At 43.5% G+C, this 72,089-nt stretch overlaps 1 protein-coding gene across 1 annotated transcript; it reads left to right on the forward strand.

The window, feature by feature from the left end:
• The first annotated feature begins 2,872 nt into the window (after positions 1-2,872).
• LOC137315187 (probable G-protein coupled receptor 139) lies at positions 2,873-26,216 on the forward strand. The gene is made up of 3 exons (XM_067980066.1): positions 2,873-2,970; positions 9,358-9,512; positions 25,306-26,216. The coding sequence occupies exons 1-3, from the start codon at positions 2,873-2,875 to the stop codon at positions 26,214-26,216; spliced, it is 1,164 nt and encodes a 387-aa protein (XP_067836167.1).
• Positions 26,217-72,089: the final 45,873 nt, after the last annotated feature.

A 72,089-nucleotide genomic window follows, 5' to 3' on the forward strand; every position in this document is an offset into this window, starting at 1 on the left:
TACGAACATTCTCTAATTCCACTGGGCGTGATTACTATTTTCTGATTTTCATTTGGTATTAAATATGAACGCAGTGTATGTGTGAGAGTGTGTGAGTGTGGTGGGGGTCCCGGAACCTCGGGGTAATGGGTTCGATTCAGATCTGGCGCTCAGTGTTAATATGTGTATTCTCACTGTTTAATAGTTAAATCGCGGGTTTCTTGCTGTGCACTCAACACATGCCCTGTAATGAGTGTTTAATTTCTGCAGGGAATGTTTTGCGAGGTTGGTAATATTCAACTCGCGGGAAATTTAAAAAATGGGAAAGAATTATTTTTGCCAAAATGAGAGGGCACGGAATTGGAGCGAGCCATTTGACTTGGGTTGAACATTAGTTGGGATGTAGGAGGCAGAGAGTGGGGATAAAGTTTAGGTATTCTGATTGGCGGGATGTGACAGTGATGTTCCCCAGAGTTCTGTTCTGGGGCTTCAACTCTCCACCATATTTATAATGACTGCGATGAAGGAATACAGGGTTGGATATCCAAGTTTGCAGATGTGACTAAGTGAGGACGGACAGTAAGTGAAAAAGGGAGCAGGAAGTTGCAAAGGCGCATAGACAGATTAAGAGAATGGACAAAACTATGGTAAATAAAGTTCAAAGTGGGCAAGTGTGAGGTCATCAACTTTGGACACATAAATCGGCGAATTTTCTGAATGGTTAGAAGCTAGGGATTGTAGAGGAGCACAGAGATGAGGGAGTCCAAGCACATATATCATTGAAAGGCAGGTGCAGAAAGCAATTAAAAAGTCTTGTGATACGGGGCTGGAATACAAATGTGATGCAGTGATGGATCAATTATTTTGAGCCTTGTTCACAGCCCATTCAGCGGACTGTGTTCAGCACAACGCCTCAGAAAGGATATTTTGGCCTTGGAACGGGTGCAGTGCAGATTCACCAGAATGATACCGGGGCTGAGACGGTTAGTTTTGAGAGCTTTTTGCATAAATATAGCTGTAATCACTTGAGTATAGGAGATCGAGTGATGGTCTGATCGAGGTGTTTAAAATGAAAAACGATTCAATCGGGTAGATGCGGAGAAATTATTTCCTTTGGTGGGGAAATCAAGAACAAGGGGACATAAACTTAAAATTAATTCGAGGCCATTCAGGAGCGAAATCAGGAAGCATTTTTTTGCACGAAGGTCAGTGAAAATTTGGAACTCTTTCTCCCAAAAGCTGTGGAGACTCCGGGTCAATTGCAGTTATCAACACTGAGATAGATAGATTTCTGTTAGTTTAGGGTATCAAGGGATACGGAGCAAAGGTGGGAAAATGGATTTAAGGCGCAGATCAGCCATGATCTAACTGAATGTTACAACAGGCCCGACGGGTTGAATGGCCTACTCCTGTTCCTAATGTTGCTATTGTCCAAGGCGTGAGCTATTTTAATACCATAGGAAACATCAAAGTGAAACTCTCTGGAATGTATAATAATTGAATGTAATGAACGGAGCAGAAACTGGAAACCCCACCGCAGCCCACAGAATCCTGGGGATGTGGATTTCAGTCGAGCTTCTGCTTCATACTTGTCACAACCTATTCCAATATTGTCCAGGTCCCGATACCTCGGGTAGCGCTCTTCAAACAGAAAGGTGTCAGTTTTGTCCTCATCTGAAACCTTTAAGGATTCTTAATGTCAGTGAAACGGACGTTATTTCAAGCCCTTGTCTATGGTTACATTACTCCACCTGAGGTGTTCGGGCAAAGCCCGATGTCTTCCCGTCCCAAATACATAAATCCCTAATTCAATTACGAGCCTGAGAGCCCACATTCAAACAGATGGAGAAATGGTGCAAGAGGGAGGACTTCAGATTCTTGGGGCATTGGGATCAGTTCTGGGGCAGGAGGGATCTGTTCAAAATGGACGGGTTGCACCTCAATAGAGCTGGGACCAATGTCCTCGCGGGAAGGCTTACTCGTGCAGCGGGGGAGCGTTTAAATTAAATTGGCAGCGGGATAAGCACCAGAAGGAAACAATAGAGAGGAGAAACAAAGTACACAGAGGACTGGGAGGGTCAAAAAACACGACAGTAAAAGAGAGTTCAGAAATAGGAGGGATCAGACAGGGGCAAATCCAAAGCCGTCCAAGATGAGTTTGGAGTGCATATGCCTAAATGCACGTAACGTGGCAAACCAGGTTGGTGAGCTGCAGGCTCAAGTCGCCAAATGGTTCTATGATCTAGTGGTAATAACAGAAAACTTGCTCAAAGAAGGGGAGGATTGCGTGCTTAATATTCCTGGCCACATGGCATTCAGGAAAGATAGGGAAGGGAAGATAAGAGGGGCAGTATTGATCGAATATTCTCTTATAGCACTGGAAAGGGATGATGTAGTAGAGAGGTCAAACACAGAATCTATTTGGTTAGAATTAAGATACAACAGAGAAGCTATTACGCAACTGGATGTATACTGTAGGCCACCAAATAGTGGGAAGGAGACAGAGGAGCAAATTTGCGGGCAAATTACAGAAAGATGCAAGAAATATAGAGTAGTGATAATGGGGGATTCAATTATCCCAATATAGAATGGGACAGTAAAAGAGAAAATTGCAATGTGGGGAAGGCGTTCCTGAAATATGTACAAGAGAACTTAATGGGACAATGTGTTTCTTGCCCAACGAGTAAGGAAACAATGCTGGGTCTAGTTCTGGGGAATGAAATTGGCCAGGCGGAGCATGTTTCAGTGGGGCAGAATTTGGCGAACAGTGATCATAATATCATTAGGTTTACAATAGTTTTGGAAAAGGTCAAGGAGGAGTTGGATTCCGGTACGGAGTGGACAAATCACTGAGAGGTAGAAAGGAAGGGCATGGAAAGCCGGAGATCCCTGCATGACTAATGATACGGAGACGAAAATGAAACAGAAAAAGGAGGCTTATGACAAATGGAAGGTTCATAAAACAGTTGAGAACTTGGCTGAATACAGAAAGTACAAAAAAGGGAAAAGAGGGGTAAAGAGAATGTGCGAATAGATTAGTGGCTCACATAAAAGGAAGACAAAAGTCTCTTATAATCTTATAAATAGGAAAAGAGAAGTCAAAGGAAGGGTGGGAGTGGTCAGGGACAATAAAAGGAGATGTTCTTGTGGAGACAGACGGCATGGCTGAGGCACTAAATGAATACTTTACATCTGTCACACGTCTGTTTATAAAAGGGGAAAAGAAGGCAATTACAGGCCAGGCAGCCTAACGTCGGCGGTGGGGCAACTTTTAGGGACAATAATCTGGGACAAACTTAATTATCACTTGGAAAAGGTTAATAAGATAAAGTCAGCACGGATTTGTTGAAGGAAAATCGTGTTTGACGAACTTGATTAATTTCTTTCATGAAATAGTGGAGAGGGTTGATGAGGGTGGTGCAGTTGATGTTGTGTAAATGGACTTTCAAAGGGCATTTGATAAAGTAACACATAATATACTGATTACCAAAATTAAATCCCGTGGGATTAATGGGACAGTTGCAGCGTGAACACAAAATTGGCTGAGAGACAGAAAGCATCAAGTGGTGGTGAATGGTTGCTTTTCAGAAAGGTGGGAAGCATACAGTGGTGTTCCCCAGGGGTCAGTATTAGGACCACGGCTCTTTTTGATACATATTAATGACCTGGTCATCGGTATAGATGTTATAATTTCAAAGTTTGCATCTGACAGGGAAATCTAGCAAACAATGTGAAGGATCGCAGCAGACTTCAGGAGGACATAGACAGACTGGTGAAATGGGTAGGCACGTGGAAGATTAAATTTAGCACAGAAAAGTGTGAGGATACATTTTGGTAGGAATCATAGAATCATAGAATCAGAGAAGTTACAACATGGAAACAGGCCCTTCGGCCCAACATGTCCATGTCGCCCAGTTTATACCACTAAGCTAGTCCCAATTGCCTGCACTTGGCCCATATCCCTCGATACCCATCTTACCCATGTAACTGTCCAAATGCTTTTTAAAAGACAAAATTGTACCCGCCTCCACTACTGCCTCTGGCAGCTCGTTCCAGACACTCGCCACCCTTTGAGTGAAAAAATTGCCCCTCTGGACCCTTTTGTATCTCTCCCCTCTCACCTTAAATCTACGCCCCCTCGTTATAGACTCCCCTACCTTTGGGAAAAGATTTTGACTATCGACCTTATCTATGCCCCTCATTATTTTATAGACTTCTATAAGATCACCCCTTAACCTCCTACTCTCCAGGGAAAAATGTCCCAGTCTGTCTAACCTCTCCCTGGAAGTCAAACCATCAAGTCCCGGTAACATCCTAGTAAATCTTTTCTGCACTCTTTCTAGTTTAATAATATCCTTTCTATAACAGGGTGACCAGAACTGTACACAGTACTCCAAGTGTGGCCTCACCATTGCCCTGTACAACTTCAACAAGACATCCCAACTCCTGAATTCAATGTTCTGACCAATGAAACCAAGCATGCCGAATGCATTCTTCACCACCCTATCCACCTGTGACTCCACTTTCAAGGAGCTATGAATCTGTACTCCCAGATCTCTTTGTTCTATAACTCTCCCCAACGCCCTACCATTAACGGAGTAGGTCCTGGCCCGATTCGATCTACCAAAATGCATCACCTCACATTGATCTAAATAAAACTCCATCTGCCATTCATCGGCCCACTGGCCCAATTTATCAAGATCCCGTTGCAATCCTAGATAACCTTCTTCACTGTCCACAATGCCACCAATCTTGGTGTCATCTGCAAACTTACTAACCATGCCTCCTAAATTCTCATCCAAATCATTAATATAAATAACAAATAACAGCGGACCCAGCACCGATCCCTGAGGCACACCGCTGGACACAGGCATCCAGTTTGAAAAACAACCCTCGACAACCACCCTCTGTCTTCTGTCGTCAAGCCAATTTTGTATCCAATTGGCTACCTCACCTTGGATCCCATGAGATTTAACTTTATGTAACAACCTACCATGCGGTACCTTGTTAAAATGCTTTGCTGAAGTCCATGTAGACCACGTCTACTGCACAGCCCTCATCTATCTTCTTGGTGACCCCTTCAAAAAACTCAATCAAATTCGTGAGTCATGATTATCCTCTCACAAAACCATGCTGACTGTTCCTAATTAGTAACTGCCTCTCCAAATGCCTGTAGATCCTGTCGCTCAGAATACCCTCTAACAACTTACCCACTACAGATGTCAGGCTCACCGGTCTGTAGTTCCCAGGCTTTTCCCTGCCGCCCTTCTTAAACAAAGGCACAACATTTGCTGCCCTCCAATCATCAGGCACCTCACCTGTAGCGGTGGATGATTCAAATATCTCTGCTAGGGGACACGCAATTTCCTCCCTAACCTCCCATAACGTCCTGGGATACATTTCGTCAGGTCCCGGAGATTTATCTACCTTGATGCGCGTTAAGACTTCCAGCACCTCCCTCTCTGTAATATGTACACTCCTCAAGACGTCACTATTTATTTCCCCAAGTTCCCTAACATCCATGCCTTTCTCAACCGTAAATACCGATGTGAAATATTCATTCAGGATCTCACCCATCTCTTGTGGTTCCGCACATAGATGACCTTGTTGATCCTTAAGAGGCCCTACTCTCTCCCTAGTTACCCTTTTGCCCTTTATGTATTTGTAGAAGCTCTTTGGATTCACCTTTGCCTGATCTGCCAAAGCAATCTCATATCCCCTTTTTGCCCTCCTGATTTCTCTCTTAACTCTACTCCGGCAATCTCGATACTCTTCAAGGGATCCACTTGATCCCAGCTGCCTATGCATGTCATATGCCTCCTTCTTCTTTTTGACTCGTGCCTCAATCTCCCGAGTCATCCAAGGTTCCCTACTTCTACCAGCATTGCCCTTCACTTTATAAGGAATGTGCTTACCCTGAACCCTGGTTAACACACTTTTGAAAGCCTCCCACTTACCAGACGTCCCTTTGCCTGCCAACAGACTCTCCCAATCAACTTCTGAAAGTTCCTGTCTGATACCATCAAAATTGGCCTTTCCCCAATTTAGAATTTTAACTTTTGGGCCAGACCTATCCTTCTCCATAGCTATCTTAAAACTAATGGAATTATGATCACTGGTCCCAAAGTGATCCCTCACTAACACTTCTGTCACCTGCCCTTCCTTATTTCCCAAGATGAGGTCAAGTTTTGCCCCTCTCTAGTCGGGCCATCCACATACTGAATGAGAAATTCCTCCTGAATACACTCAACAAATTTTTCTCCATCCAAGCCCCTAATGCTATGGCTGTCGCAGTCAATGTTGGGAAAGTTAAAGTCCCCTACTATTACCACCCTATTTTTCTTGCAGCTGTCTGTAATCTCCTTACATATTTGCTCCTCAATTTCCCGTTGACTATTTGGGGGTCTGTAGTACAATCCTATCAAAGTGATCTCTCCCTTCCTATTTTTCAGTTCTACCCATGTAGACTCAGTGGGCGAACCCTCGGATATATCCCCTCTCACTACTGCCGTGATGTTCTCCCTAATCAAGAACGCAACTCCCCCTCCTCTCTTACCTCCTGCTCTATCTTTCCTATAGCATCTGTACCCTGGAACATTGAGCTGCCAGTCCTGCCCCTCCCTTAGCCATGTTTCAGTAATAGCTATAACATCCCAGTCCCATGTACCCATCCATGCCCTGAGTTCATCTGCCTTGCCCATCAGACTTCTTGCATTGCAATAAATGCAGTTTAATCTAGACTTCCCTTGGTCTTTGCCCTGCTTTCTCAGACCATCTGTCCGGTCATGTTCTGTACACTCTCCCTTAAGGCCTTTTGTTTCTGTCACCACTTTATTTCCCACTGACTTCCTGCATCGGTTCCCATTCCCCTGCCACATTAGTTTAAACCCTCCCCAACAGCACTGGCAAACACTCCCCCTCGGACATTGGTTCCAGTCCTGCCCAGATGCAGACCGTCCAATTTGTACTGGTCCCACCTCCCCCAGAACCGGTTCCAATGGCCCAGGAATTTGAATCCCTCCCTCTTGCACCATCTCTCAAGCCACGTATTCATCTTAGCTATCCTGTCATTCCTACTCTGACTAACCCGTGGCACTGGTAGCAATCCTGAGATTACTAACTTTGAGGTCCTACTCTTTCGTTTAACTCCTAACTCCCTAAATTGAGCTTGTAGGACCTCATCCTGTTTTTTACCTATATCGTTGGTGCCTATATGCACCACGACAACTGGCAGTTCACCCTCCCCCTCCAGAATGTCCTGCAGCCGCTCCGAGACATCCTTGACCCTTGCACCAGGGAGGCAACATACCATCCTGGAGTCTCGGTTGCGTCCGCAGAAACGCCTGTCTATTCCCCTTACAATCGAGTCCCCTATCACTGTAGCTCTGCCACTCTTTTTCCTGCCCTCCTGTGCAGCAGAGCCAGCCACGGTGCCATGAACCTGGCCACTGCCACCTTCCCCTTGTGAGCCATCTCCCCCAACAGTATCCAAAACGGTATACCTGTTTTGGAGGGAGATCACCGCAGGGGACCCCTGCACTGCCTTCCTACTCTTCCTCTGTCTGTTGGTCACACATTCGCTATCTCCCTCAGTAATTTTTATCTGCTGTGTGACCAACTCACTGAACGTGCTATCCACGACTTTCTCAGCATCGCGGATGCTCCAAAGTGAGTCCATCCGCAGCTCCAGAGCCGTCAAGCGGTCAAACAATAGCTGCAGCTGGACACACTTCCCGCAGGTGAAGGAATCAGGGATACAGGAAGGAGCCCTGAATTCCCACGTCCCACAAGAGGAACATGACACGGCCCTGGGATCTCCTGCCATGACTTAACCCTTAAATTAGCTTAAGAACAACTCCAATGTCAAGAGAAAAAAAAAGGAAACAAAAACTACTTACCACTCCCTTTAAGGAGTTTACTCCTTTAAATTGTTCTCAATTTAGAGAATGTTAACTACACTAGGGACCTTCATTCACTAAAAAATAAACGCTACTATAAGACCTGCAGACCTTCCCTTTCCTTTTACTTTCGTTACTGTTGATCAGTGGAAATACTCACCTGAACCTACTCACCAATCAGGTGCCTCCCCTGTGTCGCGTCCCGATCTGATTCCTGACGTCACTTCTAACTCGGTCGCAGCTCCGCTCCGCTCGGCTCCTGAGCGGAGCGGAGGAAAGGTAATAATAACTCAATGGTACAATTTCAATGAGGTGTAGGGACAGACAGAGCTGGAGGTGCACATATACAAATATTTGGAAGTGGCAGGACAAGTTGAGAAGGCTATTAAAAAACATCGGTGACCCTGGGCTTTATTATTAGAGGCATAGAGTACAAAAGTAAGGAAGTTATACCAAACTTTTAGAAAACTCCCGTTGTGCCTCAACTGGAATATTGTTTTCAATTCTGGGCACCTTCAATTTAGGAAGGATGTCAATTTCTTAGAGAGGGATAACAAGAGATTTAATATATACTAGGGATGATGCATTTCAGTTCTGTGTCGAGATTTTTTTTGAATTCGTTCACGGGATGTGGGCTTCGCTGGCGAGGCCAGCATTTATTGCCCATCCCTAATTGCCCTCGAGAAGGTGGTGGTGAGCCGCCTTCTTGAACCGCTGCAATCCGTGTGGTGACGGTTCTCCCACAGTGCTGGTAGGAAGTGTTGGTAACCGAAGGACACAGAGAGACAGAATTAAGGTGATCAGCAAAAGAGCCAGAGGCGACATGAGGAAACATTTTTTTGCACAGCGAGTTTTAATGGTCTTAAATGCAGTGTTTGAAAGGGTGGTGGAAGCAGGTTCAATAGTAACTTTCAAAAGGGGAATTGGATGAATACTTGAAATGAAAACATAAAGAGAGGTACGGGGAAAGAGCAGGGGAATTGGAATAATTTGATTGCTCTTTCAAGAAGCCGACACAGGAACAATGGGCCGAATGGCTTCGCCCAGTGCTGAAACATACGATGATAGTATGATACCACGTGTTTTCATCTCGGGAAGCAGTGCAAACCCTTGAAGCATGTTTGAGAATTCTTGGTATTGAGTTGGTGCAGCGACAGGAGTGAACCGTGTCACAAAACAGAAGGGAAACTGAACCTACTTCTGTTTAACGTGTTTCAGTGATGCAGTCAGAGTCCGGCTTACAGTATATTGTTAAATAGAAATGTGAACAAAATGTTACTTCAAACTTGGGGCTATTTCATTTCAAAACACTTGCAATATCTTTTGGAATTAATTAGTGCAGCACACACGTTACAGTGAAGGGAATTGCGGGCTGCCCAAATGACTGGAAGTAATGTCAATGCTGCTGCTGTTCCCTGATCCCACGGGAGGTTTCCATGGATTATAAATAATGATTTTCTCTTAATCTCTCATATCACAGAGTCAGTTGGAGCCGTGTGTCCAGCGTGAAGAGTCCCCATCACTTCTCAGACAGAATGAGAGTTCCACTCACCGCGTATCCATTTACCCTGTTACCGCCAGTAATACAGACAGTAATGATTTACTATCCGATTATAGCAGCCATTGGAGTCCCCGGTAAGTTATTATATTCATTTCCTAAATGTATGATTCAGGATTTAACCGTATTACGGCTCTTCTCACGGTAAATGTCCTTATTTTTACTGTGTTATTTCCAAGCTATATCAAGGCAGAAATTCAGTGACTGTATTTCCTGCTCTATCTTGTTCCTTGACTGATCATTCTATTGACATTATAATGTTATTGTTCATATCCATCAAAAGCTGCAGCTTATTTTCTTCATCAAATGTCTTTCAAACTGTTGTATTTTGAACTGCGAATCCGTGCGGTGCGTGATACAATGGATGTATTTGGATTTCAAGTTGTTTCCCGTGTTCCCAACAGACTCCCTCTCCTTTCCTCCTTCCCTTGATCTAACACTCGGTAATATCCGTTCAAAACCTGGACATATAACAGACTCCCTCACCTCTCCTCCTTCCCCTAATCTAACACTCGGGTAATATCCGTTCAATACCTGGACATATAACAGAATCCCTCTCCTCTCCTCCGTCCCCTGATCTAACATTCGGTAATATCCGTACAATACCTGGACATATAACAGACTCCCTCTCCTCCCCTCCTTCCCCTGATCTAACACTTATTAATATCCGATTAAAACCTGCACATATAACAGTGAAACCGGAAAATCAGGACTGGGAATTGTTCAGTCCCATTAATCAGAATTTTCCGACTGTTTTCGGTCTTTTCCCACCAAAGTGTTGTTATTATTCCTGGTGATCACAATCCATTCCGAGGGTGGGTTTGTGCTCCACGCGGAACACAGAGTCTCCCCCTGATCTTCTCCCATGACCGTATACCAGCATGTTCTCAGCCACCTCTTGCCTGATCCGGCCGTCATTTTGCTGCCTTTAGCCGGTGGGAGGCAGCTGGTTTCTGACACAACCCTTGATGTCACGATACAGGTGAGACTGGGAATCCAGTGCAGCTGGAGAGCGATTGAAACCGCGGAGCGGCGCTCCGTGAAACTGTCCTGGGTTTGACCTGATTTGAGAAACCGTTTCAGCTTCCAACACCCGTAATTTACCCATCGCATCCATTAGATGCCGGGTTATGGCCCCTTTATACTAACCGGATACTTTTATTGGGTAGATCACTCATTTGCAGGTTGGTACACCTGCCGCACTCTTAGCAAGTCTGTCCGCCCGGTCAAAACGCTGCTCGATAGAAATTCACCTTTAATATCACTCAGATCCTTAGAGTTAGAAGAGAGTTCTGATCACATTTACCCAACCTGTCGCCATATCCCTTCATCACTCTTCCTCCATCCACCTCTCCAATCTACTTTAAATCTTAATATAGTTTCTGCATCAACCACTAACCCAGGAACTGAATTTCACCGCCTCCCAACTCTCTTTGAAGAAGTTTCTCTAGCTCTCTGTTCTAATTTTGTTATATTTAATCTTGTATCTTTGGCGCCTTATTCTTGACACCCTCATCATTTGAAAACAATCTGCTTCGATCGACCTTCTCCCATCCTTGCATAATTTGAAACACTTCCATATTATCGCCCCGTAATCTATGTGTATGTTAGATTGTCGAATCGTATTTGCAGTTTAGTATGACAAAGTCCAGATTATGAAACCGCTGTTTTTTTTTTAACTCATTCTGCACCACGGACTCAAATTTCCCGCTTCAGTTGATAAACGGAAATTTCATATTGAGTCGAATGGATTCCCATCACCGGGTGCTATTAAACCTTTCCACCTTCCACCTTTCTTTTGGAAAGAAATATAATCGGAATTATCCACCAATATTTCCGCTGTTTGATTTTAAAACTCTAGAAAGTCTATTCAATGATGTCACTCAGTAAGAACAGAGTGAAGTGAGTTGCCTGACTGTCCCACTGACTGTCACCAATCTCAGTGTCAATGCAGCCTATTGATCCCACTGGGAGATTCGCTCCTGTATTAATAAGGGTTTCTCTGAATATATCAACTCACAGGGTCAGTTGTAGCTCGGTGTCCCGCACCCAGAGTCACCATCAATTCTCAAACACAAATAAAGTTTAATTGATTGTATATCCGTTCGCCGTGTTCCAGTTCTCCAGGTGGTGTTTGGTGTGCCCGGTAACTGATTCTGAAGAATTACTTACTTTCTGAATCAGGTTTAACTGCATCACTGCTCTTGTTATTTGTCCGATAAATTGTTGTTTTGTTCTGAAGCGTTTGTGTTAGTGTTTTTCTCTCAATGTCAGAATTTCATTGAATATCAAATCTGCCTTTTCCTCCAGCTTCCTTGTGTGATATATTCATTGAGATCATAATGTAGTTGTAATGTCCAGCAAAGACTCCAATCTGTTGCCTTCATTGAACGTGCTGTCAGTTGGTGTAATTTTATCTGAGAATATCTTCAGTCCAGCGTGAAAGGTTACATACACCTAACTCCAGATTCTCAAGTTGTCCGACAATGTCAATTATTTCCGTGCTTTTGATAGTTTTCGCTCAAGAGATTATGAGCAAAAATGCGAACGTCCAGAATTGGAGATAAACTTGTGACATGGGTCGGTAATTGGTTGTGAGGAAGGAGACAGAGATTCGGGGTCGATGATCGATGTTAATCGAATGTTGGCTTTTATCGCAAGGGGGTTTAATTGAAAAGTGTGGAAGTGATACTTCAGTTGTAAGGAGCCTTGGTCAGACCACTTCTGGAGTACTTTTTTTTCAGATTTAGGCACAGAATCTCAGGGATGATATATTGGCCTTGGAGGGGAAGCAGCACAGATTTACCAGAATGATACCGGGTCTTAACACTTTCAATTATGAAGCCGGGTTGCATAACATAGGAACATAGGAACAGGAGTAGGCCATTAGCCTTATTGATTATTTTCTGCACCTGTTCATGACACTTCAATGATATATGTACCTGAACCCCTAAATCCCTTTGGACAGCCACTGTTTTTAACTTTTTACCATTTATAAAGTACCCTGTTCTATCCTTTTTTGTTTCAAAGTGGATAACCTCACATTTGCCTACACTGAATTCAATTCGCCACTATTTTGCCCATTCACCTAATCCATCAATATCCCTTTGTAATTTTATGTTTTCATCTACACTGCTTACAATGCCACCAAACTTTGTGTCATCGGCAAACTTCGATATGAGATTTTCTATGCCTTCATCTAAGTCGTTAAGAAATATTATGAATAATTGAAGCCCCATGACAGATCCCCGCGGGACTCCACTCGTCACATCCTGCCAATGTGAGTACCTACCCATTATCCACTACTTTAGTCGCCTCTTCAAAAAATTCAATCAGGTTTGTCAGGCACGACCGACCTTTCACAAATGCATGCTGGTTCTTTCTGAATAACTGAAAATTCACGAGGTGTTCACTCAACCTATCCTTAATTATAGACAGCAACATTTTCCCCGCAACAGATGTTAGGCTTACTGGTCTATTATTCCCTGGTTTCCCTTACTCTCCTTACTTAAAAAGCGGGGTGACATGTGCAGTTTTCCAATCCAGAGGGACAGTTCCTGAAACTAGAGAACTTTGAAAGATTATAGTTGGGGCATCTGCAATGTGCTCACCTACTTCCTTTAAAACCATCTGGTCCTGTGGATTTGTCTCTCTTTAGTGCTACTATTTTCTTCATTACTGTTGGTTTAATTATGTTAATTTTATTGAGTCCCTGTCCCGATTCAATATTAAGCGTGGTTTTGTTCCCGTGAGTTTAAATGGTTGAAGGATGATCTAATGAAGGTGTTTAAAATGATAAAGGGATTCGATCAGTTAGATGCAGAGAAACAATTTACTATGGTGGGGTTCAGAAGAAGTGATTACATTTAACATTGCAGCTCGTCAATTTTTGACTGAAACAAGTTAACACTTTTTCACAGAAAGGATTCTGGATATCTGGGAATGAACACTGAGATCGATAGATTATTGATGGGTTAGAGTATCAGGGGATATGGAGCAAAGGAGGGTAAATGGAGTTCGTACAAATTCGCCCTGATCTAATTCAATGGCGGAACAGACCCGAAGGGCTGAATGACCTATTCCTCTTCTTAATGCGTTATATCCCGTATCGAGGACCAGGTGTCATAATTTCTGAAATGAGAGTTACATTCATCGCATGTCAATTTCCAGAGTAACTGAAACCTTTACACGTACAAATTATTTGCTGTGTTAATCATGCTGCCCTTTGAGTTCCCGGTAATTCATTGTAACCTGTTCCTGTTTGTATAAATCCGCGTCTCACTGTATCACTGCTGCTCTTGCGGGTCTGGTATCTTGCTCTGTTTGTCTGGAAGTGATTATTCTGCTCATTTCTGGTGAGTGTCAGAAATTCAGCCACTATCACCACCTCCCTTTCCTCCATCTTTCTTGTGCGCTATGATTGCTGATTTAATAATGTTCTTTTAATCTACAACTAAATATCTTGTTATTTTATACATGGAATGTTTCAGGGTAATGCGGCTCCAAGTGAGAATGTGAGCAGTATTCGCTCCGTGGGATGTTGTTTGATTATGAAGTGGTTCCAGTTAATCTGTAGCAGCGACAGGGATCTCTGGCTAATATTCCCGAGCTGACTTTCTCTGGTTACCTTCTTTTCCTAGCCTTTAACTCCAACAGATTGTAACTGTCGTTCAATAAAAGTGAACGGTTTTGAATTCACATTCAGTTATAGTGGAAGATATGTTGGGAAACGGAATTCAGAATCTGCAGATAGATAGTCAATGCTCATATTAACACTGATAGAGGGTAACTTACAAGTGTTGTATTACACTGTATTTCTGTGGAATGAAAGGAAGAGCAGCATGTGGAGTTTGTGGAGACCAGAGGGATCTCAGATAAGATGTGATAAATTAATGAAAGAATAAAAGGCAAAAGAGCAACGTAAAAAGAAGGGAAATGATAATCAGACAGTGGCAGGAACGGACAGAGCATGCAAACTTTAGAGTGCGCCAGCAGTTAAGACTAGAGGTTGTAAAAGTGGCAAAAAGGCAGCAAGAATGGCTTTGTATCTGAATGCACGTAGCATTCGTAACAAAATGGATGAATTGATGGCTCAAGTAGAAATAAATATGTACGATCGGAAAGTCATCAGAGAGACATAGCTGCAAGATGACAAAGCCAGGATCGTGAATATTCAAGGTTACATCACACTTCGGAAGGACAGGAAGCTAGGTAATGGTGGAGGGGTAGCTCAGTTAATTAAGGATGACAAGAGTACAATAGAGAGAAATGAACTCATGTCTAAAGATCAAGACGTAGATCCAGTTTGGGTAGAGATAAGAAAGAGTAAAGTCAAGAAGTCACTTGTGGGTGTAGTTTATAGACCCTTAACAGTAACTACACTGTAGGACAGGGTATACAGGAAGAAATGAACCAGATTTAGTTAACGGCTTAACTGTGCGTGAACATCTATCCAATAGCGCTCGTAACGTGATGGAGTTCAATGTAGTGCTTGAAAGGGAAAAAAGTGAATCAGCTGCTCAGATTCTCGACTTGGGTAAGGCCGACTTCAATGGGATGAGACAGAGAATGTCCACAGTAAACTGGGCAAATCTGTTAATGGGTAAAACGACTGATGATCAGTGGGAAATGTTTAAAGAAACATTTAACGTGAATCGGTTTATACCACTGAACGGCAAGAACTCTACTTGCCAAAAAAAAACACCCATGGACAACTAAAGAGGTAAGGGAGAGTATAAGACATAAGGAAAGGGCATACAAAAAGGCAAAACCTGGCCCAGATCTTGGAGAATGGGAAACATACAAAGATCAACAAATGGTCACAAAACAGATAGTATGAGCTACAAAAAAGGAGTATGAAAATAAACTTGCAAGGGACATCAAAACCAATACGAAGAACTTTTATAGTTACATTAGGAAAAAGAGGGTGGTCAGGAGCAGTTTTGGCCCCTTAAAAACTGAAAGTGAGGATATTGTCATTGATAATGGGGAAATGGCGGACATGTTGTACAATTATTTTGTGTCAGTATTTACAGAAGAAAAAGAGGATAGCATGCCGGAAATCCCAAGGAAACTAATATTGAATCGGGGACAGGGACTTGATAAAATTAACAAAAGTAAAGCCACAGTAATGAAGAAAAAAACAGCATGAAAGAGTGACAAATCCCCAGGAGCAGATGGTTTCCAGACCAGGGTTTTAAAGGAAGTCGGTGAGCACATTGCAGATGCCCGAACTATATTCTTTCAAAGTTCTCTAGATTCAGTATCTGGTACTCTAGATTGGAAAATTGAACATATCGCTTTGCTTTTCAGATAGGAGAGAGAGGGAAACCGGGGAATTTTTTGACCAGTTAGCTTAACATCTGTTGTGGGGAAAATGCTGGAGTCTATAATTAAGGATAGGGTGACTGAACACCTCGAGAATTTTCAATTAATCAAAGAGAGCCAGCATGGATTTGTGAAAGGTAGGCCGTGCCTGACAAATCTGATTGAATTTTTTGAAGAGGTGACGAAAGTAGTGGACAGGGGAATGTCAATGGACGTTATTTATATGAACTTCCAGAAGGCATTTGATAAGGTCCCACATAAGAGACTGTTAGCTAAGATAGAAGCCCACAGAATCGAGGGGAAAGTACGGACTTGGTTCGGAAGTTGGCTGAGCGAAATGCGACAGAGAGTAGGGATAATGGGTAGGTACTCACATTGGCAGTATGTGACTAGTGGAGTCCCGCTGGGATCTGTCCTGGGGCCTCAATTATTCACAATATTTATTAACGACTTAGATGAATGCATAGAAAGTCTCATATCTAAGTTTGCGATGACACAAAGATTGGTGGCATTGTAAGCAGTGCAGATGAAAACATAAAATTACAAAGCGATATTGATAGAATAGATGAATGGGCACAACTGTGGCAAATGGAATTCAATGTAGACAAATGTGAGATCATCCACTTTGGATCAAAAAAGGATCGAACAGGGTACATTCTAAATGGTGAAAAGTTAAAAACAGTGGATGTCTAAAGGGACTTCGGGGTTCAGGTACATAGATCATCGAAGTGTTATGAACAGGTGCAGAAAATATTCAAGAAGGCTAATGGAATGCTGGCCTTTATATCTAGAGGACTAGAGTACAAGGGCGCAGAAGTTATGCTGCAGCTATAAAAAAAACCCTGGTTAGACCGCACCTGGAGTATTGTGAGCAGTTCTGGGAACCACACCTTCTGAACGACATATTGGCCTTGGAGGGAGTGCAGCGTAGGTTTACTAGAATGATACCCGGCCTTCAAGGGTTAAGTTACGAGGAGAGATTACACAAATTGGGGTTGTATTCTCTAGAGTTTCGAAGGTTAAGGGGTGATCTGATCGAAGTTCATAAGATATTAAGGGGAACAGATAGGGTGGACAGAGTGAAACTATTTCCGCTGGTTGGGCATTCCAGGAGTAGGGGGCACAGTCTAAAAATTAGAGCCAGACCTTTCAGGAGTGAGATTGGAAAACACTAGTCTTAGACCAACTCTTCTCTCCCTCAAACTGAATGTGAAATTCAACCATATTGTGATCACTGCGAACGAGAGGCTCCATTACAATTATGTCATTATACGAGTGAACGCTAGATAGAAATATAAAAACAGATAGCAAGAGTTTCTACAGGTAGTTAAAAAGTAAACGAGTAAGTAAAGTTAGCGTTGGTCCACCAGAGACTGAGTCTGGGAAATTAACAATGGAGAACAAGGAAATGGCGGATGAATTGAACAGACATTTTGCGTCCATCTTCACTGTGGAGGACACAAGTCTGGGTGGTAGAAGGTTGGAACTCTCTTCCACAAACGGCAGTTGATACGAGCTCAATTGCTAAATTTAAATCTGAGAACGATAGCTTTTTGGCAACCAAAGGTGTTAAGGGATATGGGCCAAAGGCAGGTATATGTATTTAGATCACAGATCAGCCATGATCTTATCAAATGGCGCAGCAGGCACGAGGGGCTAAATGGCCTACTCCTGTTCCCATGTTCCTATTTTCGTAAATAATGGGGGCTTGTGAAAATGGAACAGCGATAATCAAGGGTGATTTGAATCGAAATATGGATTGGAAGAATCTGATTTGCAAAGGTAGCCTGGAAGATATGTTCATAGCGCGCTTTCCGTACAGTTTCTTAGAGCAGCACGTTGCAGACCCAACCGGAGAGCAGGCTATTCTAGACCTGGTAATGAGTAATGATACATGATTAATTAATGACATCTTTGTAATGGAGCCTCTCGGTAGCAGTGATCACAATACGGTTGAATTTCACATTCAGTGAGAGGGAGAGAAGAGTTGGTCTAAGACTCGTGTTTTAAACTTAAATAAGGCCAATTCTGTGGGCATGAAGACAGAGCTTGCTAAAGTGAACTGGGAAATTAGGTTAAGGGATAGGTCAGTAGAGATGTCGTCCCAGACATTTAATGAGATATTTCATAACACTCAGCAAAATTACATTCCAGTGAGAAAGAAATATTCGAGGGGAAGGACGTAACATCAGTGGCCAACTACGAATGTTAAAAATAGTATCAAATTGAAGGAAAAAGCATACAATTCCGTGAAGATTACTGGCAGCTCAGAAGATTGGACAGAATATAAAAAAACACAAAGACAGACTCAAGGAACAATAAGGAGGGAGAAATTAGAGTACGAGTGAAAGCTAGCTTGAAATATAAAAACAGAGAGCATGAGTTTCTACAGGTATTTAGAAAGGAACCGAGTAAGTGAAGTTCGCTTCGGTCCTCCAGAGAGTGAGTCTGTGGAATTAACAATGGAGAACAAGGAAATGGAGGATGAATTGAACAGACATTTGCGTCCATCTCCACTGTGGAGGACACAAGTAAGATGCCAGAATTAATTGTGAATCTAGAGGTGAAAGGGAGGCAGGAACTTTATACATTTGTAATCACGAGGGAAAGGGTTCTGAAAAAAATATTAGAAGTGAAAGCTGATAAGTCCCCAGGTTCTGATGGACTTCATCCTAGGGTCTCAAATGAAATGGCTTCAGAGATGGTGGATGCATTTGTATTAATTTTCCAATATTCCCTGGATCCTGGAAGGGTCCCATCAGATTGGAAAATAGCGAATGTAACTCTTCAATTCAAGAAAGGAGGGAGACAGAAAGTAGGAAACCACAGGCCAGTTAGCTTAACCTCTGTCACAGGGGAAATGCTCGAATCTATTTTTTAAATTCGTTCATGGGATGTGGGCGTCGCTGGCGAGGCCAGCATTTATTGCCCATCCCTAACTGCCCTTGAGAAGGTGGTGGTGAGCCGCCTTCTTGTACCTCTGCAGTCCATGTGGTGAAGGTGCTGTTAGGTCGGGAGTTCCATGATTTTGACCCAGCGACGATGAAGGAACGGCGATATATTTCCAAGTCGGGATGGTGTGTGACTTGGAGTGGAACGTGCAGGTGGTGTTTTTCCCATGTGCCTGCTGCCCATGTCCTTCTAGGTGTTGGAAGTCGCGGATTTGGGAGGTGCTGGCAAAGAATCCTTGGCGAGTTGCTGCAGTGCATCCTGTGGATGGTTTCGGAGATTATAGCATGGCAATTAGAAAATATCAATGCGACCAGGCAGAGTCAACACGGCTTTGTGAAAGGGAAACCTGTTTGAATAATTTAATAGAGTTCTTTGAGGAAGTAACAAGCAATGTGGATCAAGTGGATTATATGGATGTGATGTACTTGGATTTCCAGAAGGCATTTGACAAGGTGCTATATCAAAGCCTGCTACAGAAAGTTAGAGTTCATGGTGTAGGGGTTAACATATTAGCATCGATAAAGGGTTGGTTAGCTAAAAGGTAACAGAGATTAGGCATAAATGGTGCATTTTCAGTTTGGCAATATTTAACAAGTGGAGTGCCACAGGGAGCAATGCTGGGGCCTCAAGTATTTACAATCCATGCCACTGAGTTGGATAAAGGGACTGAAAATGTTTGCTAAATTTGCTGATGACGCAAAGTTAGGTAGGAAAGTAAGTTGTGAAGAGCACATAAGGAGTCTGAAAAGGGACATAGATAGGTTAAGTGAGTGGGCAGAAAATTGACAGATTGAGTATAATGTGGGAAAATGTGAACTTGTCCACTTTGGCAAGAGTAATAGAAAAGCAGTAGATTATTTAAATGGAGAGAGATTGGAGTACTCTGAGGCACAGAGGAACCTGATTGTCCTGGTACATGAATGACAAAAAAGTTACCATGCAGGTACAGCAAGTAATTAGGAATGGAAATAGAATGTTGTCATTTATTACAAGGGGAATGGAAAATAAACCTAAAGATGTTTGGCTACAGTTGTACAGGGCATTAGTGAGACCACATCTGGAATAATGTGTGCAATTTTGGTCTCCTTATTTCAGAAAGGACATAATTGCTTCAGAGGCGGTTCAGAGAAGTTCCACTCGACTGATTCCTGGGATGAGGGGTTATCTTATGATGAAAGGTTGGACAATTGGCCCTGTATACATTGCAGCTTAGAAAAATGAGAGGTGATCTTATTGAAACTTATAAGATCCTGAGGGGACATGAAGGGGTAAATGCTGTGAGGATGTTTCACCTTTTGGGAGATATTGGAACGAGGGGACACTGTTCAAAAATAAGGAGTTTTTTTTTTCTCTCAGAGCATTGTGAGTCTGTGGAACTCCCTTCCCCAGAGAGCGGTAGAGGCAGGGTCATTGATTGTTTTTAAGGCTGAGTTAGATATATTCCTGGTTAACAAGGGAGTCCAATGTTATAGTAGGTAGACGGGAAAGTAGGGCTGAGGTCACAATCAGATCAGCCATGACTTTATCAAATGGCAGAGAAGCTTCGAGGGGCCGAATGGCTTACTCCTGCTCTTAATTCGTATGTTCGTATCTACTTATGTAACCACATTTGTGGTAAGTGTCTCCAGCACGAGGAACTTCGGCTCAGAGTTGTTGAGCTGGAATCCGAACTGTCGACAATGCAGTGCATCCCGGAGGGGGAGAGTTAACTGGACAATTTGATCCAGGAGGCAGTCACACCCCTTAAATTAGGTGGTAGTTTAGATTCATTCAGTGGTTAGGGAGAGGAGGCTGTGCCTGCGAGGCAGGCCGTTATGGGTATCCAGGATGTAGTGATGGAGGAGACTCAGCCCTTGACCTTGTCCAACAGATACGAGGTACTTGTTACCTGTATGGATGAGAAAAAAAAACCTGCAGCGAGGATGTGCAAACCGATCATGGCACTGAGGTACAGGAAGCCATTCAAGTCTGGGGACTAAAAAGGAATGTGGTAGTTGTAGGGGTAGGTGATAGTACATTCAGGGGGATAGACACTGTTCTCTGCACCCGCGACCGAGATTCCTGTTGGCTGTGTTGCCTGCCCTGTGCCAGGGTTATGGATATCTCCTCTCGGCTGGAGACGAGCTTGGGGCATAAGGGGGAGGATTCATTTGTCGTGTTCCATGTAGGAACCAACGACTTGGGTAGAACTAAGAAGGAGGTTCTGCTGAGACAGTTTGAGCAGCTAGGGTCTGAATTAACAAGCAGAATCTCAAAGGCAATAATCTCTGTATTACTACCTGAGCCACGTAAAAACTGGCATCGGGACAAACAGATCAAAAAATTAAGTGCGTGGCTCAAAGAGTTTTGTGGGAGACAGGGGTTTCAATTGATGGGACACTGGCAACAGTAGTGGGAAATGAGGGAGCTGTTCGGTTGGGACGGGCTTCACGTAAACTGGACTGGGACCAGTGTCCTGGCGAATCGACTAACGAGGGCTGCAGATAAGGCTTTAAACTGAAAAAGGAGGGGGAGAGGTCAATAGTTGGGAAATTTAGAAATCTAATGAATGTTAAGGTAACAGCAGTGTCGCGATTTGTGTAAAGATAAGCAGAGTGTGGAAGGAAGGAACAGCGAGTTTAACGGTAATAGTGCATCAGAAAATAAGGTCAAAGCAGAGAAAATTGTAAAAAGTTAAAATTAAAGGCTCTTTATCTGAATGCACGAATAATAAGATCGACACTATAGTTGCACAAATAGAGATAAATGGGTTTGACCTAATGGCCATTACAGAGACATGGTTGAAAGGTGACCAAGGTTGGGAATTAAATATCCCAGGGAACTCGACGTTCCGAAAAGGCAGGCAGAGTCGAAAATAAGGGGATGTAGCCGTGAAAATGAAGGATGGCATAAGGAGAGTGGAGAGAGATGACCTTGGCTCAGAAGAACAGGAAGTAGAATCAGTATGGATGGAAATAAGAAATATCAAGCAGCAGAAAACACTGGTAGGTTTAAATTATAGGCCTCCTCATTGTAGCTTTACCGTTGGACAGTGTATCAATCAACAAATAATAGGAGCTTGTAACAAAGGTAATGCAAAAATCGTGGGGGACTTTAATCTACATTTAGACTGGACAAATCATATTGGCAAAGGTAGTCTGGAGGACGAGTTCATGGAATGCATTCGAGACAGTTTCCTCGAACAATACGTCATGGAACCAACCAGGGAACAGGCTATTTTAGATCTTCTACTGTGTAATGTGACAGGGTTAATTAGTAATCTCATAGAAAATGATCCCTTGGGGACGAGTGATCGGAATAGGCAACAAACTCACATTGAGTTTGAGAGTGAGGTACTTGAGTCAGAAACGAGAGTCTTAAACTTAACTAAAGCCAATTACATCGGTCTCGGAGCGAGTTGGCAAAGGTAGACTTGGAAATTAGATTAATGGGAATGATAGTAGATAAACAATGGCAAACATTGAAAAAAATATTTCAACATTCCAGACGAAAATACGTTCCATTGAGAAATAAAAACTCCACGGGAAAAGTGATTCATCCGTGGCTAACTAAAGAAGTTAAGGATAGTATTAGATTCAAAAAGATGCCTATGGTGTTGTGAAGAAGTGTAGTAAGCCTGGGGATTGGGAGAGTTTTAGAAACCTGCTTAAGATGACCAAAAAATTGATAAAAAGGGAGAAAATAGAATATCAAATTCAAATAGCAAGACATATAAAAACGGACGACAAGAGCTTCTATGAGTATGTACTGGAGAATCTCATGGGACTAAAAACCGATAAATTCCCTGGACCTGATGGCTTACATCCCAGCGTTCTACAAGAGGTGTCTGCAGAGATAGCAGATGGATTGGCTGTGATCTTCCAAAATTCCCTAGATTCTGGAACGATCTCAGCGGATTGGATGGCAGCAAATATAACCCCGCTTTTCAAGAATGGAGGGAGAGAGAAAACATTGAACTATAAGGCAGTTAGCCTGACATCAGTCGTTTGGGAAAATGCTGTAATCTATTATTAAGGTAGTGGTAACAGGGCATTTATAAAATAATAAAATCGTGAGGCAGAGTCAACATGATATTATGAAAGGGAAATCGTGATTGACATATTTATTAGTGCTTTTTTTTAGGATGTAACTAGCAGGGTAGATAAAGGGAAACCACTGGATGTCATACATTTTGATTTCCAAAAGGCATTCGATAGGGTGCCATATCAAAGGTTGTTACACAAGGTAAGGGCTCATGGGTTGGGGGTGATATATTAACATAGCTAGAGGTTCGGTTAACGCAGAAAACTGAGAGTGAGGATAAACGGGTCATTTAAAGGTTGGCAGGCTGTAACTAGTGCGGTGCCCTAACGATCTGTGCTTGGGCCTCAGCTATTTACAATCTATATTAATGACTTAGATGAAGGCACCGAGTGTAATGTATCCAAGTTTGCCGATGATGCGAAGCTAGGTGGGAAAGTAAGCTGTGAGGAAACCAAGAATCTGCAAAGGGATAGAGACAGGCTAATGATTGGGCAAGAAGGTGGCAGATGGAGTATAATGAAGGGAAATGTGAAGTTATTCACTTTGGTAGGATGAATAGAAAAACATATTTAAATGATGAGAATTTATGAAATGTTCGTGTTCAGAAAGCTTTGGATGTGCTCGTACAAGAAACATAAAAAGTTAACATGCTGGCACAGCAACCAATCGGGAAGGAGAATGGCAGGTTGGCCTTTATTGCAAGAGGTTTGGAGTGCAATAGTAAGTAAGCCTTACTAGAATTGTACAGGGCTTTAGTGAGACGTCAACTGGAACAATGTGTACAGTTTTGGTCTCCTTATTTAAGGGAGGATATTCTTGAAGGTGTTGCAACGAAGGTTCACTGTATTGATTCCTAGGATGAGAGGGTTACCCTCTGAGGAGAAATTGAGTTGAATGGGCCGATTCTCTCTGGAGTTTAGAAGCATGAGAGGTGGTCTAATTGAAAAATATAAGATTCTGATGGCGCTTGACAAAGTAAATTCTGAGAGGTTTTATCCCATGGCTGGAGAGTCCAGAACTAGGTGGCATAGTCCCAGGATAAGGGGTCGGTCATTTAGGACTGAGATGAGGAGGAATTTCTTCAATCAGAGGGTTGTAAATGTTTGGCATTCTCTACCTCAGAGGGCTGTGGATGTTGAGTTGTTGAGTACATTCAAGGTTGAGTTCGAAGAATTTGTAGAATTCTGGAGGGATCAAGCGATATGGGTATCGGTAGGAAAGTGGAGTTGAGGTAGAAGATCAGTCATGATCTGATTGAATGGTGGAGGAGATTCGAGGGGCAGAATGGCCTACTCCTATCCCTATTTCTTATGTTCGTTCTTTCCTTTGTTGGAAGTGCAGCCTCTCTTGTCGCTTGCACTGGCCTATAGTGCGATCAGGGGTTCGGGTTGAACTGCAGCCTCTATTATCAATGCACTGGTCCAGGCTGCGATCCGGGGACCGGGTTGAACTACAGCCTCTATTATCACTGCACTGATTTATTCTGCGATCTCGGGATCGGGTTGAACTGCAGCCTCTATTATCACTGCACTGATTTATTCTGCGATCTCGGGATCGGGTTGAATTGCAGCCTCTATTATCACTTGCACTGGTCCATTCTGCGATCTCGGGATCGCTGCCATCACCTCCCTCTGAGGTCGGGAGTGTGCCTTTTGTTGCATTATATACTTTGCAAGGTACATTTGTTCTTTGGGATAATAGAGCAAGATAAAGTTGTCTGTTTCTATTCATTTCTCACCCTTTGCCACCTGTGGTCATTATTGGAGTTTCCCCAGATGGTGTTGGACTGTTGAAGTTGTCTATGACAAGACATGGGTTTTGCAGCGAGTGAAAGTCTGTTGACCACGTGAACGGTTCACCTGGGGGGTTGTAAAACGAAATTGATGCAACTTGGTCCAGTTCAAACCTAACAAGTCCCCTTGTATGATGGTGTTTGGCCGCTGAGTTTTGCTGCAATCTTTTGTCACAACCTCCAGTCTGAGAATAAAATCTGACAACTCCGAGCCATTTCCGACCACCACCTGGTCCACTCCCCTCTCCTGCTCACGGGTCCAAACCCAGCCCGTTGAGCTCACCCTTGGTGGTCCCCATTTTGTATTGACCCCATTTCGGGCTGGCTTCATTTTCATTGCTCCGCACAGATCGATCATCTCCCAATTTATAGTTGACTATTTATTACTTATCTGCAATCTATATTCTTACGTTATCTTTCCATTATATCATTTGCTCTGCCGAATTACAACTGAACCGAATTATTTATAACAAATGATATCGCTTTGTTTTGGCTAATGTTCATCAATGGCATCAACAATCCTTGGTGCTGCGCCGGGTTTACACTGCTCCTCTGGGGAAACTACGGCGTCAGAGCGGGAGTAGTTCCGAGTAAATTCACAGAGAATGTCTTTGATTCATTGCTTCCTCTATACTGGGAATATTTATTTGTCATTATTTACTCAGCACTCTCATATTCTCTAATAAACTGTATTTTCACTCAAAATTCTGTGAAATGTACTCTTTTGTTGTAATCTGAAGCGTGATTCACTGTTTCTGTTTGTTTCCTTTTTACAGCTAACGTGACGACGATTGTAATCCTGTCCCGAAGAAAGTGCGGTCTCTCTAAATGTGTCACTCGCTACCTGGTGGCCATGGCAGTGGCGGATCTATTGGTCATTATCAATGACGTGGTAATGTTTCGGATTAAGGATTATTATTTCCCGACTAACTTCCTGTTCCTCACCCCTGTGTGCTCTTTGCAAACTGCCCTTAACCATGCTGTCTCAGACATCTCTGTCTGGTTAACAGTCGCTTTCACTTTTGATCGTTTTGTAACCATTTGTTACCAGAAGCTGAGGACTAAATATTGCACCGAGAAAACTGCAGCCGCGGTTATAGGAACGTTGTGTCCGCTGTTCTGTTTAAAAAACATCCCCTGGTACTTTGCATTTGAACCGTCCATTATATTGGATAACGTACCCTGGGACTGTGGTGTAAAACCAGACTTTTATACTTCAGCTGCATGGGTAGCATTTACATGGATTCACCGCTGTTTGACCCCACTGCTCCCAATACTACTCGTACTGCTGCTCAATTCTATGACTGTCGCAAACATTGTAGCAGCCAATGGAGCCCGCAGGAGGCTTAGGGGCAGCAAGCGTGATGCGAATCAAAATGATCCAGAGATGAAGAACCGAAGAAAATCCATCACCATACTGTTTGCGATATCCGGCAATTTCATACTGCTATGGATGACGTATGTCTTACTTTTCCTATCATTGCAAATTACAAACCGTTATTATTCCACAGGTTTCAATGACCCGACATTTATCGCGGATCAAACCAGCTACATGCTCCTGCTTTTGAGCTGCTGCACAAACACGTGTATTTATGCAGTGACCCAGACTAAATTCAGAGAGGAGCTGAAGAATGGGGTGAAATATCCTCTCAAACTAATATTTAAATCAGTTAAACGAGGACAATAGCGGCAGAATTCCCAGTATTAGAACTGTATTCCGTCCCATATCCCATCATGTGCTCCTCGATTGGTTTAGCGGGTCCAAGCAGGCGGGCTCTCCTTCCCGACGTTTGCCAAACACAACACTGGGAAATATGTGACAAAGACCGCATGTTCTATACATAGGGACATATGAACAGGAACAGGTCATTCAGTCCCTCGAGCCTGTTCCGCCATTCAATGAGATCAGTGCTGATCTGTGTCCTAACTCCATTTACCCGCCTTTGCTCCATTTCCCTTAATACCCTTTGCTGCCAAAATCTATCGATCTCAGGTTTAAAGTTATTAATTAAGCGAGTAACTACTGCTTTTCGTGCGAGATATTTCCACACTTCGACCACCCCTTTCTTAACTTCTCCACTGAATGACCTGACTCTGATTCTAAGGTTATGCCCCCTTGTCATAGGCCCTCCACCAGCGAAAAATGTTTCTCTCGATCTATTACATCAATATCTTTCAAAATCCGAAAAAACTCTTTCAAATCACCACTTAACCTTCTGCGCCTGCGTGAGAGCTCAAAGTGGATTTGCCATATGCCAACATCTCGCCTGTGCGAGAGTTCCAGTTCCCCCTCCCTATATAAACGCTCTGATGTTGCTTTACTCTGTATGCACAACCTCCCTTTATTCAATGCTCCGAATAACGCTTGCTGCGTTCCTTTACGTTGATCACTTATCTTCTTTTTGTCTCCATACAAAATGCAAAGGTGCATTCTGTTTTTTCATGAATCGCATTTTGTTCCATTTTGTCACCCAGTAACATTGATCATTTTAGCATGTTATTAGCTCAGTCCTCTCTGTTTATTCAGTGATCTCTTGGTTTGCAATACCCAATTGTTTCCTATTGGGTTAAGTTGTACCTCACTCATGTCTTATTGAACCTTTACCAATCTGTCTGTACATTTATCTCCTGAAAATGCCACCCCAGAGTTTATAACCATTTCTTTAATCTTATTTTGTTACAACCTCCCTATTTATCCCTGGAACATCTGTCAGTGATGTGACCCATTCAGCCTTGAGCCTATTCTTTATCCATCTGGTATTTAGCCGGCCCCACAGCTGGTCCCGTTCAATTTGCCTTCATTCCAGCCGATTAAATTGGGTCAGTTCCACTTTCAGGCGGGTCATTTCCTGTTCATTCTCATTGTCTTCAAATCCCCCTTTCTTTGCAAAGAATGATGGGACCATTGGGTATTATAGGATACTTTAACCAGCAAATCTCCGCCGCTGTGTTTCTCTCAATCCGCTGTCTATTGTAGTCCTGTGTTTCTCTCAATCCGCTGTCTATTGTAGTCCTGTTCTCCCGTTCGCTCCTTTTAACATTTATACCTTTAAAGTGTCAGCCTTGGCTCAGCGGTTGAATTCTCGATCCTGAGCCAGACGATTATTGTGTCAAACCGCTATCCAGAGATTCGAGCAGATAATCGAGGCTGACACTTCAGTTCAGTGCTGAGGGTGTGCTGCATTGTCGGAAGTGTCACACTCCAGGGTCACTTCTGTGAAAGATTTTGCTGGGAAAGTCGGGCGCATTCGAAAAGTCTTATTCAGCAGACTGTCTGGCAGGTTAAAGGTAAGACAGCTGAGAGGATTTGAAAATCTGTGAGAAGCTGTTGTAAACTGCAGATGCTGTAATAAACCATGCGAAAGTACCAGAAGCCTGTTTTGCACCAGCGAGACGGATAAAAACCAACTATTTTAGTAATTTCGAAGTAATTTGTTTGGGAAGATTCAATGAGGGAAATTAGGAAGCTCCTCCATGAGATTAGTTATTTTGAAACAAAGAACAGTTTCGCGTGTCAATACTACTTTTTATCGGTGAAAGACAAACGGAGGAGGAGGATTGTGTCGAACAGAAGTGATGTTGTTGAATGAAGAAGCGAATCAATCTCTCTAATTTTCAGTTATTCCATATTGTTCTGGACTTCCCCACCAGAGGAAATAGTTTCTCTCTATCAACGTATCAACTCCCTCAATCACCTTAAACACCTCAATTAGATTATCCCTTAATTTTCTATAATCATGGGAATACAAGCAGAAACAATCTGCACGGAAACCACTTTTGGCGTTTACCTGCCCGTGCACCCAGATACTCAATGATGTAAGTGCACAGTCAGCTTCTGTAAACAAAAGGAATTTGCGTTTGGGACTGTTACAAACGAACAGGTGTTACACTGTTCTGGCCGCTGTCTGACACGTTCTCACCCAGTGTGTCAAATAACCAGACCATGGCTCGAATCTTCAGCACATCAAGGTTAACACCGAAATCAGGTGTTTTAGCCGTTGTGACACACGGCCTCTGACGGCTTTGCCCTTTTCCGTGTCCATGTTTTTATTGTATGTTTTCTTGTTTCATTGAAAAGGTTGCCTTGCCAGCGAAGCCATATCTCAAGAAAGAATAACAAAAAAGCCACTGACCCACTGTTCCTTTTAACACAGTAGAGTCATAGAGCGCTCTCCTGATCATCAGCGGCCCCACTGTCCCATTGAATACATACTGAAAATCTAATCCCCAGCATTGACAACCGCATTATGCCATCAGTCAGTAAAATCCAAATGTTATTGTTCCAATGGCGAAATTATTCTCAATGATCTTTCCCACTCACAAGTGATGAACCAAGATGCGCTTTGTTAAATATCCGCAGTGGCCTTTAACAAGATCTTGAGTGCGAAGCTTATCCACCATCATATTATGGAAATATAGGAGAGGGCGAGAGAGAACCTGTATCGCTATATGAGCTTTTCTGGCGGTTGTTACATCACGTGCTGCCTCCATATCTTCTCGTTGCCTTTGCTGAATCATTGACCAAATCTCGGGCCTCACGCAGAACTAATGCAGAAACTCTTCTGCTGCCTGTTGCACTGATACATTACCGTACTAACAAATTATTAACTGCTTTTAAGGCGGGTCGAGAAGAGAAAGTCACAGCTGTCTCGATCCCTGCTGAACAAGAATCGATAAAGAATGGTTTGATTATGGCTACCTCTTGAGTGTGTTTGAGTCCACCAGCGGGCCTCTGAATCAGAGACGGGAGTTCTAACACTGAACCACAGCTAGTCTGAACCCAACACTGTTCCTGTGTTGTTGCTTTTTAAAATTGTTCTATTTATTTCTGTTCCAACGTCTGCTTGAGAAAGTTCTGACCTTCAAATAAAATAATAACAAATCTTCTACCTCCGAAATCCGAGAGTTTCTCAGTTTCTCCACACGTGTAGATTAGCTCATGTGTAGCATATCACCGGCATGGACAAGTTGGGCCGGATGATCTGTTTCTGTGATGTAAATTATATGTAATAAAGCCACTTAACCAAAATAGTGATCTAAATGCCATAAAAATACAATCTGGTTGGTGGTCGCTGTGATTTAGTGAATTGAACGTTCTATTGTGGCGCGTTCGGTTATTAACTGAAATGGTTGATGATTTCAAGCCCATTCATGTGCGGGAGCTTTGAGATCATTCATTTCTCAATAAGATTCTCAGTCTGATATTTACAATTTACAACATATTTAAGAGCGCAGGGTTTAAATTTGAAGTTCCTCTGAATTTTCTCTCGCGGACTCCGAACATGTGTGAGGTTCCCTGTTTCAAAATTCTCAGCAAGATGTCGAGGAGAATCCGTGCTTGTGTCGAATATGATGTAGAAACACCGACAGGAAACCCACAAGTTTACAAATAATCTCGTTTCCCCCAAATCCATTGTCACCGCATCTTACTCCTCCAACCAAGCAATTCTAAACATGTATTTTAAACTCTCACCTAGTGTTGTAACACAGTAGGTCAGACGAATCTAAGTGGCCACAGGGTAACACGGAGAAGTAGAAGGATTTTTGAACACAATAGTTACACATTTAACTCCGCTCGAAATGTTCACAAGCAGAAGCAGTATCTATTCTAGGAAAAACTCGAACTTACAACCTCGGCATATTTCGGGCCTCTACTGTCATATATGAACAGCACACTGACCCATTGCTTCGCCCAGTCGAGTCACTGTGATCAACTATCTCACTCTGCTGGAAAGAATCATATGGTGCCAGCCCTTGCCTGTGGAAACCTCTCCGGTCCCCCTGATGAAACTAATATCAGCACTTTTACTTTCAACAAATTTCGTCTCCTCTGCTTCATTTCACCGCACTCGGGTTTTAATAAAATATTAGAAACGTCGTGCTGTTCTGCAGCCAGAGTCTGAATAACAAACCGTAAACTATATAACGGGAAGAGGGGACTTCAAATATCACCCTCTGAGTCTGGATAACAAACACTGCCCGCAATATAATGGGAAGAGGGGACTTCAAATATCACCTTCTGAGTCTGGATAACAAACTCTGCCCGCAATATAATGGGAAGAGCGGACTTCAAATATCACCCTCTGAGTCTGCATAACAAACTCTGCCCGCAATATAATGGGAAGAGCGGACTTCAAATATCACCCTCTGATTCTGAATAACAAACTCTGCCCGCAATATAATGGGAAGAGCGGACTTCAAATATCACCCTCTGAGTCTGAATAACAAACTCTGCCCGCAATATAATGGGAAGAGCGGACTTCAAATATCACCCTCTGATTCTGAATAACAAACTCTGCCCGCAATATAATGGGAAGAGCGGACTTCAAATATCACCCTCTGAGTCTGAATAACAAACTCTGCCCACAATATAATGGGAAGAGCGGACTTCAAGTATCACCCTCTGAGTCTGAAGAACAAACTCTGCCCGCAATATAATGGGAAGAGGTGACTTCAAATATCACCCTCTGAGTCTGAATAACAAACTCTGCCCGCAATATAATGGGAAGAGCGGACTTCAAATATCACCCTCTGAGTCTGAATAACAAACTCTGCCCGCAATATAATGGGAAGAGCGGACTTCAAATATCACCCTCTGCACACACACAAGATTCCAGTGTGTGAGGAAGACAAACCAACAGGCTTCTAATCGCTCGCTAAAGAAAAAAATTATCTGGGAAAGGACAGAAATCAAACTGATTTTATTGCGTTATATTTAATATTATAGTTGCGGCTTTAATTTTGAAAAGCGCCCTCCGCTTAACTGTGAGTGCGACAGAAAACTCGGTCGGTCAAGTAAACGATCAGTAAACACAGTTGGTGTCGAGAACACATGAAAAAGAAGCAAAATAGAATCTGAAAGATGATAGTCATTTACGGCACAGAACGAGGCCATTCGGCTCATCGTGTCTGTGCCGGCCGAAAAAGCGCTATCCAGCCGAATCCCACTTTCCAGCATTTGGTTCTTCGCCTTATAAGTTAAGGCACTTGAAGTGCATATCCACGTACTTTTTAAATGCGATGAGGGTTTCTGCCTCCAACAACTTTAACGGCAGTGATTCCAGATCCCCACCACCCACTGAAAAATATTCTCCTCATCTCCCCTGTAATATTTCTACAAGAGGATGGAGCTTGCACGAGTGAAACTCTGTGCTGTTATCTCTGAACATCAACCTCACCGTGTCCCTAAACTGCTGTATGTTGGAGAGCTCAGACCCCCAATAGAGAGAGGGTTGTTTTTTCCAGTTGTGATTCACCATCTTTTTCAGTGATTTTCCCGATAGCTGATAATGAAATGAGCTGAAATGAGCAGGTCTAACGAGCCGGTTTGGAGCACAGGCCAGTGACTGAGTGCAGCATGTTTCTCAGTCAGTCGGCTCCGTAACAGCCGCTCCTGTCAGTAACGAACAAAGTTAAACTGTAAATCTGGAACTAAAAGAGATAATTTGCCACACTTCATATCAGCCCACACTTTTCTGTTTCACAGTTTGTCAAAGCCAAAACAGCATCTGACTGAGAATTTGAATGGTTATCGGGAACGTCACTAAGTATCGGAACCCGCTGAGCTTTCCGGGCTGATACTGGTTTATTTCTATCAGTTAGTAGCCCATTTTACACAAGGTGAAGGTCCAATTCTCAGCACGGAGTCTGGGACACTCTGCTATGTCCCGTCTCCGTTTTGGGAAATTATAAACCCCTCTGGTCCTGTCATTTCTGGGTAATGAGTCCGAAACTTCGGGACACTCGGTCGTAATATCTGTTTCCTCACAGCTAAAGGATAATATTCCTGGTTTCCTTATCAATCATTGCAAATTATTTTACTGACTGTTGAGGAACCAATGGAATGGAGCCACTGATATTCAGTCTGTGAATGATGCTATGTTCCCCCAGAGTTATAGTTCAGATCAGGGCTCCATAATAATGATGCTGTGTTCCCCCAGAGTTATATTTCAGAACAGGCCTCAATAATAATGATGCTGTGTTCCCCCAGAGTTATATTTCAGAACAGGTCTCCATAATAATGATGCTGTGTTCCCCCAGAGTTATATTCCAGATCAAGGCTCCATAATAATGATGCTGTGTTCCCCCAGAGTTATATTTCAGAACAGGCCTCCATAATAATGATGCTGTGTTCCCCCAGAGTTATATTTTAGAGCAGGACTCCATAATAATGATGCTGTGTTCCCCCAGAGTTATATTCCAGATCAAGGCTCCATAATAATGATACTGTGTTCCCCCAGAGTTATATTTTAGAGCAGGACTCCATAATAATGACACTGTGTTCCCCCAGAGTTATATTTCAGATCACGGCTCCATAATAATGATGCTGTGTTCCCCCATAGTTATATTTCAGATCAGGGCTCCATAATAATGAAGCTGTGTTCCCCCAGAGTTATATTTCAGATCAGGGCTCCATAATAATGATGCTGTGTTCCCCCAGAGTTATATTTCAGATCAGGGCTCCATAATAATGAAGCTGTGTTCCCCCAGAGTTATATTTCAGATCAGGGCTCCATAATAATGAAGCTGTGTTCCCCCAGAGTTATATTTCAGATCAGGGCTCCATAATAATGATGTTGTGGGTGAAACAAAAATCCAAGTTGATGTTCGTGAAAGGCAACAGCCGCCCCGACACTTCCTGTGCTGCGAGTGGCGCCGGTCCACCCCGACTTCCGCAATACTGAATTTCCTTTGATCTGGATCGACGAACCGCTCTCAAGAAGGAGGCTGATCGCCTGCTCAGGAGATTCACAGAGAAGTAATTAAGGTCAGACCAAAGTGAATCTGCTGGGCTCCCATTCCAATCTCTGCACTCAGTTCCCATTCAGTCTCACTGCCCGCCTGGACATTAAAATCAATAGGATTTTTTTTTATCCGGTCATGGGATGTGGGTGTCGCTGGCGAGACCAGCATTTATTGCCCATCCCTAATTGCCCTTGAGAAGGTGGTGGTGAGCCGCCTTTTTGAACCGCTGCAGTCCGTGTGGTGAAGGTTCTCCCACAGTGCTGCTAGGAAGGGAGTTCCAGGATTTTGACCCAGCGATGATGAAGGAACGGCGATATATTTCCAAGTCGGGATGGTGTGTGACTTGGAGGGGAACGTGCAATAGGTGTTGTTCCCATCTGCCTGCTGCTCTTGTTCTTCTAGGTGGTTGAGGTTTGGGAGGTGCTGTCGAAGAAGCCTTGGCGAGTTGTTGCAGTGCGCCGGTGGTGAAAGGAGTGAATGTTTACGGTGTTGGATGGGATGCCAATCAAGCGGGCTATTTTGTTCTGGATGGTGTCGAGCTTCTTGAGTGTTGTTGGAGCTGCACGCATCCAGGCAAGTGGACAGTATTCCATCACACTCCTGACTTGAGCCTTGTAGATGGTTTAAAGGCTTTGGGGAGTCATGAGGTGAGTCACTCACCGCAGAATACCCAGCCTCTGACCTGCTCTTTTAGCCACAGTATTTATCTGGCCGGTCCAGTTAAGATTCTGGTCAATGGTGACCCTTAGGATGTTGATGGTGGGGGATTCGGCGATGGTAATTCCGTTGAATGTCAAGGGGAATTGGTTAGATTCACTCTTGTTGGAGATGGTCAATGCCTGGCACTTGACTGGCGCGAATGTTACTTGCCACTTATGAGCCCAAGCCTGGATGTTGTCCAGGTCTTGTTGCATGCGGGCACGGACTGCTTCTTTATCTGAGTGGTTGCGAATGGAACTGAACACTGTGCAATCATCAGCGAACAACCCCATTTCTGAACTTATGATGGATGGAAGGTCATTGATGAAGCAACTAAAGATGGTTGGGCCTAGGACACTGCCCTGAGGAGCTCCTGCAGCAATGCCCTTGGGCTAAGATGATTGGCCTCCAACAACCACGACCATCTTCCTTTGATTCGGTATGACTCCAGCCACTGTAGAGCTTTCCCCCTGATTCACGTTGACTTCAATTTTAATCGGGCTCCTTGGTGCCACATTCGGTCAAATTCTGCCTTAATGTCAAGTGCAGTCACTCTCACCTCATCTCTGCAATTCAGCTCTTTTGTCCATGTTTGGACCAAGGCTGTAATGAGGTCTGGAGCCGAGTGGCCCTGACTGAACCCAAACTGAGAATTGGTGACCAGGTTATTGGTGAGTAAGTGCTGCTTGATAACACTGTCGACGACACCTTCCATCACTTTGCTGATGATTGAGAGTAGGCTGATGGGGCGGTAATTGGCCGGATTGGATTTGTCCTGTTTTTTGTGGACAGGACCATACCTGGGCAATTGTCCACATTGTCTGGTAGATGCCAGTGTTGTAGCTGTACTGGAACATCTTGGCTAGAGGCGCAGCTAGTTCTGGAGCTCAAGTCTTCTGCACTACAGCCGGGATGTTGTCGGTGCCCATAGCCTTTGCTGTATCCAGTGCACTCAGCCGTTTCTTGATATCACGTGGAGTGAATCGAATTGGCTGAAGAATGGCTGCTGTGATGGTGGGGATTTCGGGAGGAGGCAGAGATGGATCATCCACTTGGCACTTCTGGCTGAAGATGGTTGCAAACGCTTCAGCCTTGTCTTTTGCACTCACGTGCTGGACTCTGCCATCATTGAGGATGGGGATGATTACAGAGCCTCCTCCTCCCGTTAGTTGTTTAATTGTCCACCACCATTCACGACTGGATGTGGCAGGACTGCAGAGCTTTGATCTGATCCGTTGGTTGTGGAATCGCTTAGCTCTGTCTATAGCATGTTGCTTCCGCTGTTTAGCATGCATGTAGTCCTGAGTTGTAGATTCACCAGGTTGGCACCTCTTTTTTAGGTACGCCTGGTGCTGCTCCTGGCATGCTCTTCTACACTCCTCATTGAACCAGTGTTCATCCTCTGGCTTGTTGGTAATGGTAGAGTGAGGAATATGCCGGGCCATGAGGTTACAGATTTTGCTGGAATACAATTATGCTGCTGATGATGGCCCACAACACCTCATGGATGCCCAGTTTTTATCTGCTAGATCTGTTCTAAACCTATCCCATTTAGCATGGTGGTAGTGCCAAACAACACGTTGGATGGTGTCTTCTGTACGAAGACGGGACTGCGCCTCCACGAGGACTGTGCGGTGGTCATTGCTACCGATACTGTCATGGAGAGATGCATTTGCGACAGGTAGATTGGTGAGGACGAGTCCAAGAAAAAGTTTCCCTCGTGTTGGTTCGCTCACCACCTGCCGTAGGCCCAGCCTGCAAACTATGTCCTTCAGGACTCGGCCAGCTCGGTCAGTAGTGGTGCTAACGAGCCACTCTTGGTGATGGACAATGACGTACCCCCCACCCCCCGAATACATTCGGTGTCCTTGCTACCCTCAGTGCTTCCACCAAGTGGTGTTCAACATGGAGGAGGTCTGATTCATTATCTGAGGGAGGACGGTAGGTGGCAATCAGCAGGAGGTTTCCTTGCCCATGTTTGACCTGATGCCATGAGATTTCATGGTGTCTGGGGTCAATGTTGAGGATTCCTAGGACCTGTATTTCACTGTACCGCCACCTCTGGTCGGTCTGTCCTGCCGGTGGGACAGGACATACCCAGGGATAGTGATGCAAGAGTTTGGGACGATGGCTGAAAGGTATGATTCTGTGAGTATGGGAATGTCAGGCTATTAGCTTGACTAGTCTTTTGGACAGCTCTCCCAATTTCGGCACAAGTCCCCCGATGTTAGTGAGGTGGAGGAATTTGCAGGTTCGACTGTGCTTCGTTTGCCTTTGTCATGTCCAGTGCCTCGTGGTCCGTCCGGTTTTATTCTTATTATGACTTTTTTTTAGCGAGATTGTACAACTCAGTGGCTTGCTAGGCCATTTCAGAGGGCAATTAAGAATCCACCACATTGCTGTGGGTCTGGAGTCACAATTAGGCCAGACCGGGTGAGGAAGACAGGTTTCCTTCCATAAAGGACATTAGTGAACCAGATGGGTTGTTACGCCATTCGTCATTAAAATCCAAATGCTATTGTTCCAATGGCGAAATAATTGTCAATGTTCTTTCCCACACACAAGTGATCAACCAAGATGCGCTTTGACAATCCGGTAGCTTCATGGCCACCATTTCTGATACGAGTATTAATGGAATTCAAATTCCCCAGCTGCCGTGGTCCGTATTTGAATTCCTGACTCCACATTATTCACCCAGTAACATTACCGCTACGCTACCATACCCTTAGTAAAAGTCATCTCACCATATTTAAACACCTATCGTTGAAACTCTTTGATCGGGACCCAGTGCCCGTGCAAGCCTGAGTCACACGCTGAAATCCCCCGGCATTATGTGACACTTCAGTTTGTTTGTCTGAACAAAGAGACGGGACGGGGCGGGGTGGCGATGGAATGTATGAGGAAACCACATCCGATACAGATAGAGGGGGAAATATTCTAAAATAACAAGTCGGTGTAATTAAACTGAGTTTAATATCCTGAGAAGGATGTGAGGAAGAGAAGAGCGATGGAAGAGTGTTATAGATAAGATGTTGAATGATATTATTTAATGGAAATATAATGGAGCAGGGAACATTTTAACCTCACGAAGATGCTTCTTTGCAATGGTAAATCCGTGGATGGGAATCATTAGAATTAATTTAACGCGGCAGTTGACCTGGAGGGGCTGGAGAGTAAAGCAAGGGCTTCTGCCAGCAGTAAATGAGGAGGAGTAAACATTGCTCTCGCTGCTCTCTGAACCACAACGGATGGAGAAAATGCTGAGCAACTAAATCTGGAGCCGACCGACATGATCTGACGGCACTGCTGGGCTTTGAATCCAGATCCACTGAACCTCGGCGCCCACAGTTGTGTGACTTTCTCCCAACATTATGGTATTTCTCCCTTTCCCGATGGACAGACACTCCGTGGCCGCTGGAACCCGCATGGAGATTTCAGACGGGGAGCCACAGGGCCCGAAGCGAAGAGCAGCGTGACTTGTTTCTGGCTCTGCTCGGTCACAGTGAGCAAACCGGCAGCTTTGAACGAAGTCATAACGGCTTGAATCGTAATGAGTTATAAAAAGCGTTTTTTTTCATTGTCTTAATTATTGATAGTGATTTATTTTACCCTGACCTGATTGGTTGGGATGGAGAAATCGGAGAACAATGACGGTACCGCTTTCAACTTTCTTACCGTCTTTCTTTCTTTCTAGGCTGGCCTAACATTGTTCAAAAGTTTCGAACTGAAATTTCTTCCCAAAGGATGAAGTTAACGACATCAACGACAACGTGGATACAAGAGACAGATACAAGCAGAATCTTCACTCATTTCTTCGTCTGGTTTAAGTTCATTTGGTGAACGTGGACAGTCCGGAATGGTTAAGGCGTCTGATTTCGTGATGTTATCATAATATTGCAGGTTCTAGTCCGACCGCAACCGTTTGTCACACTGGGTGAAAACTGTTTCACACCCGACCGTTGCTAACTGTCCCTGACCTGATGTGACGGAAATAAATGCATTTCTATTTTTACAGAAAGTGGCTGCCCATTTTCAAAATTGTCGATCTGGTGAACGGGCAGGACTTGCGTTAAAGGTGATTTTCAGAAGCCTTCTTCGGTTTGGATGCAAAATCAAGGAAATTAAACGGTTTTCCAGTCATTCGCTCTGCGAGGAGTTGGCCGAGAGTTTAAAGCGGGATTGACTGCTAGTATACAATGCTCTGCAAGGACAAATCCCATCCACTTCACTATTATATTAAACCTATGATGCAGGGATGCATATCATTTGAACGATTTTTACATAAAATAGTCCTTGAATCGTATTTTTATCAGTGCCACACTGGGGATTCTGGTCTATGTCCCTGTATTGTTTATACTTTATTACTGGGAAGATGGAGAATTGGAATTCTTCACCGAATTGGAATGAAGATTGACTAGAGATCAGACATGGGAGACAAATCTTCCCCTCCCTCCTTCCTTCCTACCCTCTGGCATTTACACCGCATGAAAGACTCGAGGGAAATGCGAATGGCGAGGGAGCAGAAATATAACTTTATATTTTCGGAAGGAATTTATTTTCAAAACTTTTTGTCAATCCTGGACCCACCCCTTCTTCGTAAAGACAAACTGAATCTGGTGGGAAATGAAAATAGGTCCCGCCCTGTTCGGATCCCACGATCTCTCTCATTGTTAACAGTCTCTGGTTCGGAACTAGAATCCCACCTTGGACCAATTACCAGTAACTGCAGCAAAGATTGAAGGGCTCCTGTCCCTCCTGCAATTCCTGCATTTTACCAGCTCTCGATTATTCGATCGGTATTTTGGAACATGCGAGAAACGCTTGGATTAAATCCCCAACATTTCAATCGCGAACAATCTGTTGATCCCATTCCATGTCATTATCTGTTAACAATAACCGGGGGAACGGAATTGGAATCCAGTTGGTCTTTTCGTTTCCTTCTCTGTTCCTGTTCCCTCTCGGTGTCTCGAAAAGACGATACACTGTTTGGATCAGGAATCGAGTTCTGATCAGCCCTGTGACAGACAGACAAGGATCCGTCACTGAAACCCCGAGACACAGGGAATGCTGTTCATTCTGTTCCAGGGACACTTCGTGAGTCGCTGAAAGGTTCAAATTCCCATTCCCACAAAGGACGGAGCCAAGCGGAGGAGGAACGTGTTCCTCAATGAGCGGACATTGGAGCCCATCGAAGTGTGAGTTCCGATGGTCGATGGGTGGCTGTGGAACGCCGTGTGGGCTTTGGTTTCCTCCCTTAAACTTGAACCCTTCAGTTCGCTTTTTGTGTTCAGCTGTTTTTGGTGGTGTTACTGAGTCAGGAATGTTGGACAAGACAGCGGGAGAATTCCGTGCGCTTCTTTCAACAGCGCTGGGGAATCTTTAACATCGACCGACAGGGCCTAATTTCTTCTGAAACCTCCCGCCAGTTATCCCTCAGGACTGCACTGATCCGCATTCAATTAAAGAAATCAGTAATTTAAACAGAAAACATGAGTCCCTCCCACATCCTGATACATTGCGGTTTCTGTACTGCAATCATGGTTCAATCGTTGGTTTGTTTTCTCTCCCCTGAACCGACTCTCATTCTCTGCTTCTCCAATGGTTCGACGCTCTTTGCTTCCAAACGATTCTGCTGTGAGCTTCAAATGCCGTCTATTTCCCACTGCATTTCCGGTAACACTGTGAGTACAGCACCCAATGGGGAGGGGGTGATCCAGTGCTGAAAACGAATGGGGAAGTTTACCTGTGATGTTGGCTGGTTGCTGCTGAGCTTTCGTTGGTTAAACTGCAGTTCAACCCTGCAGGCAAGCGGGGTCCCCAAGCCTTGGGTCTTCCAACAGGCATCACGTATCTATCGACGCAGTTGAATGGGTCATATCCCCGCTGGGAGAGAGAGAGGGGGTGGGCGGTGAGAGAAAGGGTGAGAATGAGAAAGAGAAGGCGAGCGAGCACTCTGTATTCGAGTAACGTAAACTGTACCTGCCTCAATGTGATCTCGAGCTCCTCGACTCCACAACTCCCACACACATTTCAAACCATTTGCCCCACATCAGATATCGTCCAGTTTCACATTGCCACTGTTAATGCAATTGCCCTGTATCCGGCATGAGGCGCACTGGGCTTCTAGCTGAAACGTGTAAATACATTCGACAGTTGTGGTTTCGAGAGCCACCAGAGTCGTATTTTAGATAAAGGTTCCACAATATTAAAGCTGCGCGGTGAAACTGTATAACAAAATCCCAAGGGGTTCACTGGTGTTCTTCTCGGAACGGAAACTACTATTTCTACACTTCCTGTTGTACAAGTGTTTCCAGTCTCACTCCACTATATTGATCCTTAATTCCCTCTGAACTGGATTGACGAACCGTTCTGAAGAAGGAGGCTCATCGCCCGCTCAGGGATTTGATCGGGAAGAAATAAAGAACATCACCAGACCAAAGTCATCCTGCTGGGCTCCCATTCCAATCTCCTCACTCTATCCCCATTCAGTCTCACTGCCCACCTGGACATGATAATCTGCAGGGAGTAACGATCACTTCACCACATTTAACCACCTCTTGATGGAACTCTTTGAACGGGATCAAGTTTCGGTGTACGTCTCAGTGACACGCTGAAATCCGCACGGAATTATGTGACACTTCACCCAGTTTGTTTGTCTGAACATAGAGACGGATGGACTGCGGGCGGGGTTGGAACATGTGTGGAAACCGCATTAGATACAGACACAGGAGGCAGAGGAAAGGGATAAATTTGATAAGAACAAGTCGGTGTCATTAAACTAAGTTGAATATCCTGAGTAGAATCAGAGGACGGGAAGAGCGATGGAATAGTGTCAGAGATAAGATCACTTGGGGACCGTTAGCCCCGAATCTGTGGTTACTTCACTCTGGACTGTTTTCTCTTTGGGCACAAACGGGAAATTTCGCCCAAAATTCCCTTGAAATTGCGATGGCTAGGTCACACCAAGTTCCCGCTGAGATTCATTCATATAATCCCAAACCTAAAATCTTCCATGAAACAGCGTAATCGGGCAGGGTAATAGAACATAATCGTTCGTAAAAGAAACGATTACTTTCAATTACCCTGCCCCACTGCTTTCCATTAAAACATGTTCCTTGATATATTCACGAGTGGTAACCTGGTGCATTTTGAGTAAAAGAGCTGAGATAGGGGGACACCACTCGTCACATCCTGTCAATTTGAGTTCATACCCATTGTCTCGACTTTCTGCCTCCAACCTCCTAACCAATTCCCTACCCATGTCAATAGGTTGCCTCGGATTCCATGCGCTGTCATTTTTGTTAACAATCTCTTATGTGGCACCTTATTGAAGTCCACATAAATAACATCCCTTATCTATCGGGTTAGTTACCGAATAGAGAAAAAAACAAGTCAGTTTGGAAGACAGGGCAAATATGTGAGGGCAAGGCTGGATGCATCTATTTTAATGCAAGGAGACTTGCGAATAAGGTGGATGAACTGAAGGTGTTGATAAACACATGGGAGTATGATATTGTTGCTGTCACAGAGACATGGTTGAGGGAGGGGCAAGACTGGCAGCTCAATATTCCGGTGTACAGAATCTTCAGGCGAGACAGAGGGGGAGGTATAAGAGGAGGGGGGGGGATCGCAATATTAATTAAAGAATCAATTACTGCCATAAGGAGCGATGATATATTAGCAGGTTCCTCTAATGAGGCCATATGGGTGGAGCTTAAAAACAAAAAGGGGGCAAGCACTTTGATGGGAGTGTACTATAGGCCCCCAAACAGTCAGGGGGAGATAGAGGAACAGATATGTAGGCAAATCTCAGAAAATTGTGCAAATAATAGGGTAATAATAGTGGGGGATTTCGACTTCCCTAATATTAACTGGGATACTCAGAGTGTAAAAGGCTTAGAGGGTACAACATTCTTAACGTGCATCCAGGAGAGCTTTTTGAGCCAGCATGTAGAAAGTCCTACAAGAGAGGGGGCGGGACTGGACCTAATTCTCGGGAATGTGGCCGGCCAAGTGCCTGACATAGCTATACTCACAGAATCATATCTTTCAGCCAACGTCCCAGAGCATGCCAGGAGCAGCACCAGGCGTACCTAAAAATGAGGTGCCAACCTGGTGAAGCTACAACTCAGGACTACATGCATGCTAAACAGCGGAAGCAACATGCTATAGACAGAGCTAAGCGATTCCACAATCAACGGATCAGATCAAAGCTCTGCAGTCCTGGCACATCCAGTCGTGAATGGTGGTGGACAATTAAACAACTAACGGGAGGAGGAGGCTCTGCAAACATCCCCATTCTCAATGATGGCGGAGTCCAGCACGTGAGTGCAAAAGACAAGGCTGAAGCGTTTGCAACCATCTTCAGCCAGAAGTGCCGAGTGGGTAATCCATCTCAGCCTCCTCCCGATATCCCCACCATCACGGAAGCCAGTCTTCAGCCAATTCGATTCACTCCACGTGATATCAAGAAACGGCTGAGTGCACTGGATACAGCAAAGGCTATGGGCCCTGACAACATCCCTTCTGTAGTGCTGAAGACTTGTGCTGCAGAACGAGCTGCGCCTCTAGCCAAGCTGTTCCAGTACAGCTACAACACTGGCATCCACCCGACAATGTGGAAAATTGCCCAGGTGTGTCCTGTCCACAAAAAGCAGGACAAATCCAATCCAGACAATTACCGCCCCATCAGTCCACTCTCAATCATCAGCAAAGTGATGGAAGGTGTCGTCGACAGTGCTATCAAGCGGCACTAACTCACCAATAACCTGCTCACCGATGCTCAGTTTGGGTTCCGCCAGGACCACTCGGCTCCAGACCTCATTACAGCCTTGATCCAAACATGGACAAAAGAGCTGAATTCCAGAGGTGAGGTGAGAGTGACTGCCCTTGACATCAAGGCAGCATTTGACCGAGTGTGGCAGCAAGGAGCCCTCGTAAAATTGAAGTCAATGGGAATCAGGGGGAAAACTCTCCAGTGGCTGGAGTCATACCTAGCACAAAGGAAGATGGTAGTGGTTGTTGGAGGCCAATCATCTCAGCCCCAGGGCATTGCTGCAGGAGTTCCTCAGGGCAGTGTCCTTGGCCCAACCATCTTCAGCTGCTTCATCAATGACCTTCCCTCCATCATAAGGTCAGAAATGGGGATGTTCGCTGATGACTGCACAGTGTTCAGTTCCATTCGCAACCCCTCAGATAATGAAGCAGTCCGAGCCTGCATGCAGCAAGACCTGGACAACGTCCAGGCTTGGGCTGACAAGTGGCAAGTAACATTCGCGCCAGATAATTGCCAGGCAATGACCATCTCCAACAAGAGAGAGTCTAACCACTCCCTCTGACATTCAATGGTATTACCATCGCCGAATCCCCCACCATCAACATCCTGGGGGTCACCATTGACCAGAAACTTAACTGGACCAGCCATATAAATACTGTGGCTACGAGAGCAGGTCAGAGGCTGGGTATTATGCGGCGAGTGACTCACCTCCTGACTCCCCAAAGCCTTTCCACCATCTACAAGGCACAAGTCAGGAGTGTGATGGAATACTCTCCACTTGCCTGGATGAGTGTAGCTCCAACAACACTCAAGAAGCTCGACACCATCCAAGATAAAGCAGCCCGCTTGATTGGCACCCCATCCACCACCCTAAACATTCACTCCCTTCACCACCGGCGCACTGTGGCTGTAGTGTGCACCATCCACAGGATGCACTGCAGCAACTCGCCAAGGCTTCTTCGACAGCACCTCCCAAACCCGCGAGCTCTACCACCTAGAAGGACAAGGGCATAAGGCGCATGGGAACAACACCATCTGCACGTTCCCCTCCCAGTCACACACCATCCCGACTTGGAAATATATCGCCGTTCCTTCATTGTCGCTGGGTCAAAATCCTGGAACTTCCTTCCTAACAGCAGTGTGGGAGAACCGTTACCACACGGACTGCAGCGATTCAAGATGGCGGCTCACCACCACCTTCTCAAGGGCAATAAGGGATGGGCAATAAATGCCGGCCTTGCAAGCGACGCCCACATCCCGTGAACGAATAAAAAAAAAAGTTGAGCACTTTGGTGACAGTGACCATAATTCGGTGAGATTTAAGGTGGTCATGGAAAAGGATAGGGAGGGGCCGGAAATAAAGGTTCTAAATTGGGGGAAGGCCGATTTTAATAGGATAAGGCAGGATCTGGCCAAAATGGACTGGGATCAGCTGCTTGTAGGAAAATCCGCATCGGAGCAATGGGAGTCTTTCAGAAGGGAGATTGGGACCATACAATGGCAAAATGTTCCCGTAAAGGTCAAGGGTGGTTCCAAGAACTCCAGGGAATCTTGGATGTCAGGGGATATACGAGAATGGATTAGGAAAAAAAGGAGGGCTTTTGGCAGATACAAAAGGCTAAAGACGGAGGAAGCCCTGGAGGAGTACAAAAAGTGCAGGGGGATAATTAAAAAAGAAATTCGGAGATCAAGGAGGGGCCATGAAACAACACTGGCGAGCAAAATAAAGGAAAATCCTAAATTGTTTTATAAGTATATTAAGGGTAAGAGGATGACTGGGGAAAAAATAGGGCCCATTAGGGACAAAAATGGCAATCTGTGTGTGGAGCCGGCAGATTTAGGAGGGGTTATAAATGAATTTTTTGCATCTGTTTTCACTATGGAGAAGGACGATGTAGACATAGAAATACGGCAGGGGGACTGTGATATACTCGAACATATTAACATCGAGCGGGAGGAGGTTTTAGCAGGCCTAAAAATGGATAAATCCCCAGGCCCGGACGAAATGTATCCCAGGCTACTGTGTGAGGCAAAGGAGGAGATTGCGGGGGCTCTGACACATATATTCAGAACCTCTCTGGCCACAGGGGATGTGCCAGAGGACTGGAGAACCGCTAATGTAATACCATTATTCAAGAAGGGGAGTAGGGAAAAACCGGCGAACTACAGGCCAGTGAGCCTAACATCAGTGGTAGGAAAATTATTGGAAAAAATTCTGAAGGACAAAATTAGTCTCCACTTGGAGAAGCAAGGATTAATCAGGGATAGTCAACATGGCTTTGTCAAGGGAAGATCATGTCTGACTAATTTGATTGAATTTTTTGAGGGGGTGACTCGGCGTGTGGATGAGGGTAACGCAGTGGATGTGGTATACATGGATTTCAGTAAGGCCTTCGATAAAGTCCCCCACAGGAGACTGGTCAAGAAGGTACGAGCCCATGGAAACCAGGGCGCCTTGGCACTTTGGATACAAAACTGGCTTCGTGGCAGAAGGCAGAGGGTGATGGTCGAAGGTTGTTTTTGTGACTGGAAGCCTGTGGCCAGTGGGGTACCACAGGGATCGGTGCTGGGTCCCTTGCTGTTTGTGGTCTACATTAATGACTTGGATATGAATGTAAAAGGTATGATCAGTAATTTCGCTGATGATACAAAAATTGGTAGGGTGGTAAATAGCGAGGAGGATAGCCTCAGTCTGCAGGACGATATAGATGGGTTGGTCAGATGGGCGGAACAGTGGCAAATGGAATTTAACCCGGAAAAGTGCGAGGTGATGCACTTTGGAGGGACTAACAAGGCAAGGGAATACACAATGAATGGGAGGACCCTAGGCAAGACAGAGGGTCAGAGGGATCTTGGTGTGCAAGTTCACAGATCCCTGAAGGCGGCGGAACAGGTAGATAAGGTGGTAAAGAAGGCATATGGGATACTTGCCTTTATTAGCCGAGGCATAGAATATTAGAGCAAGGAGGTTATGATGGAGCTGTATAAAACACTGGTTAGGCCACAGCTGGAGTACTGTGTGCAGTTCTGGTCGCCACACTACAGGAAGGATGTGATCGCTTTGGAGAGGGTGCAGAGGAGATTCACCAGGATGTTTCCAGGGCTGGAGCGCTTCAGCTATGAAGAGAGACTGGGAAGATTGGGTTTGTTTTCCTTGGAGCAGAGGAGGCTGAAGGGGGACATGATTGAGGTGTACAAAATTATGAGGGGCACAGATAGGATGGATACTGAGGAGCTTTTTCCCTTCGTTGAGGGTTCTATAACAAGGGGACATAGATTCAAGGTAAAAGGCTGGAGATTTAGAGGGGATTTGAGAAAGAACTTTTTCACCCAGAGGGTGGTTGGAGTCTGGAACTCACTGCCTGAAAGGGTTGTGGAGGCAGGAACCCTCACAACATTCAAGAAGCATTTGGATGAGCACTTGAAATGCCATAGCATACAAGGCTACGGACCAAATGCTGGAATATGGGATTAGAGTAGACAGGGCTGATGGCCGGCGCGGACACGATGGGCCGAAGGGCCTCTATCCGTGCTGTATAACTCTAACTCTATGACTCAAATCCAAAGAAATCAACGAAGTTCGTTCGACATGAGTTATCTTTCAAATTCCATGCTGGTTCTCCCTGATCATTTCATATGTGTCCAAGGGCTCAGTCACTCTTATTCTAATAACAGATTCTACTATCCTCCTTCACAACAGACGTTAGACCAATAGGCCTATATTCTCTTAGTTCATCTCTCCTACCCTCCTGAAGTATTAGAGTGACATTTGAAATTTTCGGAAGCATTCCTCAATCGAGACCTTTGGACCAATCTCCGTCAGGTCCTGGAGATTGGTCCTTTGTCTCAGTATTTAATTCTTTGCCTTTTTCTGCTGGTGCTGCAGGTTAGTTCATCCCTGGCAGAATTCAAATATTCCTTGACATTCTGTACCTTTTTACCAATCAGAAGGACAGGATGGAACGAATCGATCTTTCAGGCGGCTGGTCTCGATTCTCGGACGAAGTTGCATTTTCTGGCTTTTTTTCTATTCCGGCAATTAACGCATGCAACCGTTTGAGCCCAGGTTCGGCTATGACATTGTTCGGATACGAGACCACTTTGTATCACGTGATGATATGTCACCTGACCAGAGTCAGCATTGTTGAATTCCGCACAGGCCGCTTGTAAGTTTGAGAGCTCATAATGAATTCTGGCTCCCTTCTCAGGAGTCGGAGTAATTCGATAGGTCAATCAGAGAGCAGGCAGTGGCACGATGGGCAGAATGGCCTCCTTCGCTACTGTTAGGATCTGTCCTTCTAATCCTTCCTCCCCGCCCCTCCCACACTTCCCCTCTCTCGCCCTTAATTCATCACTTCCTTCCTTCTACCCTTCCTTATTTCTGTCCTTCTTTCCTTCTTTCCTTCCTTCCTTCCTTGCTTTCTTCATTCCTCCCTCCCTCCCTTCCTCCCTCAAACCCTCGCCTCCCCCCATAGAGATTATTAAACGTTGGACACGTCCCGTCAGTCCAACAATACCAATCCAGTCGTATCAAGGGGAGGGGGCGTTGGGGTGGGGCGAACTTTTGTGTGAAACGTAACTATCTTGCAAACTACCCTCTGAAATCGGTGCGATCTTGGAAAGATGCACAATAGAGGGGGAACAGACATCTCTGGTTGATGAGCTGGTGAAGCCAAGAAATAAAACAACTACTGATTGATATTAAATTGGATTGTATGCAAAAGATTGGATAAACATTCACATTGTTGATGATATTATCAAAATCGAGATTCCAGGTTCAATGGACCTTTGTCTCTATAACAAAGTAGTGAAGATTGATTGCATACTGAGGCTTTTGGTTGAATTTTGATGTGTAATTTATTACTACAGCTACAATGCTCGATCCATTATTTTAGCATGAATTGACTACAACATGTAATTAGTGGCTATCATATTGAAGCAAGTAAACCATGGTTAACTGGTGACAAATAACATTTGACGATCACTCAATTAGAGTATGTGGACTGTGTAAAATGAATATATGATATCACCATTAACAAAATGCATAAGCCAGAGAACAGTTTTGACAGTTGAAATTTATTTTTTTCTTGGCAGAAACAAAGCTTTAATCTATGATTTCAACTTTAACCATTTTGGTCAATATATTTTAATTCGTCCTTCAGCTACTGTAATAGTTCATGACAAGGAAAGTTCAGAAATATTATGAATATTACGATGATGTATTTTAGGCTGAACGGACTGATGCTTTGAAACAAAAGGAAATCAGGACAATTCTTCAGTCCACTGATGCTGTAGGGAGCTGGGTCTTGAGACAAATGCTGAACCATAAATTGTCTTGGTAAGGTGATGGGTTTCTCTTTCCTGCTGTACACAGCATGAGAGTGGTGATGTGGTGCAGGAAAGGATAAGAATCTGGAGAAAAGCTAGTTATTTCTGAAGTTTTAACAAGTTTTATATTCAGTTAAAAGCAGTGGTGCCTTGGTGTTGCCTGTTCATTTTATGTTTGAATTTCTCTGATTGTTGCTTGAAGTTATAATTTTAAGTGCAGGGTTATAGTATAGTTTTCTTGTAGGACAACTGCACCGATTTGAATGTTTATAATATTAAAATGCTCCCTTTTTTCTCACTGCATATTTAGCATGGAAGGGGTAGAATAGCTTGTACCGGATGTCTCGTGCTGCTTGATCTGGGGAGACCGCTGAATGTGCACGAGTGAAATTTTATGCGTGAAGCAACCAGCAAGCGATATGCATGAGGAAGATTCATTGATGAACGGATCTTAGACATGGTCAGTCACGCTGACAGCACCACTACATGAAATGGTTAATGTGGCTCATAACAGTGAGAACATCTATTGGATCACAACTGATTTAAGACTTTTACACCTGTTTCGTCGAGAAACAGACCTTCTCCATTAAGCTTAATGAAACAGTTAGGATAGTGTTAATGATGAAATGGATTATTTTACCCTCAGTCTGGTTCAGCAAACATTGAGTCGAATACACCTTTCAAGTTCAAGAGAACTTTATTAGCAGGGCTTAGTCTGCAGCTTCGATTCTGACTCCCGATGGAGTCTTGTCGATTCTGACAGAGTATGACAGAAACATACAGAAGTTCACACCTTTATACAAATCAATAGGGGTTGGAACATCGTTAACACAAGGGTCAACACCAATCATAAGCTGGGCATAGGTTGGCCATGCGTGGTTACATGGTTGCCGGCCAATCATAGATCGTCCATGTGCTGATCATGCCGCAATTAGACAGCAGAGGGGATACATCCTTATCTTCTAACTTGGACTGTCCTCCCCTGTCCCTACTGTTCCTTATCTCCTTGCTTGGAATGTCTTTCGGCTTTGCTAAGCTCGTTACCGATATTGATTAGCCCGTTGCATGGAGACACCCAGATCAGACATTGAATCATATCAAAGACTCCTACATTGATGAGACAATGCAGGCCTGCTGACTACGCAAACATGTGGCCTAGAAGGGGGGGCCCACTGTTCCAACCTCAGCTACCAATTAATTAACCCTTGCCTAACCATATTGCATTCTGCTCCCTTGCCACGTTGACATTCTACTATCTACTGAAAACTGACTATGTAGGCATTTTCATTAAAGGGGCACTACGTAGGCATTCTCATCACTACGTAGCCATTCTCATCAAAAACACTGGTACCGATCAGAGCTATTGAAGTTAAAATAGAGAAGGGCATCAAATTGGAAATTTCAAATTCAGAATGAATCCTCTAAACATGAATTAAAATGACCCATAATATGGTTAACAGTAAGAGTGGACAGGAGGTTCTTTTAATTCGAGGTGATGACGTTTTGATATATGAAAGTGTACGGGGAGAAACAGGTTTAGAACCTTGTTTACCATTCAATGTATCATGATATTCTTAACAATTTTAAATATATGTTATACAAACCGAATTGGTAGAGTTCTGTGTAATAGAACATAATTTGTTCAGTGTTGGCCTTATACACTCTAAAGACGACAATGGGTAGTTTGTAAGGAGAGGGCGCGGACACAATGGGCCGAATGGCCCGCTTCTCTGCTTTATCTTTTCAATGGTTCTATGGTTCTATGCTTAATCAGACTGTTCTGAAGTCTATTAATGTTATGCTGCTATTGATTTCTCTTTATAATTAAGTAATTTTAATATTTAGCCTTTGCCCTTAAACCGGGGAAGTTTAATTAATTTTGAAATAACTTGGGCTATTGGATCAGGGCTCATCCTGCATCAATGGTCACTTTCAGGATGAAGTAATAAGAGGTTTAGTAAAAGACGATCCATTTCATGCTGAATCATTTGATAAACATTAAACGGCGCTAAACAGTAACGTCTGCGAAGGAAAACATCGGGGCATACATCACACTTTTAACTGGTACGAATGATACAGAAACAGAGACAGAGTAATAATTAAAGGTTTCAGTTGAAATATTGAAGTTAGATTGAACAAGAGTGAAACTGTCGATAGGGTTACCACATGGTAGAGTTGTACTTCTTTGGTCATCAGAAGGAAAACTAAAGTTATTGATAAGGAATAAGTGAATTAAACGTTCCTTACATGCAATTGCATTTTAACTTTTATCTAATTATATAATGCAGAACAGTCTGGATTTCATATACATATAAGGAGAGAAATATATAAAAGTTGCCAGTTTGTAATGACTGTTTTCATTCGTAAAGACCAAAGATACTGAGATCATGACGGTAACACGTCTGGATCACCAACCAACCATCATCAGGTGTGTTTGGATCTATTGCCTTTCAAGTGCATGTTTAAGTACTGTTACTTGAGTTCGAGAGTGACGTACTTAAGTTCGAAACTAGAGTCTTGAACTTAAATGAAGCCAATTACATTGGTATGAGGGGCGAGTTGGCTAAGGTAGATTGGGAAATTAGATTTAAATGTATGACATTCAAGAAGCATTTGAAGAAATATTTCAAAATTCACAATGAGCAGACATTCCATTGAGAAATAAAAACTCCACGGGTAAATAGATACATCCGCGGCTAACTAAATAAGTTAAGGAAGGTATTAGATTACATTTAGAGTCTTATAATGTGGCGAAGAATACTAATAAGCCTGAGGATTGGGAGTGCTGCAGAAACCAACAAAGGACGACCAATCAATTGATAAAAAGGGAGAAAATAGAATATGATAGTAAACTAGCAAGAAATATAAAAAAACGGAATGTAAGAGTTTCTGGAAGTATGTAGAAAGGAAGAGAGTAGTGAAAGTAAACGTTGGTCCCTTAGAGGCTGAGTCAGAAGAAATTATAATAGGGAATAAGGAAATGGCAGAGACATTAAACACATATTTTGTATCTGTCTTTACAGTGGAAGACACAAAAAGCATACCAAAAATAATGGGGAAATAAGGGGCTAATGTGAGGAACTTAAAGAAATTAACATCAGCAGAGAAAAAGTACTGGTGAAACTAATGAGACTAAAAGCCAATAAATCCCCTGCACATGATGGCCTATATCCTATTTTATAAAAGATGTGTGCCTGCAGAGATATTGAATGTATTGGTCGTGATACTCAAGAAAAGAGTGAGAAAGAAAACAAAGACCTTCAGACCAGTTCGCCTGACATCGGTCATCAAGGAAATGCAGGAATCCATTATTAAAGAAGTGGTAACAGGGCATTTAGAAAATCATAATATGATGAAGCAGAGTCAACATGGTTTTACAAAGATAGGTGGAAAAACAAGTTGCGATGACACAAAAGTGTCTGCAAAGGTATATTGACAGGTTAAGCGAATGGGCAAAAATTTGATAGATGGAATATAATGTGGGAAAATGTGAAGTCATCCATCTTGGGAGCAAAAGTAAAAAAGCAAAATATTATTTGAATGGAGAAATACTACAAAATGCTGCAGTACAGAGGGATCTGGGTGCCCTCGTACATGAACAGAAAAAGTCAACATTCATCTGCAACATGAAATCAAGAAGGCAAACTGAATATTGGTCTTTAATTCTAGGAGGGTGCTGGTGAGACCACACCTGGAGTTCTGGTGACCTTATTTAAGGAAGGACATACTTGCGTTGGAGGCAGTTCAGAGAAGGTTCACTAGGTTGATTCCGGGTATGGAAGGGTTGCCTTATGAGGAATTATTGAACAGGTTGGGTCTATATTCGTTGAAGTTTAGAAGAACGAGAGGAGATCTTATTGAAACATAAAAGATTCTGAAGAGACTCGATAGGCTAAGTACTGAGAGGATGTTACCCATCGTGGGGGAATCTAAAACTAGGGGGCACAGTCTCAGAATAAGGGTCGCCCGTTTTAGACGGAAATGAGGAGGAATTCCTTCTCCCATAGAGTCGTGAATCTTTGGAATTCTTTGTCCCAAAAAGCTGTGGAGGCTGAGTCATTGAATATATTCAAGGCTGAGTTAGACAAATTTTTGATCAGCAAGGGAGTCAAAAGATATGGAGAAAGAGCGGGAAAGTGGAGTTTAGGTAAAAATCAGATCAGCCATTATCTCATTAAATGGCGGAGACAGCTCGAGGGTCCGAATGGCCTACTCTTGCTCGTATCTCTTATGGTCTTATGAAAGGTAAATAGTGTTTCACAAATTCATTCGAGATTTTTGAGGATGTAAGTAACAAGCTAGATAAAGGAGAACCAGTGGGTGTAGCATATTAGCATTTTCAAAAGCCATTCGATCAGGTGCCAAACAAAAAGGTTGCAACACAAGATCAGGGCTCATGGTGTTGGGAGTAATATATTAGCATTGATAGAGGATTGGTTGTTGGACAGAAAACAGAGAGTAGGAATCAACGAGTTATTTTCAGGTTGACAGGTTTTAAATCGTGGGGGGCTGCAGGGATCAATGTTTGGGCCTAAGCTGTTTACAATCTTTATTAATGACTTAAATGAAGGGACCGAGTGTTATGTATCCAAGTTTGCTGACAATGGACGCAAAGAGTCTGCAAAGGGTAATAGACAGGTTACGTGATTAGGAAAGAAGGTGGCAAACGGAGTATAACGTGGGGAAATGTGAGGTTATTCGCCATGCTAACAAGAATAGAAACACAGATTTTTTAAAAATGGCGAGAAACGAATAAATGTTGGTGTTCAGCGTGATTTAGGTTTCTCCGTACAAGAAACACAGAAAGTTAATATTAAGCTGCAGCAAGCAATTAGGAAAGCAAATGGCACATTGGCCTTTATTGCAAGGGTGTTGGAGTACAAGAGTAAGGGAGTCTTGCTACAATTATAAAGGGTTTTGCTAAGACCACACCTGGAGTACTGTGTACAGTTTTGGTCTCCTTACCGAAGGAAGGATATACTTGCCTTAGCGATCAGTCATGAAGATTCCGGGCGAGATGGTGTTGCCAGGATGCGAAAGGTGAGGCTGGAGCAGTCACGGTGGATCTGTGTCTCTCCCCACTTAACTTCTACGCAGCTTTTGAAGATCTTTTAATAGCGAACCACACATTTGGGGTGGTGTCTTGTCAACAATAGATTACAAATACAACCCACGATTGATTGACACTTCACTTGTTTTGTCTCAGTAATCACAACATAACCAAGTTAAGTCGGCAGATGTTCAAACGATCTCTAGCCCTCCTGGAATCGTTCTTGTTGCTTTAGTGACCTATCCTCTGTCTTTTATAATGTGTCATTAACAATCCTTCTTAACAGTCCTTCCACCTTTTAATAGTCATTTTCCTGTAGACATAATGAAGCCGATTTAATATCTGGCTTTTGTTTATTGGAAGAACTCTTGCAACACAGAGTATCTGGGAAAGTCTCACAGTAAATAATATTCAGGGTCAGGTGCACAAGACTGAGAGTCTTTATTGTGCAGCCTGCAGGCATCACCTTTAGAAATGTCAAAAATAAATCAACTAGAGTTTTACCCCAGAAAAAACATGAACTGTATGGCTGCTTCTTTTGCTGCTGTTCTGATAGACAACACTCTCATTCTTTCCAGGCAGATTATACATTTTGTTTGCGTATTGTATACCTTGTGTTCTGTTCTCACTCCTGTCTCTTGATATGTTTTTCCATCTTTCGTCGTGTCTGTTCTCTGTGTATATAGTTTATCTTCTGTGCGTTTTTTTTTTCTTTTTCTATCTTGGTATTTCCACTTCAACTTTAATTCATGTCTCTCTGTCGCTATTTATGTCTCTCTCTTGTTCTATCAATCACTCTTGGCTATTTTTCGACACATTTCCCCCTCTCCGCCTGTATGTCTCTGCTTGTCTTCGTTCTCTGCGTCTCTTTCTTTTTTAAATCTGCCCCCCTGACCCTTTCGCTTGTTGTCTCTCTCTGTGACTCCATCAGTCATTTTGTCTTTCCACCTCTGTGTCTGTATTCTTCGCTCTCTTTCTCTTTGCCTGTGCCTATCTCTGTCTTTGTTCCTCTCTGAGAATCTACAATTCCCATTTCTTTCTCTCGACCTCTTTCTTCCTCCGTCCTCTTTTATCTGTCTCTTTTTCATTCTGTTTGTTTCTCACACTCTGCAGCTCTGTTTCTGTTTACTTCTTTCTCTCTGTTGCTAGTTGACTTCTCAATCTCTCTGCGTCTGTTTCTGTATTTCATTCTATTTCTTTCAATCTCCGTTTTAATCTTTGTATTTTCCCCCTCTTTCAGGTTTTCTATTTTACACCTTGCTTTCTGTTCCAATAAACAGCAACTTGCATTTGCCTCTTCGGACAACTACTACAACAACTTCCACTTAAATAGAACATATGTCTATATATATTCTACATATAATGTACAGCACAGATACAAGCCATTCAGCCCAACTGGGTACAGAAGATTCTCCATAATTCCGAAATGAATGCATGCGGCAGCAGCAGCAGTAGCAGCAGCAGCAACAACAACAACAACAACAACAACAACCTATGAAAGCTGCGGGGACACAGCAGGGGGGAAATGGGACTAATTGGTTAGCTGCTTCAAAAAGCCGGCACAGGCGTAATGGGCCGAATGGCCTTCTCCTGTGCTGTACCTACTACGATACTATGAACAACATCTTCAACGCCATGAACCTGAAAAAATGGCCGCCATTAAGGTAGCCACCTTACTGAGGAGCAAGGTGGGCATCTTAAACAAAATGGCCACCAGTGACCCAGTGGTCCCACCGTGCTCTCGTGATCTACAGTGATCTCACAATTTCCCAGTGCTCGCACAGTGTCCCAGTGATCCCACATTGCTCCCAATGATCCCGCAGTGATACCACAGTGCTCCCATTGATCTCATAGTGGCCCAGTAATCCACAGTGTGCCAGTGATTTCACAGTGATCACATTGATCGACTGTGACCCAGCGTTCCCATAGTAACTCGAACATAACTCACGTGAGACCCATTGGGTGAAGCCTGTGGTGAAGGCCTAGATCAGGCCCCAATGGAGAGACAGCTTCTTGTCCAAGGATACCTCCTCCTAAAATGTCTCTTCTCACATCTTCATGTCAGAGCATTTTCACAAAAAAAATCCACGAGCTACAGAGAGTAGAAAAGGAATTGATTAAAAACAATGTCAGAGATTAGAAAGGCACAGCAAGAGCCCAGAGCTCACACTACTTACTCACTCCTACACAGGCAATCTCTCAGCAATCACCACTGAGAAACAAAATCCTCAGTTACAAAGCGGAGAATCCAAAGAGAAGAGTGAAAATTTGGTAGTGAGCGAAATAGGAAGACACTCAGGACGGACTGGAATGCTCATGTTGCTTCTCTCTCTAATACAAGTTGAAGAGTTATTTCTCCTGCATTTCCACTCACTCCCCCTAAAAGGTGCAGGTGTGTCTGTCTCTCCTGGTTTGTTGTTTGCTGCAGGGTCCCATTCGACTCTTTGTTCATTTTCCTTTCTGTTCCTGGAGCAGGGGACAAAAAGCCTGTCGTTTGTTGATACTTCACTCCTTTTTGTTGCAGTTGGCGACGGTTGAACGAACTTTACCTTCTCTTGTTTTAATTGCAGTGGGGAAAAAAAGCCAATAGTTTATGGTCAAAATACAACTTGTGGCTTTTTCCAATTAGCCGAAGAGATAAAACAAATTCATGACATTTAGAAGAGCGAAAGCAAAGAACTTAATAAAATAAACAGCAAGATCCCTTACTCAGTTATGGGGACAATCTCTCGGTAACTTTAATTTACACAGAAACAACGCCAAGTTTGTAAAGCAGATGAATTTAACGAGTAAAAGTTTCAGAGAAAATCTTTCCAGACAACAACAATTTGAATATAATATATATATTTATACATTACATAGATACAGCAGGACACAGCAAATAAAAAGGCCATTCGTTCCATCAGGGTAAGGAAGTTACTCCTGAATTCCTTATTTTACTACAACGAAAGCTTGTATATATATTATAACATATACATTTATCTATATATATTTATATATCCTTCCAGATTACAACAAATGCTACAAAGCCATCATAACGGTTGTGGGTAACGAGCAGAGCGGGGAATGGGACTAATTGGATAGGTCTTTCAAAGAGCTAGTGCAGGCATGATGGGTCGAATGGCCTCCTCCTGCGATACTATGATAGTACAAAAAACAACGTAAACGCCATGAACCTGGAAAATGATTGATCGCCCTGAACCTGAAATAGAATGACCGCCATCAACCTAAAATTAAACGGCCGCTCTAATACAAAGTGGCCTCTAGCAAGGCAGCCATCTCACGGAGGAGCAAGTCGGCCGTCTCACTGAGCGGCAAGGTGGCAATCTTAAACAAAATGGCCGCCAAGAAGTTTAATCAAAATGGCCACCTTGAACCTGAAATAAATGGCCAACAGTATGACAGCTATCTTACTGAGAGGCATGGCAGCCATCCTTTGAAGGACAAGACGGAGTTTGTTATGGTGAAAGACACGGAGAGGGTTCATTTGCTGTGCTTGTTAAATCACTGTTGCACAAAGTTAAGGATACAAATTGGGTGGGAAGGCCACTCGCTGGTGTTTAACACAAAGACATCGGTGAAGTGAGGGAATTAAGCACCAAGACGTGAATTTCTACAAAAAATGGATTAACATTTGGTTATTTCAACGCAATGCTTGCGGAGAAGCAGAGACCAGACTTTCAGAGGAAAGGAAAAAGCAGCCATTTTGTGTAGAGCTTGCAATTCTAGCTTGCATTAAATAAATCAGAATAAAATTAGACTCAATCTGGAAGGAGTTATGATCTGGAATTTAATTTATTTATCCATTATTCATATTTATATATAATCTGAAACAATAACAGTATTTGTAACAGTGACAGAGCAAGAGAGTGCTGGGGGACCCTATCAGTTTAGTAACACAGCAGAAGGGACAGGAGTACATTGTGATTTATTACAGAATACAGCAGCTCACTGGGAAAGTTACACATGATACAGATGTGGGAGCAAAAAGGTGCAAAGTGATTTTACACTTTAATTCAGGGCAAAGCATTTTTATCTCGACAAGGTTTAATTTTATATTTAACTTAATGGGCTCTTTTTCCTCAGGAAACTTCAGGCAAAAATCATGGCTTTATAAAGAAAACAATGATATTATTATTAATACCCTAGAAAAATTGAGACTAGAATTTAAACAACACCTTGGGTTTATGCCCGATTTAGAACAGTTTTAACAACAATAAAACAACACATTCTAAATTCCCAAAACGCATAAACGTTTGGAAAACAAATGACTATCTTAGACTAACCACGTAACGAAAATTATATATTGAATTGACTCAAGTTTGCCGTGAAGATTCCAGGTATGTGGATGCATACCTTTGAAGTGTACCGTGGCTTTCTCTTGTAATCAGGTGATCTGCTTCACAGGCATCAACCCACATCTTCCTGACTGCTCGCTACCGCATCAAGTTGTGAGGTAGCGAGCAGTCAGGACGATGTGAGTTGATGCTGCCAGGCATCGAAAGGCGAGGTTGGAGCAGTCGTGATGGAGGTGTGATTCTCCCCACTCAACTTCTGCGCAGCTTTTAAAGAACTTTTGAACAGAACTACACCTCTGGGACGGTGACTTGTCAGCAATGGGTTCCTATAAATACAACCCACGATTGATTGACACTTCACTTGTTTTTTCTAAGTGTCCACAATGTAACCAAGTTAAGTCTGCAAGTGTTCAAATGACCTCTAGCACTCCTGGGATTGTTCTTGTTGCCATTGTGATCTATTCTCTGCTGTGTGGTATTTTACAAAGTGTCATTAACAAGCCTTTCAACAGTCCTTCCACCTTTTGAAAGTCCGTTTCCTTCAGACATGGTGAAGCCGATTTAACAGCAGGCTTTCGTTTATCAGATGGATGTTTACTACACAGAGCAGCTGCGAAAGTCCTGCATTAAACAATGGGCCGGGTCAGGTACAAACGACTGAGTAACTTTATTGTGTCAAAATTAACTCCACAAAAGTGTTATCCCAGAACAAACATGAACCGTCTGGTCCGCTTCATCTGCTGCTGTTCTGCTGGTCAGCAATCTCACACGCTCCAGGCTGATTGCACAGTTTATTTGGTTATTTAATGCTTTCTGTTCTCTCTTCTCAATCCTGCCTCTACTCTCTTGCCACTTTATATATTTATCCGTCATTCATTCTGTCGGTTTCCTGTTTATATGGTTTATTACTCTCTATTTTCTGTGTGTTCTTCCGTCTTGTTATTTCCATCTCGACTTTAATTTCTGTCTCCTGTCGCTATTCATGTTTCTATCTTTTTTCTATCTGTTATTCGTGGCTTCTTTATATGCGCCTCTCTCTCTGTCTGTATACCGCTGCCTGTCTTTTCTCTCTGCTTCCCTGTTCCTCTCGCTTGTAGTCTCGTTCGCTCTGACGTCATCCATCCTTTTGTCTTTCCACCTCTGACTCCATGTCCTTCTCTCTCAACCTGTTTGTTTCTGACTGTCACTGTCTTTGCTTCTCTCTGTGGATTAATTTTCCCTTTTCTTTCTCTCTTTCTTTTTCTTCCTCCTTCCCTTTTCATCTGTCTTTGTTTCTTTCTCTTTTTTTCCCAATCTCTCCAACTCTGTTTCTGTCTACTTCATTCTCCCTGTTGCGAGTTAACTTTTGAATCTGTTCTTTGCATCTTTTTCTGAATTTATTTCCATTTATTTCAATCTCTGTTTTATTCTTTGTATTTCTCCCCCTCTCTCCTGTTTTATATTATTCACCTTGTTTTCCATTTCCCTTTCTCACTTTCTCTTACTGTCATTTTATGTCTGAAACTCCCCTGCACTGCCTCTCTCTCGGTCCCGAGTTATTTGAATCGATTTCTTCTCTGTTTACCACTCTGCTTCTTTTACTTTGTAATTCTTTGTCGCCGTCTTTTACTCGTTCCATCCAAGTCTGCTTTCACTCTATCACTCTCTTTATCTCTATGTGTATATATATATATATATAAACTGATATATCTGCTGTCTTTCTTTCTTTATTTTTCTCTCCTGTGTTAAAAACTCTATTTATTTTGCTCCATCTCCCGGTAACTCTGCCCTGCCCGTCTTTATTTACATCTCTCTCACACGTTCTCCCTCCCTTTTATGTGAATCTGTCTTAATTCTCAGCGCATTTTTAATCGTTAGATTTCTTCTTTCCCTGTTTTCGCTCTCCATCTCTCTCTCTCTCGTGCGCTCTCTCCCCTCTTTCTCTCTCTCTCGGTCTCTCTCTCTGTCTCCCCCTGTCTCACTTTCTCTGTCTTTCTATCTCTGTGTGTCTCTCTCAGTCTGTCTCTCTCTGCCTCTCTCTCTGTCTCTCCCTCTATCTCTCCCTCTGTCGCTCTCTCTGTGCCTTCCTCTCTCTTTGTCTCGCTCTCCCACTGTCTCTCTCTCACTATCTCTCCCCTCCCGCTGTCCGTCCCTCTCTCTCTACCTCTCTGTCTCCCCATTGTCTGCCTCTCTTTCTGTCTCTGTCTGTCTCTAGCTCCAGCCATCTCTTTGTCTGTCTGTCAGTCTCCCCCTCCCTCTGCCTGTCTTTCGCTGTCACTCTTAGCCTCTCGCTCTCTGAAAGTCTCTCTCTCTGTCTTCCCCTGTGTCTATCTGCATCTCTATCTCCCTCTGTCAACCTGTCTTTCACACCGTCTCTTTCTCCATGTCTCTCTCTCTGTCTCTCTCTCCCCCTGTATTTCTCTATCTCTCTCTCTCTCAGTCTTTCCCTCTCTCTCTTTCTCTCACTCTTTATCTGTCTCTTCCTATCTGCCTCTCCCTCTCTCTCCAACTCTCGCTGTCTCTCTGTCTGCCTCTCCCACTATTGCTTTCTCTCCCTCACTCTCTGGGTATCTTTCTCTCTTTAGCACCCCTCTCTCTGTGTGTGTATCTCTCCCTCTCACTCTCCCTCTCACTCTCGATTTAAGTGGAGTGCTCCTATTCTGATCAGGCCCACCACAGCTACCTTGATTGCCAGGTTTGCCCATTTTGCAGGGCGATCATTTAGTTGAAGTCCAGCAGAGATCTTTAGTGCCGCCATTTTGAGCAACAATTCACACTTCTCGCCTGGAGAGCAAATCCCGCCTCAATAGGTCAGATTATCAATAAAATGCAACATCCGAATCAGATTGAAGATCATTTCATGGCCCCATGCTGCTCATTTAAAATGAACTTTGTGTCCTCTGGGAATTGAAGAGGATGGAGTATAAAATGGCATTTAGTTCCAGTGCTTAAAATCCTTCAGCTCTTCCTATGATTTCACTAATTGAACAATTAGATTGAGTGGGTATTTCACCGCGTTCTTCAGCTCCTCTCTGAACTTAGTTTGGGTCAGGACATAAATACACGTGTTTGTGCAAGAACTGAGAAGCTGCAACATCTTTGCTGTGTGTTCTGTGATATAACCAGGGTCAGTATAGGAGTAATGAAACTGAATGTCTGTAATTCGCAGATCAATGTAAAATATAACCTGTGTTACGCATAACAATATAAAACTGACCGATATACTGAAGAGTAAAATGATGGATTTCTTTCGGTTCTCCATCTCTTCGTCCTTGTGAATCTCTCCATTGCTGCGAATCCGGAGTCCCCTGCGGACTCGACTGGACACTAAAATACGTCTGACCGTCAGAACATTGAAAAGCAATATCAGGCAGAACGGGATAAAGGGGGTTAAGATTAGGTGAAACATCTCAAATGCAGCCCATGCGGTGGATTCACGGAAGCTCTGTTTAATCTCACAAAACCAGGGAACATTATCAATTACATATCGAGGTTTAAGTGTAAAGTACCAGGGGAGACTCTCTAAACAGCCCAGCACACTCACTGTTCCCAGAACCACAGCCGTCGTTTTCTCAGTACAATATTTAGTTTTCAGATTCTCACAACAAATGGCCACAAATCGATCAAAGGTGAAAGCAACTGTGAACCAAACAGAAACCACCGTGGCTGCATTACTCAAGAAGATAAGTAAAGTACACACGGGAGTCATGTTCAGGAATGACCATGGGAGATGAAGCGCATTAATCCGATTCAATATTGGATCAGCAATAACGACCAGGAAATCGGCGACTGCCATTCCCACCAGGTAATGACTGATACATTTGGAGAGACCGCACTTTCCTCGGGACAGGATCACAATCGCCACCAAATTAACTGGAAAGAGAGAAAGGGAAGCAGAGAAATTACTGATCAGACCTGGAGCAAAACAACAGTTTGAGAGGGTCTGGGGTGAAATTTCCAACTTTGTTGCTGCATCAAACTGTGGAAAGTGATTCATTGACAGGGGCTGGCACTAAACGGGAAAGGCATCTGGAGACCGAGCCAGTGAGTGAGATTGGGAGAGAGACAAGGAAAAGGACATGTAGGAGCTGGAAGGGCGTCAGGAGCGGATGGTTTGGCAAAGCGGATCAACTTAAGCAATGGATGAGGAGACAGAGGATTCAATGCATTGGGAGGAGAGGCTGGAATTCACAGGGAGAGACTGCAGCAGAGTGTTGGAGGAAATCTAATCTATAGGTCCCAATAACACAATCCAAATAATGCGTTCAACAATTCATTTTTGTGGATATTGGTGTCAGGGAACATGTGTTGGATACAAAAAGTGTTCAATAAATTTACCTTGTACAATCAATTAAAATTACATTTAACAGCATTAATTAAATCCACATCCTTGTTTATTGAATGCAGCTGAGCTTTAAAAATACAATGTCCTGCTAATTAATGATGATCAAGAAATTACTGATTCCATTTTTCAAGTAAATTTTAGTTATGTTTCGTGTTAAGTTGGAAAACAGGGAACATTCATAAAAACAGAGTGAGGACCCGAAAGGGTCTAAACATGAGGGGCGAGTCGCACAATAAAAACTCACCCAATCTGACCACATCATAATAACACCTTGAAGACACATTTTCTAAATTTAATTATTCTGGAAGTTTCTGCAGTTTATTCACACTGCACCTCTTGCTTTCCTCTCAGCCGCCGTCTCTATCACTCGACTCCCAAGTCCAATTTCATATCCGATTAAATCCTATCATCCTGCCCCTGCATTTTGTTCACCAGCCCCACCGACCCTATACTCAGTGACACTTTGTTCAATAGTGAAGTCACTGTGGAATAGTTCAATGTTTCCAGAGATCATCCAGATCTCCGCCTGTTCACCTACGCCAATCACTTCATCTGCAAATCATGGAATAAACAGAATCAAATGCCTCTTCCAGACAGATCTCACAATGATTGAGATTCCATCTCCTGTAATTGTTAAGTAAAGTGTTAGATGGCGGGATTGTTCAATTAACAAAACGCCAATATCATACTTATAACCTACAGATAAATAGAAGGGCGCCAGATTCCACCTGATACAGTGCAAACTGATACAACATAACCTCAAAACATTTCATTTTACAATGAAGTCCAGTGACAGTCAGTGAATTTATCCACAGTGAAGCAGAAAAGGAGATGTGAAAGAATCAGCAGCAAACTCAGTTCAGTAACCAGGCATCTGAAACGGCGTCAGATACACACATAATGAAATAATATTTCTTAACAGTGATAACTAATAAGTAGATTGAAATTCCAGTTAAACTGAAGCATGTTATTGGGGAGGGAGGAAATTGTGCTGACTCCTTGTAACACTGATACGGTGAGCTGTCACATTATCAATCACTGACAGCAGATTGATGACAAAGTATTCCATGACAGGTTAGCTCCACAACATTAAATTGTTAACAGCTTCTGACAGTCTGATACCAGCTCTTAGCCCAGTCACCTGATCCCCATATATTCATTCGAAAGAATAATCCAGTAACAATGCCAATGTTGGATAAACAATGCCCATTTCCGATATGATGTATCTTCTACAAGACCAAACGTTTAGTATTTAAGGAGACACCATCATTCAATAATACATTAAGTACAGAGAATAATCCAGTAACAATACGAGGATTAGGAAAAACTACATTACAGTTATAATGCAGCTCCCACAAGACCGAAAGAGCAGAGACTTTACAAATTACATCATTCAACCGTTAAAACAGAACAGAACAGGCGACCGTGTAAAACATGCAGGGAGAAAAAAAAATTAATGCACCAACAGCAGCAGAGTGAACACCTGATTCCAATATCTTCAATAAAGATAAGTAACAATGCCAAAATTGGATACACAGAGGTCACTAGAAATAGAATGTAACTCCCATAAGACCGAATGTTTAGAAGCTAAGGACATACCATTATTCAACAAAACAGTTCGTACAGAGAATAATCCAGTACCAATGCCAGGGTTAGACACTGAAAGAGAACATTACAGATATGATGCAGCTCCAACAAGACCGAAAGAGCAGAAATTTAACAAATTTAATCATTCAGCCGATGGAACAGAACAGGCGACTGCGTAAAACATGCAGCACAAAAAAATCCAGGTACAGCAGCAGAGTTAACATCGATTTACACCATTAACAGCTGGGATAACGGCGTACCCAGAACTCCAACGGCTGCAAGAACAGGATAATAAATGCGTTGTATCTGATGGATTACTGGATATCCCATTTCTTTGAGAAGCACTGGCTTTTGTTGTCATGGAAACTACAGCTCCGGCAGGCACTCTGATCTGATCCAATCAAACCAGCCCTGAATTAGATAGGAGATAAATGTCCACTGACATGGTTATACTCCTGACTATTGCTATTAGTTACAGTTAAAAGGCAGGTTGAAGATTGCAGTCTAGAAATGACTGTGGGTGAAATTAGGGGACGGACACTGAACGTGTCCCAATCACATTCCTCTCTCCGTTATTTTACCCGTTTATTCTACATTGGTGAAATGCTCCAGTAAATTTGGTCCCGTGCAAAACGGAGCTGAGCTCATGACCTGATTTGACGTCCATCACAAACGCCACGTGATTCACTCACCCGCCTCCATTCCTTCCTCGGCACATTGCCATTGAAACCCTCATCAATTCCTCTGTACCCTCCAGACTCCATTCATCCAATGCACTCCTGACCGCCACACAAACTTCACCTTCCTTAAACGTGAACTCGTCCAAATCTCTGTCGTCTGTGTTTAACCAGCACCAGGTCCTGCTCGGCCTCACTGGCCCTCACTGGCTCCCAGTTCCATATCACTTAGATTTAAAATTCTCATCCTTTCGTTTAAATTCATCCATGGACCACCCCTCCGCATCCCACTCCCCTTCTCCACACAAAAAAAAATCATAAGATCACAAGAAATAGGTCGGGAGTAGGCCATCTGCTCCCTCGAACCTGCTCCACCATTCAACAAGATCACTGCTGATCTTCTACCTCACACCATTTTCCTGCACCATCTCCATATCCCTTTATGCCTTAAATATCTAGAAATCTATCTATCTCTGTTTTGAATGTACCCAAGGGCTGAGCAACAACAGCCCTCCGGGGTAGAGAATTTCAAAGATTCACTACCCTCTGAGTGAAAAAAAATTCTCCTCATCACAGTCCTAAATGGCCGACCCCTTATTCTGAAACTGTGATCCCTGGTTCTCGACTCCATAGGCAGGGGAAACAGCCTCTTTGCATCGACACGATAAGAATTGAGTATGTTTCAATGAGATCAACTCTCATTCTTCTAAACTCCAGAAAAGACAGGCCCATTCTACTCAATCTCTGCTCATATGACAATCCCGCCATCCCTAGAATCAATCAAGTGAACCTTCGTTGCACTCCTCGAAGGCGATTACATCCTCTCTTAGGTAAGGAGAACGAAATTGTTCACAATACCCGAGGTGCGATCTCACCAAGGCCCTAGATAATTGCATTAAGACATCCTTACAACTGCATTCAAATCCTATTGAAATAAAGGCCAACATATCATCTGCCTTACTAATTGCTTGCTGCACCTGCATGTTAGCTTTCAGTGACTCATGTACAAGGACATCAACGTTTCCCAATCTCTCAACATTTAAAAAATAATCTGTATTTCTGTTTTTGCGAACGAAGTGGATAACTTCACATTGGTTTCACTTTATATTGCATCTGCCAGGTTCTTTCCCACTCACTTAGCCTGTCCATATCCCATTGAAGCCTCTTTGCATGCTCCTCATAACTCGCATTCCCACCTAGTTTTGCGTCATCAGCAAACGTGGAAATATTACATTTGGTCCCCTCATCTCAATCATTGATCAAGATTGGAAATAGTTGTGGCACCACGAGTCACACTCTGCCAACCTGTAAAAGACCCGTTTATTCCTAATCTCTGTTTTCTGTCTGTTATCATAGAATCATAGAAGTTACATCATGGAAACAGGCCCTTCGGCCCAACATGTCCATGTCGCCCAATTTATACCACTAAGCTAGTCCCAATTACTTCCACTTGGCCCATATCCCTCTATACCCATCTTACCCATGTAACTGTCCAAATGCTTTTTAAAAGACGAAATTGTACCCGCCTCCACTACTGCCTCTGGCAGCTCGTTCCAGACACTCACCACCCTTTGAGTGAAAAAATTGCCCCTCTGGACACTTTTGTATCTCTCCCCTCTCACCTTAAATCTATGTCCCCTCGTTATAGACTCCCCTACCTTTTGGAAAAGATTTTGACTATCGACCTTATCTATGCCCCTCATTATTTTATAGACTTCTATAAGATCACCCCTTAACCTCCCACTCTCCAGGGAAAAAAGTCCCAGTCTATCTAACCTCTCCCTATAAGTCAATCCATCAAGTCCCGGTAGCATCCTAGTAAATCTTTTCTGCACTCTTTCTAGTTTAATAATATCCTATCTATAATAGGTTGACCAGAACTGTACACAGTATTCCAAGTGTGGCCTTACTAATGTCTTGCACAACTTCACCAAGACATTCCAACTCCTGTATTCAATGTTCTGACAAATGAAACCAAGCATGCCGAATGCCTTCTTCACCACCCTATCCACCTGTAACTCCACTTTCAAGGAGCTATGAACCTGTACTCCTAGATCTCTTTGTTCTATAACTCTCCCCAACGCCCTACCATTACCGGAGTAGGTCCTGGCCCGATTCGATCCACCAAAATGCATCACCTCACATTTATCTAAATTAAACTCTATCTGCCATTCATCGGCCCAATTTATCAAGATCCCGTTGCAATCCTAGATAACCTTCTGCACTGTCCACAATGCCACCAATCTTGGTGTCATCTGCAAACTTACTAACCATGCCTCCTAAATTCTCATCCAAATCATTAATATAAATAACAAATAACAGCGGACCCAGCACCGACCCCTGAGGCACACCGCTGAACACAGACCTCCAGTTTGAAAAACAACCCTCTACAACCACCCTCTGTCTTCTGTCGTCAAGCCAATTTTGTATCCAATTGGCGACCTCACCTTGGATCCCTTGAGATTTAACCTTATGTAACAACCTACCATGCGGTACCTTGTCAACGGCTTTGCTGAAGTCCATGTAGACCACGTCTGCTGCACAGCCCTCATCTATCTTCTTGGTTACCCCTTCAAAAAACTCAATCAAATTCGTGAGACATGATTTTCCTCTCACAAAACCTTGCTGACTGTTCATAATCAGTCCCTGCCTCTCCAAATGCCTGTAGATCCTGTCCCTCAGAATACCCTCAAACAACTTACCCACTACAGATGTCAGGCTCACCGGTCTGTAGTTCCCAGGCTTTTCACTGCCGCCATTCTGAAACAAAGGCACAACATTTGCTACACTCCAATCTTCAGGCACCTCACCTGCAGCTGTCGATAATTCAAATATCTCTGCTAGGGTACCCGCAATTTTCTCCCTAACCTCCCATAACGTCCTGGGATACATTTCATCAGTTCCCGGAGATTTATCTACCTTGATGCGCGTTAAGACTTCCAGCACCTCCCTCTCTGTAATATGTACACTCCTCAAGACATCACTATTTATTTCCCCAAGTTTCCTAACATCCATGCCTTTCTCAACCGTAAATACCGATGTGAAATATTCATTCAGGATCTCACCCATCTCTTGTGGTTCCGCATATAGATGACCTTGTTGATCCTAAAGAGGCCCTACTCTCTCCCTAGTTACTCTTTTGCCCTTTATGTATTTGTAGAAGCTCTTTGGATTCTCCTTTGCCTGATCTGCCAAAGTAATCGCATGTCCCCTTTTTGCCCTCCTGATTTCTCTCTTAACTCTACTCCGGCAATCGCTATACTCTTCAAGGGATCCACTTGATCCCAGCTGCCTATGCATGTCATATGCCTCCTTCTTCTTTTTGACTAGGTCCTCAATCTCCCGAGTCATCCAAGGTTCCCTAATTCTACCAGCCTTGCCCTTCACTTTATAAGGAATGAGCTTACCCTGAACCCTGGATAACACACTTTTGAAAGCCTCCCACTTACCAGACGTCCCTTTGCCTGCCAACAGACTCTCCAAATCAACTTCTGAAAGTTCCTGTCTAATACCATCAAAATTGGCCTTTCCCCAATTTAGAATTTTAACTTTTGGGCTCGACCTATCTTTCTCCATCGCTATCTTAAAACTAATGGAATTATGATCACTGGTCCCAAAGTGATCCCTCACTAACACTTCTGTCACCTGCCCTTCATTATTTCCCAAGAGGAGGTCAAGTTTTGCATACTCTCCAGTCGGTCCATCCACATACTGAATGAGAAATTCCTCCTGAAGACACTCAACACATTTCTCTCCATCAAAGCCCCTAATGCTATGGCTGTCCCAGTCAATGTTGGGAAAGTTAAAGTCCCCTACTATTACCACCCTATTTTTCTTGCAGCTGCCTGTAATCTCCTTACAAATTTGCTCCTCAATTTCCCGTTGACTATGTGGGGGTCTGTAGTACAATCCTATCAAAGTGATCTCTCCATTCTTATTTTTCAGTTCTACCCATATAGACTCAGTGGGCGAACCCTCGGATATATCCCCTCTCACTACCGCTGTGATGTTCTCCCTAATCAAGAACGCAACTCCCCCTCCTCTCTTACCTTCTGCTCTATCTTTCCGATAGCATCTGTACCTGGAACATTGAGCTGCCAGCCCTGCCCCTTCCTTAGCTATGTTTCAGTAATAGCTCTAACATCACCCTCCCATGTACCCATCCATGCCCTGAGTTCATCTGCCTTGCCCATCAGAGTTCTTGCATTGAAATAAATGCAGTTTTATCTGGACTTCCCTTGGTCTTTGCCCTGCTTTCTCAGACCATCTGTCCGGTCATGTTCTGTACACTCTCCCTTACTGCCTTTTGTTTCTGTCACCACTTTACTTGCCACTGACTTCCTGCATCGGTTCCCATCCTCCTGCCACATTAGTTTAAACCTTCCCAAACAGCGCTAGCAAACACCCCCCCAAGGACATTGGTTCCAATCCTGCCCAGATGCAGACCGTCCAATTTGTACTGGTCCCACCTCCCCCTGAACCGGTTCCAATGGCCCAGGAATTTGAATCCCTCCCTCTTGCACCATCTCTCAAGCCACGTATTCATCCTAGCTATCCTGTCATTGCTACTCTGACTAACCCGTGGCACTGGTCGCAATCCTGAGATTACTACCTTTGAGGTCCTACTCTTTAGTTTAACTCCTAACTCCCTAAATTCAGCTTGTAGGACCTCATCCCGTTTTTTTACCTATATCGTTGGTACCTATATGCACCACGACAACTGGCTGTTCACCCTCCCCCTCCAGAATGTCCTGCAGCCGCTCCGAGACATCCCTGACCCTTGCACCAGGGAGGCAACATACCATCCTGGAGTCTCGGTTGCGTCCGCAGAAACGCCTGTCTATTCCCCTTACAATCGAGTCCCCTATCACTATAGCTCTGCCACTCTTTTTCATGCCCTCCTGTGTAGCAGAGCCAGCCACGGCGCCATGAACCTTGCCGCTGTCACCTTCCCCTGGTGAGCTATCTCCTCCAACAGTATCCAAAACAGTATACCTGTTTTGGAGGGAGATGACCGCAGGGGATCCCTGCACTGCCTTCCTACTCTTCCTCTGTCTGTTGGTCACCCATTCACTATCTCCCTCAGTAATTTTTATTTCCGGTGTGACCAACTCACTGAACGTGCTATCCACGACTTTCTCAGCATCGCGGATGCCCCAAAGTGTGTCCATCCGCAGCTCCAGAGCCGTCAAGCGGTCAAACAGTAGCTGCAGCTGGACACACTTCCCGCAGGTGAAGGAACCAGGGGCACAGGAAGGATCCCTGAATTCCCACATCCCACAAGAGGAACATGACACGGGTCTGGGATCTCCTGCCATGACTTAAACCTTAAGTTTGCTTAACAACAACTACAATGTCAAGAAAGAAAAAGGAAAGAAAAACTACTTACCAGTCACCAGCCAATCACTTACCTATTGGCTGTGACTTTGTGCCTCCTGCAGCTGCAGTCGCTCGATCCTCCTCCTAGTCAACTTGCTTGCCCTCCTCACAGTGCCACCTTTTTTTTTGATTGGAGGAGGAGGGAGGGAGGTAAACACAAGTGTAGTGAACCACTTCTCAATCCATGCCAGTATATTACCCCTCCCAATTCCATGTGATCTAACTTTGTTCACCAACCTCCTGTTTGGGACCTTATCGAAAGCCTTCTGAAAACCCATGTCTTCCAATATTTCAGCAACATAGTCACTTACATGAAAGTCTACATTGACCAGATCCATGCTGGCATTTTTTCAATGGCTGCTTGGTAATACGTTGTAATTAGATTTGTTGCGCTTGTGGCAGAAGCAGCCCCGGTGGATCTTTCCCAACTGACATTCCATACAGTTTGCACATACTTCATCACAGGAATTGCTCGGTGGAGAAAGACAAACATCCATCTGGTTCACCTTTTACAATCCTGGTAGTTGCATGATACAAAGATAATGAAGTTGTTGCCCAATCACAGCAATCAATCTCCATCAATTGGTCTACAACAGACCCAGAAATGAGACGAGAAAAACCCGGATGGCGGAGAGCTTTTCGAACCACAGATCCAAAGTCACCTTTTACCTTCCAAGTATGTTGCACTTGACACATGTCATGACTGAAATTACTCATGTATTGTATCCCACAATATATTTTCTGAAAGAAATCGATCGAATTTACTTTTGAATGAATCAATTCTAATAGCTTTCACCGTCACCCGAGGGAGTCTGTCTCATCGATTGACAACTCGCTCACTGAAATAATGGGCCGGAATTTGCTCCGAGCTCTGAACGAATGCCATTTGCCGCTCTTTCGGTTTTAACTCACTCACAAACTTACCGCGGTCTTTACTGCGGGAACTTCCTCTCATGCAAACCTGAAAAGAGTCCAGCGATAACTCCAGCGAAGCTGGGAACCATGCGAGCGACCAGAGGAAATCACTCTCCGCTTGACCAATCAGATTGCAGCATTATTAACAAGCCGTGAAGAGTCAGTGAAAATTGCAACGACTCAAAACCTGGAAGTGAAAGCTGCAACAGTAAAGTCATTGTACAAACAGTTAGAGGCAGTAAAATAAAGGGAGGGCAAGAAATGTTGAAAAAGACAGAGATAATAGAGACAAAGAAAAAGTTTTTTAAAATTATTTTTTTTAAATAAAGATGTCCAACAACTTTTAAAATTGCCATTTTAAAATTTAATTTTTTGGTGCCAGAGTGTTTGTTTGGCAGTCATTAAGACTTACCATGCTGGTAAAACTTAGTTTAGACATGATATAGTTGAGTGTACCTGCTTTGTGGCGATACTAGTTAGTTTCTAGTTGGGCAGGAGAGCAAGTTAGCGCTGGTCCATTGATTCTATTGATTGCATCCATGAATGTCCCTTTGAGGTGATACTTTCAGATCGCTGGCGAACCAGGAATAGCAAGTTCCGGATTTCCGAGTTTTCCTGCGCATGTGCAGTCGCGCTGTTGGGCTCAATGTTATTTTGAAAGCAATTTCCGGACCATTAGTTCTGATGTTTTTTCCCTTCAAGCCCAGGCTGTGCCTGTGGTTCTCACTATCTCTGTATCCTTGTCCAGTCCTACAATCCCCCCTCCAAATCTGGGTTCTTGTTAATCATCCCTTCCTTTCGTCCCACCATCGGTGGTCAATCCTTCAGCTACCAAGCACCACGCTCTGAAATTCTATTCCTGAACCTCTTTGATTTTCCATCTCCCTTTCCTCATTAAAATCCACCTATTGTACCAAACTGTTGGTCATCCGTGAAGCATGAGCAGGTCCGAGGAATTTCCTGACCTATGAGTGCTAATGATATGGATGGACTTTATATTAAAACCCAAAAATGCAAGGGAGCAGAAATCAAACAGTTAAAGTGGCAAAACTGTTTACGTATTCTCGTTAGCAGCCATATCTGCAGCAATATTAATTATGCAAAAAGACTGAATCTTAGCGGGGTGAGGGAGCACGCGGGACATGAAACTCCATAGGTTGTTCAGCAAAAATAATTGGGAACTTATCATGTAGGTAATTCATTTATATGGATACAGATTTACGAAATTTTACAGTTTTCTGTATTTCCCTATTAAAAAAGGCTGTTCCTGTATAAAATTAGATAATATGACTATTAATGGGTTGGGGTTGAGGTCAAAATGGCTTTTTTAGTTTTAAGTATATAGCTTTAAACAATTTATAGCTCTTGAAATGTTTAAAAGTTAAACATTAATTGTGTAAAATGTTTAGCAGTTGGGATTATGTAATACAAAATGTGTCCTTTTGTGCTACGTGCTGTGTAAAATATCTGCTTGCTTTCTGGATCAACGTGGATGAATCGTTGCATTGTATTTACTATAGTCACTGACATTTTATGATCCTTATCACTTCATGAAGTCTTTGAACTCTCTACTGTTGGTCATATAGTCAAATAAAATCATTAACATCACCTGATAAGGGGGAACCAGCATCACGGACATGGATGCAGTGCAGGAAAAAGTTCAATGCTTTGACATGAGTGGTCAAGGTGAGTGAGGTCAACTGTGAAGTGGCGACTCATACCAACTGCACCACGCAATACATCCTCCTAACCCCCACATACCAACAAACTCTGTCCATCAGT

This window comes from Heptranchias perlo, unplaced genomic scaffold (assembly GCF_035084215.1).
Source record: "Heptranchias perlo isolate sHepPer1 unplaced genomic scaffold, sHepPer1.hap1 HAP1_SCAFFOLD_54, whole genome shotgun sequence".
NCBI classification, from domain to species: domain Eukaryota; kingdom Metazoa; phylum Chordata; class Chondrichthyes; order Hexanchiformes; family Hexanchidae; genus Heptranchias; species Heptranchias perlo.

Bases quoted from the DNA above. Each gene is read 5' to 3' on its own strand.
- LOC137315187 (XM_067980066.1), top strand. From the start codon at position 2,873: ATGACTAATGATACGGAGACGAAAATGAAACAGAAAAAGGAGGCTTAT. The intron at 2,971-9,357 runs GTACAAAAAAGG...CTCATATCACAG, and splicing joins AACTTGGCTGAATACAGAAA to AGTCAGTTGGAGCCGTGTGT. The intron at 9,513-25,305 runs GTAAGTTATTAT...TCCTTTTTACAG, and splicing joins AGCAGCCATTGGAGTCCCCG to CTAACGTGACGACGATTGTA.